General features: G+C 37.6%; 3 pseudogenes; 2 read left to right on the plus strand and 1 right to left on the minus strand.

The window, feature by feature from the left end:
• The window catches only part of LOC113185341 (serine/threonine-protein phosphatase 2A 55 kDa regulatory subunit B alpha isoform-like), a 2,346-nt pseudogene extending 657 nt beyond the window's left edge, over nucleotides 1-1,689 (plus strand).
• A 16,941-nt stretch (nucleotides 1,690-18,630) lies between these two features.
• Nucleotides 18,631-27,892, minus strand: LOC113185320 (guanine nucleotide-binding protein G(s) subunit alpha pseudogene; annotated as a pseudogene).
• Nucleotides 27,893-27,976: 84 nt separating this feature from the next.
• Nucleotides 27,977-32,734, plus strand: LOC113185319 (adenosine 5'-monophosphoramidase HINT1 pseudogene; annotated as a pseudogene).
• Nucleotides 32,735-72,089: the final 39,355 nt, after the last annotated feature.

A 72,089-nucleotide genomic window follows, 5' to 3' on the forward strand; every position in this document is an offset into this window, starting at 1 on the left:
TGTTCCTCCTTCCTTCTCCCCAGCCCCCGGCCCCTATCCCCACAAATGCCATCCACACCATCCACCCTCTCTACCTACCATCCCTAGGTGAGAGGAGAGAGTTCAGGATGTGGAGACCCAGAGCAACTCAGCAGGGTCACCATTTGCAGCCCAAAGTGGTAACAGCTGGAGGAGGAAATGATATTCAGTGGTGTTTCCTCAGGTGAAAGCAGTAAATGATGATGTAGCAGAAGCAGATATAATTTCTACAGTAAAGTTTAATCATTCTGGAAAATTACTAGTAACAGGAGGAAAAAGTGGTAGAGTTGTCTTCTTTCACCAGAAGCAAGAGCACCTTCAACCCAAGGATCTCAGGTGCTTTACCATCACTGACGAATTAATCCTCACAACACCCCATGAGAACAAAATCCAGTTTTATAGCAGGGGAGAAAATAATGCTTACAGCACCTTCCAGAGCCATGAACCAGAATTTGACTACTTGAAAATTTTAGAAAAAGGGAAAAAAAAGTTGAACAAAATTAGGTGGTTACCCCCCAAAAATGCTGCTCAGTTTTTATTGTCTACCAATGATAAAATAAGAAAATTATGGAAAATCAGTGAAGGGAGGGTATAACTTGAAAGAGGAAGATGGAAGGTACAGAAATCCTGCTATAGTTACTACACTACATGTGCCAGTCTTCAGGCCCATGGATCTAATGATTGAGGCCAGTCCACAAAGAATGTTTGCCAATGCACATATATAGCGCATCAACTCAATTTCTATTAATAGTGATCATGAAGCTTATTTATCTACATATGGTTTGTGGATTAATCTTTGGAACCTGGAAATGACAGACAGGAATTTTAATACTGCAGATACCAAGCCTGCCTATACAGAGGAGCTCACAGAAGTGATTGTAATAACAAAATTCCATCCAAACAACTGTAATACTATTGTATACAGCAGCAGTAAAGGAACTACTTAGTTATGAGATATGAGAGTATCTGCCTTGTGATAGACATTCTAAACTGTTTGAAGAACCTGAAGACCCTAGTAACAGGTCATTTTTTTTCTGAAATCACCTCTCCTATTTCTAATGTAAAATTCATCCATAGTAGTCACTATATGATGACTACAGGCTATTTGTCAGTCAAAATTAAGAACTTAAATATGGAAAACAGGCCCATGGAAATATTCCAGGTACATGAATACCTCAGAAGTAAACTTTGTTCACTATATGAAAATGCATATTTGATAAATTTGAATATTGCTAGAATGGATGTGACAGCGTTGTCATGACTGGATCTTACAATAATTTCTTCAGAATGTTTGACAGGAACAAAAAACAAGATCTAACTCGAGAAGCATCATGATAAAACAATAAGCCTCACACAGTTCTGAAGCCACACAAAGACAGTGCAAGCAGCAAGTGAAAGAAAGATGAAATAAGTGTTGACAGCCTAGACAACCCTTCAGGGGCTGGGGTTGTGGCTCAGCGGTAGAGTGCTTGCCTAGCATGCTTGAGGCACTGGGTTCGATCCTCAGCACCACATAAATTTAAAATAAAGACATTGTGCCCACCTAAAACTAAAAAAATAAATATTAAAAAAAAAGAAGGAAACCCTTCATATGGCCTGGCACCCCAAGGAAAACATCATTGCTGTATCTACTACAAACATCTGTGTACATTTCAAGACAAAGTGAATTAGGGTTGGCATTCCTAGCAGAAGAGTCCACTTCCTGCTTAGTTGAGATAATTGAATCTAGCATTTGTATCTGTGAAAGAGAGAGATCTATTGCAGCACCCTATTCTACATTCATTCATTCAACAGTCATTCATTCATTCATCCATTCAGCAAAACATTTCTATAGCTACATGGAGAAAGCTCTGTGGATTATCACTGTATTCTCCAGATCTGCTAGCCAGTTACATAGGGGTAGGGCACTTTTAATTTAAATGACTTCTTGCACCATCTTGCCTAATGGACTAGATTGGACTATCAACATTGAGTTACTCCACTTTTTATGCCTTCCTTTGCGATGACATCCAATGGAGTGAAAGCCTTCTACCGTGCTATGGGATTTGTGTATCCTCATTACTGTATCATTTGTAGGATATATCTCTTCACTCCCCCCTCCCTTTTTAAATTAAATACAGCTAATTCTTACTGTGGCTTGTAGCATTCCTCCTCTCTGGCCTACTGGACTCTCTCCCTTCATCTCTCTTGCCCTAGCTCCTTCCACCAGTCTTGGTGGTAGTGTATTTAAAAAGAAAGAACAAAACACAGACAAAATGAGTTGGTTTGAGGTCAGTGATAAAGAGGATATAGGTTACAAACAAATGTTTTAATAATGGTTGGCTGTATCACTCCTTGCCATGCCTGGCACTGAAAAATAAGGGCAGGGAGTGAAGGGGTATATGAATAAAAATTACAGAGATATAGGGAAAAAAAGAAGGAGAATGTCCCAGAAAGGGCTAAGCACTGCAGCTGTCTACTTCTGGGTGGTGCCTGCATATTGGGCAGAGCCTTCTGTAGGCCATGCATGGTCACAATTCTCAAAAGAAATTTGTCTCTTTTCTTCAGTGTAGAAGTCCAGGATCAAATGGTCAGAAGCTTGATTCCTACCCAGGCCTCTGAAGGATATCATGTCCATTCCTCTCCTCTAGCTTCTGGTGGGTTGACAGCAAGCGGAATCCCGTAGTTTCCACTGCATCACATCATCTTCTGCCTTCATCTTCACATGGTCTTCTCCCTCTTTTGTGTGTCTCTGTCTAAATTGCTCTTGATAAGGACACTAGATGTATTGGATGGGCATCCCATCCTATTCCAGTATGACCTTATCTTAATGTAATTACTTTTGCAATAACCTTATTTCCAAGTTAGCTCACATTCTGAGGTATGGGGAATTAGAACTTCCACATTTGAATTTGGAGGCAAAAGGACACAATTCAACCTCTAATATCCAGAAAAAATATCTTTCAACAATGAAAGCAAATAAAAGATTTTTGCAAATATATGAAGAATGAATTTACTGCCAACAGATCAGCAGCAAAGAATAATTAAAGTATGCTCTTTCAATAGAAATAAAATGTTACCACATGGATATTTGGATTAAAAATTAATAAATGATGGTTCCATTCCAAGTTTTCTGAGGAATCTCCACATTGCTTTCCAAAGTGGTTGCACCAATTTTCAGTCCCACCAGCAATGTATGAATGTACCTTTTCCCCCACATCCTCACCAACATCTGTTATTGCTTGTATTCTTGATAACTGCCATTCTGACTGGGGTGAGTAGTTTTGATTTGCATTTCTCTAATTACTAAAGATGTTGAACATTTTTTCATATATTTGTTGGTCACTTGTATATCTTCTTCTAAGAAGTATCTATTTGAAAAGCAGTGTGGAGATTCCTCATAAAACTTGGAATGGAACCACAATTTGACCCAGCTATTTACTCCTTGGTCTATACCCAAAGGACTTAAAATCAGCATACTATAGGACATAGCCACACCAATATTTATGGTAGCTGAATTCATAATAGCTAAACCATGGAACCAACCTAGATGCTCAACAACACACCTGTGTTGGATAAAGAAACTGTGGTATATACAAACAATGGAATATTACTCAGCATTAAAGAGAATAAAATTGTGGCATTTGCAGGTAAATGGATGAAGTTGGAGACTATTATGCTAAGTGAAGTAAGCCAGTCCCCAAAAACTAAAGGCCGAATGTTTTTTCTGATTAATGGATGCTGATCTGTGATGGAGCGGGGTGGCATGGGAAGAATGAAGAAAATTTGGATTGGGCAAAGGGGAGGATGAGGAGGAGTTATGAGGATAGGAAAGATGGTGGAATGAGATGGACATCATTACCCTAGGTACATGTATGATTGCATGAATGGTGCATCTCTACACCATGTACAACCAGAGAATTGAAATACTGCACTCCATTTGTGTATGATGAATTGAAATGCATTCTGCTGTCAAGTACAACTAAGTAGAACAAATAAAAAATTTTTTTAAAAAAAAGAAGAGGAAGAAGAAAGAAAAATCTAGCCACTAAAATGATAAATATTTCTACTAAATATATATTATATACAAAAAAAGAAAAGAAAGATGACAAAAAAATAATAAGTAGGTGAGCAAATACAAAAGACTCTTCTCATTTTAAAAATATGTTTAAGGTATAATTGCACCTCCAGTATCTGGTCAAACCAGTAAGATGTCTGAAAGTTGTTAGTGTGTCCTATCAAGTGAAATGTTGAACAAACTGAAAAATCAATAACTTTCCTTAAGTCCACAAGAGATATGAGGCCCAAAGCAATCCATTGCCCCCAAATTGGAAAGACTTACAGGCAAATACAGAGAATCACAACTTACCAGGGCTGTAACTCACTAGCATAAACCTCCATGGAACCAAACCATAACTGAAAATTGTTGGAGGCTCATTGTATAAAAGTCTGAAAAAGAAAATGTCCAGGGCACTCGGTCATCAGGAGGCCCCCACACATTTGTGAGTTTTACCTCCTAGAGCTCAACCAGTTCTCACAGTAAACATCAGAGAAAAATCTTCTCATGGTTCTAGCAGGGGTAAGAGATAAGGAAGCATTTTTAAATGTGCCAGAGCACAGTTTCTTAACAAGGCCTGCCCATATGAGTAATTGTCTAACCAGAGCCCAATATGCTGGGCTTATCAGAGCCTAACCTGACCATTGGGGAAGAAAATTACCCAAATCCAGCCCACCCCATTTAGCTTTCCATGTAGGAGAAGGGAAATACCCAACTACAGTCCATATAGCCATACTGTTCCAAAAAAGTCTGAAGGATGGAGAAACACATCTGAGATTCACAGTTCAGGGACACATGCTCACTAAAAGACAGAGGCTTAATCATAGGTCTACAGAATACTGCCCTGCTCCTCCAACACCTTACCATCATGGTACTGAAGGCTTATTCACTGCAATTCCTTTTACCAAATACATTGTGCCCAGCTATTAAGAAAAAATGAGAAGGCGTGCTAAAAATTTTTTTAAGAGACAGCAAATATTAGAAGCAGAATCAGATATGATGGAATTATCAGACCAAGAATTTAAAACAAATATAACACAATATAAGGATTCTGCAAGCATGCCCAACATCTTGGGTTCAATCCCCAGAATATTGTTTTGTCTTTTGGTACTGGGGATTTAATCAAGGGTGCTTTAACACTATGCTCTATCTCCGGTTCTTTTTATGTTTTATTTATCAATAGGATCTTGCTAATTTTCCCAGTTTAGTTTGAACTTGTGATCCTCCTGCTTGAGGCTCCCAAATCACTGAAGTTTCAGACCTGAGTTGCCTCACTCAACTGATCCCCAGAACTACAAAAAGAAAAAAGAAGAAAAAATGCTACTAACAGCTGTAATGAATGAAGTAGGCAGCATGCAAGAACAGATGGGCAATGTAAGCAGAGAGATGGAAATCCTAAGAAAGAACCAAACAGAAATGCTAAAGATCAAAAACACTATAACGGAAATGAAGAATGACTTTGATGGACTTATTGGTAGATGAGATATGGCTTAGGAAAGAAACTCTTGAGTTTCAGGATATCACAATACAAACTTCTAAAACATAGAAAGAAAAAAAGATGGGGAAAATGTCCAAGACCTATAGGACAACTATAAAAGGTCTAACATACTTACAATGGAAATAACAGAAAAAGAAGAAAAAGTAAAAAGAACAGAAAAATATTTGAGATAATAATGACTGAGGATTTTCCCAAATTAATGTCAGCTACCAAACCATATGTAATGGTTAATTTGAATTGTCAACTTGATAGGATTAAGAGATGCGGATGTGTAATAGGCTTATGGGTGTGTCAGTAAAGGTGTGTCTAGGAATGACTGGCATGGGGGAATAGCCAACTGAAATGGAGACCCTCTCTAAGCATGGGCAGCAATGTCCAGTAGGATGATGGCTTGGATGGAATAAAAGTTGCAAGAATAAGGAAGCAGCTGCAATGCAAGCTCCATTATTCTTGAACAGATTCTTTTTAAAAAATATTTTATTTTTTAGTTGTACACATACTTTTGTTTTATTTATTTATTTTTTACGTGGTGCTGAGGATCGAACCCGGGGCCTCGCAGGCGTGAGTGCTCTACCGCTGAGCCACAACCCCAGCCCCTTGAACAGGTTCTTTACTTTTAATTTTTAAAAAATATTTTTTAATCATTGATGGACCTTTATTTATTTGTATGTGGTGCTGAGAATCAAACCCAGTGCCTCACACATGCTATGCAAGTGCTCTTCCACTGAGCTACAACTCTAGCCCTTAAACTCAAGCCTTCCATCTTGGACTAGGGTAGCACTGTTGATCCTTCTTGTTCTGAGGCTTCAGCCTCTTGAACTGTGCAGCTACTGGTTCTTCCAGCTCTCCATCTTGCAGACAGCCATTGTGGACTAGCCAGCTTCTAGTCATGTAAGCCAACCTAATATGTCTCCCTTTTATAATTACACTTCCTGTTGATTCTGTTCCTCTAGACAATACTGACTAATACACCATAGTTCCAGGAATTCAAGAGAACACCAAGCAGGATAAATGCCAAAATTTTTAGCTGCACATCATTTTTTTAAAAAGATATTTATTTTTTAGTTGTAGGTGGACACAATCTTTATTTCATTTTAATGTGGTGGTGAGGTTTGAACCCAGTGTTTCACGTGTGCTAGGTGAGACACAACCCCAGCCCTAGGCATATCATTTTTAAACTACAGAAAATCAAAGATAAGAACAAAACCCTTTTTGTATATTAATCTCTTATAGATAATGGTTTGCAAATACTGTCTCTTATTCCATAGATTTCACTTTTCACTTTGTTGTTTGCTTTTGCTGTGCAGAAACTTGTTAGTTTGACAATCACTTGAATCCAGGTGCTGGAGGTCAGCCGACAAGACACTGTACCTTAAAAAAGAAAGGAAAAATAAAAAGATAGGCAAAGTCAGGGTCAGAGACTGCTTGGGAGAAAATGGAAAGCAGGAAAAAGAAAAAATAACGAAGGAACAAATGGAATAAATAGAAAACAAACTCCATCATGGAGAAATTTTAGCCTTTTCAACAAATGGTGCTGGAACAACTGGACATTTGCACTCAAAAAAAAAAAAAAGATTCTAGACACACCTTATATCCTTCACAAAAACTATCTCAAAGTGGATTGTAGACATAAATGTAAAATACAAAACAATAAAAATTCCCAGGAAATAACATAGGACAAAATCTAGGTAACCTTGGGATTGGCAATAATTTTTTAGTTGTGACACCAAAGACATGACCCCTAGAAAAATTCATCAGATGACTGTCACTAAATTTAAAATTTTCTGCTCTGCAAAGGACACCATCAAGAGAATAAAAAGATAAGCCACAGACTTGGAGAAAATATTTGCAAGGAAACTTACATGTACATTACTAATTGAAAGAAGCCAGACTGGAAAGACTGCATACTATATGATTCCAACTATAATGACATTCTGACAAAGGCAAATCTGTGGAGTTGGGAAAAAGATTAGTCATTACCAAGGATGTGCATGATGGAGGGATGACTAGGCAGAGCTTTTAGGATTTTTAGGGCAGTGAAATTACTCTGTGTGATATTATAATGGAAGGTGTATGTCATTATACATTTGCTCATACCAATAGAATGTACAACTCCAGGAGTAAGCCCTAATGTGAACTCTTGGATTTGGGGGTGAGAATACTGTGTCAGTGTAGGTTCATCAATTATAACAAATGTACCACTCTGATCAAGGATTTTGATAATGAGGGAACTGAATATATGGGGACAGGAATAAACAAGAAATCTCTTTCCTTCTGCTCAATTTTACTGTGAATCTAAAAATGAAAAAAAAATGTAATTGACTGATTAAAGCAAAAATGATAATTAATTTTAGTGCTTATTATATATAGAAGTTAATGCTTGAATAGTAGCTCAAAAGCCAGAAGAAAAAAAGAAGTATATTATTGCAATTATTTTTATTGCAAATAAATTGATGTAATATTATTTGAAGGCACAGTGTGATAAATGAAGAGGTTTATTGTAAACCATACAGCACCTACTAAAATAAAAATATAGCAAAGGGTATATTCAAAAACCAATGGGGCTGTGGCTTAGTGGCAGAGTGCTTGCACTGCACATGTGAGGCACTGGGTTTGATCCTCAGCACCACATGAAAATAAATAAACAAAATAAAGATACTGTATTCGTGTATAACGAAAAAAAAAATTTTAAAAAACCAATAGCAGTCAGTGTGCTTGTTAGAAAATCTTAAAAGAGATGAATGAATTTCACTATCACTCTTTTGTTTCCATGTCACCAGAAGAGAACATCCCAACCTGTAAAGTTCTCCAACAATAATTATTTCCACTGGGGCTGAAGAGATAAAAACAGGTAGGCTTGTTGGCCTGGCAGCCTGTAGTCCCAACTACTCAAGAGGTTGAGAATCACTTGAGCCCTGGTATTGGGGGCCAGCCTGCAAGACCCTGTATCTTAGAAACAAATGCTAACATGATAGATTTGAATAAACATAATGATAATCTTTTTTATTTTTTATTTTTGTTTTTTAATTTGTTCTAATTAGTTTTACATGACAGAAGAATACATTTTGAAACATTGTATACAGATGGAACACAACATCTCATTCCTCTGGCTGTACATGATGCAGAGTCACACCAGTAGTGTAATCATACATGTATACAGGGTAATCATGTCTGTCTCATTCTACCATCTTTCCCATCCCACAGCCCCTCCCCTCCCTTCAATCCCCTCTGCATAATACAAAGTTCCTTCATTTTTCCTTACCCCCCACCCATTATGGATCAGGATCCACTTATCAGAGAAGACATTCAGCCTTTGGTTTTTTAGGATTGGCTTATTTCACTTGGCATGATATTTACTAGTTAAATCCATTTACCTGCAAATGCCATAATTTCATTCTTCTTTAGGGATGAGTAATATTCCATTGTGAATATGTACCACATTTTCTTTATCCATTCATCTGTTGAAGGACACCTAGGTTGGTTCCATAGTTTAGCTATTGTGAATTGAGCTGCTATAAACATTGATGTGGCTGTGTCACTATAGTATTCTGATTTTACATCCATTGGGTATAAACTGAGGATTGGGATAGCTGGGTCAAATGGTGGTTCCATTCCAAGTTTTCTGAGGAATCTCCATACTGATTTCCATAGTGGTTGCACCAATTTGCAGTCTTACCAGCAATGAATGAGTGTACCTTTTCCCCCATGAATATTTTTTCATATGTTTGTTGATTCATTGTATTTCTTCTTCTGTGAAGTGTCTGTACAGTTTCTTATCCTATTTATTGATTGGCTTTATTTGTTTGTTTGGTGTTAAGGTTTGGGGGTTCTTTTTTCCCATTCTGTAGGCTCTCTCTTTATATTGTTGATTGTTTCCTTTGCTGAGAAGAAACTCTTTAGTTTGAGCCCACTCCATTTATTGATTCTTAATTTTACTTCTTGCACTTCAGGAGTCTTGTTAAGGAAATCAGGTCCTAAGCTGACAGAGTACAGATTTGGGCCTACTTTTTTTTTCTATTAGGCTCAGGGTCTCTGTTCTTGTGCCTAAGTCTTTGATACACTTTAAGTTGATTTTTGTGCAGGGTGAGAGATAGAGGTTTAATTTCATTTTGCTACATATGAATTTCCAGTTTTCCCAGCACTATTTTTTAATAGGCTGTCTTCTCCAATGTATGTTTTCAGCACCTTTGCCTAGGATGAGATAACCATATTTATGTGGGTTTGTCTCTGTGTCTTCTATTTTTGTACCATTGGTCTACATGTCTATTTTGATGCCAATACTATGCCATTTTTGTTACTATAGCTCTGTAGTATAGTTTAAGTTCTGGTATTGTGATGCCTCCTGCTTCATTCTTCTTGCTAAGGATTGTTTGGGCTATTCTGGGTCTCTTATTTTTCCAAATAAATTTCACAATGGCTTTTTCTAATTCTGTGAAGAATGTCATTGGGATTTTGATAGGATTTGCATTAAATCTGTGTAACAGTTTTTGGCCATTTTGATTATATTGAATCTGCCTATCCAAGAGCAAGGGATAGGTCTTCTAAGGTCTTATTTAATTTTTTTCTTAGGTGTTCTATAGTTTTCATTGTAAAGGTCTTTTGCCTCTTTTGTTAGGCTTTTGTTTTTTGAGGCTACATTAAATGGAGTAGTTTTCCTAATTTCTTTTGCAGTGGCATCATCACTTATGATATAGAAATGCATTTGGTTTACGGGTGTTGATTTTATATCCTGTTACTTTACTGAATTCATTTATTAGTTCTAGAAGTTTTCTGGTGGAATTTTTTGGATCTTCTAAATATAGAACCACATCATTGGCAATTGTGATAGTTTGAGTTCTTCTTTTCCTATTTGTATCCCTTTAATTTATTTCATCTGTCTGATTCCTCTGGCTAGAGTTTCAAGGACTACGTTGAATAGAAGTGGTGACAGAGGGCATCTCTGTCTTGTTCCAGTTTTTAGAGGGAATACTTTCAATTTTTTTCCATTTAGAATAATGTTGGTACAAATTTGCTCCCAAATTTGTTGACTCTCTATTCACTTCACTGACTGTTTCTTTTGTTGAGAAGAAGCTTTTTAGTTTTAGTCCATCCCATTTATTGATTCTTGATTTTAATTCTTGCACTATAAGAGTCTTATTAAGAAAATCAGGGCCTGATCTGACATGATGAAGATTAGGGCCTACTTTTTCTTCTATTAGACGCAGGATCTCTGGTTTAATTCCTAGGTCCTTGACTCACTTTGAGTTGAGTTTTGTGCATGGTGAGAGATAGGGGTTTAATTTCATTTTGTTCCATATGGATTTCCAGTTTTCACATCACCATTTGTTGAAGAGGCTCTTTTCTCCAGTATACATTTTTGTACATTATTGTACAATGTAAGATAATTGTAATTATGTGGGTTAGTCTCTGTGTCCTCTGTTCTATACCATTGGTCTACCAGTCTATTTTGGTGCCAATACCATGCTGTTTTTGTTACTATTGCTCTGTAGCATAGTTTAAGGTCTGGTATAGTGATGCCACTTGCTTCACTCTTCTTGCTAAGGATTGCTTTAGCTATTCTGGGTCTCTTATTTTTCCAGGTGAATTTCATAACTGCTTTTTCTATTTCCATGAGGAATGCCATTGGAATTTTGATTGGAACTGCATTGAATCTGTATAGTGCTTTTGGTAGTATGGTCATTTTGACAATATTAATTCTGCCTATCTAAGAACAAGGTAGATCTTTCCATCCTTTAAGATATTTTCCATTTTCTTTAACTTCTTTCTTTAGCATTCTGTAGTTTTCATTGTAGAGGTCTTTCACCTCTTTTGTTAGGTTGATTCCCAAGTTGGTTTTTGGTTTTTGGTTTTTGTTTTGTTTTGTTTTTGTAAGTGGGGTAGTTTTCCTCATTTCCCTTTCAGAGGATTTGTCACTGATATACAGGAATGCCTTTGAATTATAGGTGTTGATTTTGTATCCTGCTACTTTGCTGATTTCATTTACTAGTTCTAAGAGTTTTCTGGTGGAATTTTTGGGAGGGTCTTCTAGGTATAGAACTATATCATCAGCAAATAGTGCTAATTTGAGTTCTTCTCTTCCCATTTGTATCCCTTTAAGTTCTTTCATCTGTCTAATTGCTCTGGCCAGTGTTTCAAGAACTATGTTAAATAGAAGTTGTGAAAGAGGGCATCCCTGTCTTGTTCCAGTTTTTAGAGGGAATGTATTCATTTTTTCTCCATTTAGAATGATGCTTAGCATTGAGTGCTTTTACAATATTGAGGTATGTTCCTGCTATCACTAGTTTTTCTGGTGTTTTTAGTGCTGTATTTTCTCAAATGCTTTTTCTGCATCTATTGAGATAATCACGATTCTTGTCTTTAAGTCTATTGGGATAATCACGATTCTTGTCTTTAAGTCTATTGATTTGAAGTATTATGTTTATTGATTTCCATATGTTAAACCAACCTCACATCCCTGAGATGAACCCCACTTGATCATGGTGCACTATCTTTTTAATATGTTTTTGTATGCGATTTGCCAGGATTTTTGAGAATTTTTGCATCTATGTTCATCGGGGATATTGGTGTGAAGTTTTTTTCCTTGATGTGTCTTTGTCTGATTTTGGTATCGGGGTGATACTAACTTTATAGAATGAGTTTGTAAGAGTTCCCTCCTTTTCTATTTCATGAAATAATCTGAGGAGTATCGTGTTAACTATTCTTTGAAGGTCTTGTAGAACTCAGATGAGAATCTGTCTGGTCCTGGGCTTTTCTGGTTCGGTAGGCTTTTGATGGTGTTCTATTTCATTGCTTGAAATTGATCTGTTCAAATTGTGTATGTCCTCTTGATTCAGTTTGGGTAGATCATATGTCTCTAGAAATTTGTTGATGTCTTCAAGATTTTCTATTGGAATATAAATTTTCAAATTATCTTCTGTGTTTTAGTAGTGTCCCTTGTGATATTTCCTTTTTCATCACGAATTTTAGTAATTTGAGTTTTCTCTGTCTCTTCATTAGTGTAGCTAATAGTTTATCAATTTTATTTATTTTTTCCAAAGAACCAACTTTTTATTTTGTCAATTTTTTCAATTGTTTATTTTGCTTCAATTTCATTGATTTCAGCTCCTATTTTAATTATTTCCTTTCTTCTACCACTTTGGGTGTTGATTTGTCCTACTTTTTCTAGGGCTTTGAGATGTAATGTTAGGTCATTTATTTGCTGACTTTTTCTTTTAATGAATGAGCTCAATGCAATAAACTTTCCTCCTAGCACTCTGCCTTCATAGTGTCCCAGAGATTTTTATATGTTGTATCGGTGTTCTCATTTACCTCTAAGCATTTTTATAGTACCTTTTTATTTCCTCCCTGATTTCTTCTGCTATCCATTTGTCATTCAATAATATGCTATTTGATCTCCAGGTGTTGAAGTAGGTTCTATTTTTTATTTTGTCATTGATTTCTAGTTTCATTTCGTTACTACTTTATGATCTCATAGAATGCAGGGTAATATTTCTATTTTTTTGTGTTTGCTGAGAGTTGCTTTTTGGCATAACATATGGTCTTTTTTGGAGAAGGACCCATGTGCTGCCAAGAAGAATGTGTATTCACTCAGTGATGAATGAAACACTCTATATACATCCATTAAGTCTAAATTATTGATTGTACTATTTAGTTCTATAGATTCTTTGTTTAGGTTTTTTTTTTTTGGAAGATCTATCAAGTGGTGAGAGAGATGTGTTAAAGTCATCCAGTATTATTGTGTTGTGGGTCTATTTGATTCTTAAAATTGAGAAAGGTTTGTTTGATGTACACAGATGCTCCATTGTTTGGGGCATATATATTTATGATTTTATGTCTTGTTGATGTATGATTCCCTTAAGCAGTATGGATGTACTTCTTTATCCCTTCTGACTATCTTTGTCTGATATGAGAATGGAAACCCCTGCTTATTTACACAGTTCGTGTGAGTGATATGTTTTTCCTCAACCTTTCACCTTCAGTCTGTGGATGTCTTTTCCTAGAAGGTGAGTCTCTTGAAGACAGCATATTTTTGGGTCTTTTTTAAAAATCCAATCTGCCAGTCTATGTCTTTTGATTGATGAGTTTAGGTCGTTAATATTTAGGATTGTTATTGAGATATGATTTGTGATCCCAGTCATTTTGGTTTACTTTTGGTTTTTAACTTGACTTAGTTTCTCCTTTGATTGACCTTTCCTTTAGTGTAGTTCCTCCCTTTGCTGGTTTTTATTGTTTTTTTTTTCCTCCTCATGGAATATTTTGCTTAGAATGTTCTGTTGTGCAGGCTTTCTAGTTGTTAATTCTTTTGATTTTTTTTTTATCATGGAAGGTTTTTATTTCATCTTCAAATCTGAGGCTTAATTTTGGTTGGCATCCATTTTCTTTCATAGCTTGATACATGTTTTTCCATGACCTCCTGGCATTGAAAGTCTGGGTTGAGAAATCAGTTGAAGTCTGAATTGGTTTCCCCCATATGTAATTAGATTTTTTTTTTTTTTTTACTCTCAGGGCCTTTAAAATTCAATCCTTGGGGCTGGGGCTGGGGCTCAGCAGGAGAGCGCTTGCCTTGTGAGGCACTGGGTTTGATCCTCAGCACCATATAAACATTTTAAAATAAATAAATAAATAAACAAGATTCTATCCTTATTCTGTGTATTGGTCATTCTTATTATAATGTGCCTTGGTGTGAGTCTGCTGTAATTTTGTACATTTGGGGTCCTGTAAGCCTCTTGTAGTTTTCCATTTCATTCTTAGATTTCGGAAATTTTCTGACGTTATGTCTTTGAAAAGATTGTGCATTTCTTTGATTTGTATCATCACACCTTCTTCTATTCTGATAAATCTTAAATTTGGTCTTTTCATGTTATCGCATATTTCTTGGAATTTCTGTTCATGGCTCTTACTATCTTTACTGTGCAGTTGACTTTATTTTTGAGGGTGTATATTTTTTCTTCCTTGCCTGAAGTGGTCTTCTAAGTGGTCTAGTCGGTTGGTGATAATTTCCATTAAATTTTTAATTTGGTTTATTGTTTCCTTCATTTCAAGGATTTCTGCTCGATTCCTTTTTATAATCTCTGCCTCTTTATTAAAGTGATCTTTCACTTCATATATTTTCTTTCCAATACCAACCTTTATGTTGAAGATCAGCCTAACTATGCACCTTCTAAACACCTTCCCTGACATTTCTTCTACTATGTTATCTATGAATTCTATTGTTGGAACTTCTTGGTTTGTTTAAAGTGCTTTGTTCCCTTGTTTTTTCATGCTGTGTGTGTGTTTTCACACCTAACAGTATGGATCTGAGGCAGTACAATTTCTACCCTGTAGTCTTATGGTGTCCCTGAAAGCCTCCAGTATCTCACCTTTAAGTGGGAGACCAATATTAACAGCACCTAATGTGTTTGCACCTTTAAACCAAATAGATCCTATTAAGGTGTCTACAGTTTGTTGCAATAAACAGAAATGATGGGTTCAATTATTGTCTACAACATAAACAGTAAGTTTGCTAAAAGTGTCTACCATTTCAAATGATGGACAATGAGGGAACAAAAGTAGTGTAAGATGTGATAAAGAGTTAGAGAGGAATTAATTGAGGTTGGCTGTTAGTATAAGTGCGAAAGAGAATCCAGGCAGACAGGTGAGAGAAAAAATATGTACAGATTTTTTTTTTAAGAAAAAAAGTAAAAATGTAAGAATAAACAACAAAACTGTAATATACTATTCAGACATCCCATTTCTTAATAAATTGATGCATGAAAAAATATTTGGGTTCAAAGATGGTAGAGATGTGAGAGAAGGCAAAAAAAAAAAAGGAAAGTCTCAATGGAAAATTGAATAATTGCTTCCATTGGCTTTCAAAAACTTTCTCAGCTTCCCTTCTCTTCCCATAGGTGGGGTTGTCTGAAGTTTGAAGGTAGCTCCAGTCCATTGGGGCCCGACAGGTTGGGTGAGTGAGCAGATAGCAAGATGCTCTCACACCCTCTTTCAGTCTCCCTACCCATTGTATCATCCCCACACACTTCAGGACTCACTGAGCTAGAGAGAGCCCAGTTTTCTCCAGTTTCTCCAACCTGTGCTCCCCCTAGGGAACTGCCCCTAGTTTCCGGCTTTCCACAGGCTTACTAGACCCAGACTGGCCCATGCAATCCTGGCTGTCATCTGGAGCTTCCATATGGGAGCTGAGTGCCCCCCCCCCCGCCCCAGCTTTGGGCAATGGAAATGCAGAGACTGGCTTCCCTGTGCACTGAAGCAGGAGGATCCCCATCTCTGCTCAGCAGGGGAGTAAGACTTTGGGAGTGGGCTGCCTTCTTGTTCCTCTGTAATATTACCTCTTATTTTCTTTTTTTTTTCTCTTCCCCCTCACACCATCATATATGTAATTTTGTATAACAATGAGGGTCTCCTTCCATCTTCCATGCAATTCCCCTTCTCCCTCCCATTCCCTCCCACCTCTCATCCCTGTTTAGTGGTAATTTTCTTCTTATGCTCTTCCTCCCTACTCTGTTTTGAGTGACCCCCCTTACATCAAAAAAGACATTTGTCATTTGTTTTTTAGGGATTGGCTAACTTCACTTAGCATAATCTGCTCTAATGCCATCCATTTCCTTGCAAATGCCATAATTTTGTTATTTTTTAGTGCTGAGTAATATTCCATTGTGTATAAATGCCACATTTTTTTATCCATTCATCTATTGAAGGGCATCTAGGTTGGTTCCATAGTCTAGCTATTGTGAATTGTGCTGCTATGAACATTGATGTAGCTGTGTCCCTGTAGTATGTTCTTTTTAGGTCTTTTGGTATAGTCCAAGAAGGGGAATAGCTGGGTCAAATGGTGGTTCCATTCCCAGCTTTCCAAGGAATCTCCATACTGCTTTCCAAATTGGCTAAACCAATTTGCAGTCCCACCAGCAATGTACAAGTGTACCTACTTCCCCACATCCTCGCCAGCACTTGTTATTGTTTGACTTCATAATGGCTGCCAATCTTAGTGGAGTGAGATAGTATCTTAGAGTGGTTTTAATTTGCATTTCTCTGATTGCTAGAGATGGTGAGCATTTTTTCGTGTAATTGTTGATTGATTGTATGTCATCCTCTGAGAAGTGTCTGTTCAGATCCTTGCCCATTTGTTGATTGGGTTATTTGTTTTCTTGTTGTTTAATTTTTTGAGTTCTTTGTATACTCTGGAGATTAGGGCTCTATCTGAAGTGTGAGGGGTAAAAATTTGTTCCCAGGATGTAGGCTTCCTATTTACCTCTCTTATTGTTTCTCTTGCTGAGAAAAAAAAAAAAAAAAAAAAAAAAAAAAAAAAAAAACTTTTTCGTTTGAGTATGTCCCATTTGTTGATCCTTGATTTTAACTCTTGTGCTATAGGTGTCTTATTAAGGAATTTGGAGCCCAACCCCATGAGATGGAGATTAGGGCCTACTTTTTCTTCTATTAGATGCAGAGTCTCTGGTTTGATTCCTAGATCCTTGATCCATTTTGAGTTAACTTTTGTGCATGGTTAGAGAGAGGATTCAATTTCATTTTGTTGCATATGGATTTCCAGTTCTCCCAGCACCATTTGTTGAAGATGCTATCCTTTCTCCATTGCATGCTTTTAGCACCTTTGTCTAATATAAGGTAATTGTAATTTTGTGGATTGATCTCTGGGTCCTCTATTCTGTACCATTGGTCCACCTGCCTGTTGAGTTTTTTTTTTTTTTAAGAGAGAGAGAGTTTTTTAATTTTTTTTTTTTTCAGTTTTCAGTGGACACAACATCTTTTTTTGTTTGTTTGTTTGATTGTTTTTATGTGGTGCTGAGGATCGAACCCAGTGCCCCTTTTACTTTCTAAGGTGGAATATTCCACCGAATGGCTCCCCTCAATAAATAGGGCTTCAGAACATGCTCCTCCATCTTTTTTGTCTGCCTCTCTTGCTTCCCTTGTGGGAGCTGGGGCTGAGGAGCCACTGATAAAATGCCCCAAGAAAAAGGCACTTTCTGTGTCTGTGTGATTATTTAATAGCCAGCCCAATTCACCTGGAGTGACCCTGACTGATTTAGTCACGTGTCAAGGCAGTGGACTGGGCTTTAGCTTCCCTAGGCTCTGCCTTGCTTTAGTCCCAAGATCTCAATGCCCTTTCAACTTGCAGAGAGACAGGGATATGCTCACACAACAGAGTGGCCCTGCAAAGAAGCAGCCAGATGGTGGCCACTAGCATACCCGGCAGAAAGACCTCAGGTACAACCAGACCTGTAGATACCTGGACCATATATCTCCAGTCTCCAGCCAGTGTTCCCAGACTGAGGCAGCCACACCCTGAGATGGCAGCTGTGGCAGCAGCAAACTTACAGGTCCTGGCTGGTGTCCCAGGTTGGCAGCAGCCATGTGTAACCAAACCTGCGGGTACTATGACAATGAACTTCCAGGCAGCAGGGGTCAATGGGCAGTGGGCAATCCAATGGTGGTCTTCGGGCAGTCTGCAGGCTAATTGTGGGCAATCCGTGGGTAGACGTGGAGCAGTGAGCCATGGGCAGGCAACGGGCAGGCAAGAGGCAGGCAAGAGGCAGATGATAGGCAGGGTCAATGAGCCTATGTTGATAATCTTGATACTAATTATAAAAATACAAAACACTCAATTATATGCTATGTATAAGAAACCCATATTTTGCTCTTGGTTTATTTTGATTTTTAATGAAGCCCAAGATAATACTTATTCTATTTCTTTTTTAAAAAAATTTCTGTTTGCTACTGCTATTTACTGAAAGTAAAAGAGAACTTGTGTGGCTTTTCTTTTTCCATAAGCCACCTCAAGCTTTCTAAATTTGGAACATTCAATCAATCTGAAGGGCAAAGGGAGCTCTAAGGAAAAGCTCTATGGAGAAAGGGAAGGCTACTTTGATAATTGTGGCCTAGTAGGTGATCAACTACTTGAACAATTACCTCTCAGTTTTAATACATTGTGTATAGACTTTAATTAAATGTGAGAGTTCCCTTCTTAGAGCAAGTGCATGCACCGGGTGATGTCATGTTCAGAGTAAGTGAAGGGAGGGAAGCGAGAGTAGCAACCAGTTCACCTAGCAGTACTGATCCTCAGAAATCAGTCAGGGATAAAATACAGTCGTCTCTTATTCCAGACCCTCATGAAGAAGTCCAGAGCCTTCTGCAGGCTGTTAGGTTGTCCTCCCATATGAATGCATTGAAACTGCTGCTGACCACCATGAAGGTGATGGCACTCACTTCATTGCAGCCCTGGATCCGTCTGCTGCAGTCATCACACTGGCCACTCATATCCTCCACATGGAAGTTAGCTTTGTCTATCCATAACTTGGTCTCAAGGATCCCAGAAGTTAGTACACAGCATTAGGGTAGGTCCTGGATGCCTGGCACAGTGGGTCTGCTTGCCAACTCAATCTGTCAAGGAAGAACAACAGCACAGTCAGCTGGTACTGGTTGGAGCACTAAGCAGGCACATACTCCCCATCCTCCCATACAGCCATGGCCTGCTTGTAGAATTCAGGTGTGAAAAGTCAGGCATAGTCATCATGCTCAGAATGCAGCTCACTGGGAACTGGTTCTCCACTGGGGGCATGAGCTTGTTCATAACAATCATGATGATTCAGTGCCTCTTTCAGGGTGTTTTTGATGTCCTGCTCTTTCTCAACCCTCTCACCATGACTATTGCTCCTTGCAGCCTGCAAGTCCTCTCCATGAAATCTATTAATATGCAGGATCCTCATCTGCTTCACAAGGGTTTCATTCCAGATTCTCCAGAACCCAGCAGCAGTTAGAGCCTGGATACCTGTTGGTTCCTCTGCAGCTGCTTCTCAACTTTTTGGTTGTCTTTATACTGAGCCTTCAGCTCACTGCTCTGGATTTCAGCCTTATTATTCCTAAGGCAGTCCAAGGGTAAAGTTGACCAGGCACTAGCTGGGTTTTCACCAGGAGTGTGCTAGGCATGCTGCAAGTGTGCTGGCAACATGGATCAGACAGAGGGGTATGTGCTGCTCTAGGACCCCCGAGCTGTCACCAACCAAGATATACAAGAGCAGGAGCAGAATAAGCTACTCAAGAAATCCATTTTGAACACAAAGACACAATCATGTTAAAAGAAAATGGTGGGGGGAAATTCTACCATATTAACACCAGTCAAAGGAAGACTGGAATGGCTATCACCACTAGTATTTTACATTATTTTGGAATATATCTCACTAATGCTATAAGGCAAGAAAATTAAATAAATAATATAAATATAAATATAGGGAGAGACTTCTTTTTCATTGATGGTATCACAAAATTATATATATCTTAAATCTGCACTTTATCCCACTGATATGACCACACAGGCTACGACTTTAGTAACAACATTGATACTGGTACCGTTGATCTCTTCAACTAATACCTATTCAGAGGAAGTTCCTATAGTGGTTGCTGGATTAACTTTGCTTAGCACATGTTCATTACATCATCTGTCTGGTCTAATTTTTACTGCTTGATTCCTTATGATACATAGCTTAATAGCTTCCTGATTTGCTTTGATTATAATTGGAGTTGGAAATTTACCTTATCCTTCTTGGGGAAGGAGGGCAGTAACTTGAATGATTTTAATTGCTTGTTGAATAATGTCAATGTAGCTTCTCAACATTTACAAAGAAAAAAAATGTAATTTTGAAGTTCAGCAAGTTTGTTGATGAGAAATGCTGTATCTTGTTTGACACCTAGAACACCTTTTCCATTCTCCATTCCAGGGGAACACAAAGAATGTCCACTATCTGTGTTTTAGCCAAGATTTCACACTCTTGCCTCATCAAGGCTTTTAACAACAGGTATTGCCTTAAAAATTACAGAACTGGCAGATTTCCTTTCTCTGTTTCTTGGTACTAATAAACCAAAGAAATTTTAAGAAGAAATAAAAACAAAAGCCAGACTGGTGCGTTATTTTCTCTGAATCCTCTAATATTTAAAACATCAAATTATACCCTCTTTTTTTTTTTAAACTTGGTACTGGGGATTGAATCCAGACAGGGGCACTTTACATTCCCAGACCGTTGTTTTTTGTTTTTGTTTTTGTTTTTTAATTTTGAGACAATGTCTCACTAAGTTGCTGAGGCTGGTCTCAAACTTGCAATCCTCCTGCCTCACTGAGTGAGCAAGCCTCCTGAGTCACTGGGATCACAGGCATGTACCACCACCCACTCCTGGCCTTCTGCTTCATTCTCAACTTCTTCCTATTCTTCCGGCATTCAATTGTTTACTCCTCCCTTCTCATTGATAATTATATTCCTCTATTTCTAATGAACATATTTCAAATACAAAAATTCAAAAACAGCATATATATATGAACATACATACATATATAGACACTAATGTATGAATATTTATTTTTAAATATATATGATTGTTTTGAAACTTTTACTTTAGATCTAACAGGGAACATTTGTAATATGCTTGCTCTGTGCCAAGCACAGTAGGTGCCATGTAAATATGGATATATTCTCATATAAAGTACAGACATTTTGATTATCACATCAGCCCTATGTGATAGATATTATTATCATTTCCATTTTACGGATGGAGAAACTGAGATGTGTAGAAGCTTGTACTGTCACACAGCTTATAACTGGAAGATTTAAGAATAATCTACCTGCCAGAGTTCATGGTTTTTACCTTTGTACTATATCCTGCCTCTGACTAATACAGAGGCTAGGAAATAAACTATTAAAGATAATAAATGCAACTGCACAGTTGTAACTAAGCCATCTTTCTTCCACTCTTTCTGTAACTGTAAACAGAAGTGCAATCACCATTTGAACCCAGGTAGAGGCACTTGACATTCCCAGACCTATTGTGGACTTGTGTAGAAATACCCTAGAATGTATTAATACTTAATTTAAATTTAAGTAATTTAACTTACTCTTCAAAGAAAATTATACCAGTCAAAATTCTCCCAGCAATGCAGGAGGGTCCTATTTTTCTTATATCTTTATATTTGGTATTATCAAACTTTTAATTTTTTTAAATCAATGTCTAGTATCTTAATACACTATACATTTTTCTAATTTCTAGTACCTCTACATAATTTTCATTTGGTTTCCTTATTTGGAAATTTCCTGTTTATATCATGTATCAAGTTTTCCATCATGTTTCTCATTGTTGATTCACAAGAGTTGCTCGTACATTTCAGCATTATTCTCTAATCAGTCTTAGATATTGCAAATATATTCTCCCAACCTATCATCTGTGTATTGACCTTAACTATAGGATTCTTAGTCTAATAGAAGCCTATAATTTGATACAAACAAAACTTTTTTCCATATGCTTTATGTATTTGAGATCTTAAATAGTCACAAAGATATCCTCATATAAGCTTTTTAAAATATGTACTTTTACACCTTTAACCCACCTGAAATCTACCTCTATAAATAAGATAGGGGCATAGTAGGAATCCAGTTTTGTTTTGTTGTGGTTTGGTTTTTTTTTTTTTTTTTTTTTTTTTTGGTGGGGGATGTCTTTTTAATTTACTTTACAGTAGAATGCATTTTGACATTTAGTACACAAATGGAGCACAATTTCTCATTCTTCTAGCTGTACGTGGTTCAGTCACTCTAGTAAGGAATCCAGTTTTTACTTTCCTAAACATGGTTCATTTTTCTAGTGTAGTCTACTGAGAATTGATTTGTGGTATCACCTTTACCATAGCAAGTGTCTACAAAGAGGTGGGTCTAGCACTGAACTCTCTATTCTGTTCCATTAGGCTGTTTGTTAATCCCCATTGAATTGCCTTGGTCTAAAATCAGTTGACTGTTAACATTAGGATTCATTTCTGGACTCCCAGTTCTGTTCCACTGAGCCATAGGCCTATCCTTACACCAGTTTCATACTGTCTTGATTATTATATTAAACTTTAAAATCAGGCAGTATAAAACCTCCAACTTTTTTCATATGTAATAAGGCTATCACCCAACTTTTAAAAACATTTTATGATCAAAAATTGTTAATGCACAGAAGTTAAAGAAAGTGTAAAATGGACAGACTTAGTGGGGCACACCCATAAACCCAGCAACTCAGGAGGCTATGCCTCAGTCTGGCTGGGCACAAAATAACCAAGCCGCCATGAGGCACTTGTAGGTTCAAAACAGGAACTCCTTTATTGCCCAAACTCCCGCAAACGCCACCCACGCAGCCCTTCCAGGAACACCACCAACCGGAAATCCCTCCTCCCGGAACTTCCCCAACAAACTCCAAAGTAGTGGGTGCTGGAGGTGGACAGCAGGGGTCTAATATACAATTGAATACACAGATCAACATAACCATCATCATCTCAATGGCTCGCTGGTGTCACCTCTCAACCACTCCCTTCTGGCAAAAATGCCATGCGTCATTCCCACTGGGCTGTGGCTCTCAGCAAGGCTAAGGTGGGAGGATTGCAATTTCCGGGACAGCTTGGGCAACTTAGTGAGATCTTGTACCAAAGTAAAAAATGAAAAGGGATGGGGATGTAGCTCAATAGTAGAGCACAACTTGGGTTCAATTCCCAGTACCAAAAATAAATAAATAAATAAATAAAGGTGCAAAATGAACTTTAAATAGCCATCACCCAACTTCACCTATACTTTTCCACACCTTAACATTGCTAGTCATCATTTTCAATATGTTTAATGAGGCATAATATACATATCAGTTCACCCATTGTAAGTATACAATTTAATGAGTGTTAGTAAATTTATAAAGATGAACAACTTCACCACAAGAATTCTTTATATATATTATAGATACAAGACATTTTAAGACATTCAACTTAAATATAGTTTCTCCTAGTATATACCTTGTACAGCATTTTCACTTTATTAATGACATATTTTGAGTTTTTATTTTTGATAAAGTCCAAGTTTTTCTTTCATAGATCATGCTTTTGGTGTGGATAGTTTGGGTCCTTTCCAGTCTAGCCAATGCATCTATGTGGAGAATTTATCAAGGCCCAATGCCTGTCTCATATTCCAAATCATATTAAACTTTTGATCAGTCTCCAGTTCATTGCTTGCACCAACAAGGTCTGTAAATTGGAGATAGCTAAGATACTGGTTACCCCCAAGCTCAGCAACTTGGGGATTGCTGAGGATGGGTTTTTCCATGTTTCATTAAAAGTTGAGTCCTCTCTGGCAATAAAGCTGTGTGTTTTCATAGATGGCACACTCTGGTAGAAATTCCCACTCCACAGAGGTAAGGGAAGGGAAATAGGATACCCCCAGAAAATATTGCAGGAGACCCCACTGCTTTTGCCTAAAGTTCAGTTTTTATTCTTATCCAGTTCTAAATTGGTTATATGCCTTTAGGCAGCTTCCAGAGTTTTAGAAATGGTTGTTTTTGACAGCTCAGCCTAGCTTTATCACAAGTTTATATGGATAGAATTTCATGAGCTCTAAGCTTCACCAACCAAGAATCTCATCCACTTGCCTCCCTCTTGTCAGCTTTGTACTTTTTTCCCAAAAAAATGTCTAGTTTTATTTTTGGAACTTTGCTCTACATGTAAATTTTTTAATGGATTTGTTTTCCTCAAAGTCAATCTAGCAAATCTAAAATGGTGATTGGAATTGCACTGGTGTTTATGAATTAATTTGGAGATAATGGTCATCATTATAATCTTAAATCATCTTATCTATAAACATAGGGTTATCTCTCCACTTAAATCTGCTTTTAAAGTCTAAGGTATGGGGTTAAATTTTTCTCTACAAATATCTAGTAATCTAGTAATCTAGAAACCTAGTAATCTCTAGGTTTTTTAAATAATATTTTGTTGTTCTTTTGAATAGATTCTTATTTTCTATTATTTTTAAAAATAGTTAAATGAATAAATCATTCTATTTATTATTCTCACACATTATTTTGTACTTTCATTGTGTATGTATGTGTTTATGAGTTCATATGTTTTATGTTTATATATTTGCATTATACTGTAAATCTGCACTTTTAACATTCATCACTTTTGAGATTGATTCATAGGGCTGGGGATGTGGCTCAAGCGGTAGCACGCTCACCTGGCATACGTGCAGCCCGGGTTCAATCCTCAACACTACTTACAAACAAAGATGTTGTGTCTGCCGAAAACTAAAATAAATATTAAAATTCTAAAAAAAATTAAAAAGTGACATTCCAAAGAAGGAATGGCAAAAAAAAAAGAGAGAGAGAGAGAGATTAATTCATGTTGACACATGAAGATCTGGAGCTTTCATTTTCATTCCATTTTAAATTAAAACATGGGTTATTTATTCATTTTCCTAACTGGGGACAATAAAGATATCACCATTTGGGGGCTACAGGCAAATGATGCAATGGCCGTTCTTGAGTGTGCTTCCTAGGCAATTATTATTGTCTCTATACTGTACCACCAGAATCCCCCACTGAGGTGTATATGCCCCCTAGCTCCTTGACAATTCTTTCCAGAAATTTCCCTCAGTGAAAGACAGCTTCCTTGTCAATATGCTCCTTTCCCAGGAGTAGAATATATCTAATGACTATTTGAGACATAGCTATTAATTTCTAGTCTTGTCACCTCAATTCAGGACAACTCTGAATAGCAAAGCTTCAGTGATCCTCACAGGGTTGCAGATTCTTCCCTGCTTCATTTTGCATCTGTCCCTAGTCCCACAGGTGTTCCTATAAAAAGAATTCCCTGTCTTCTCGAAGGCCATTATCCATCTCAGGATCTACTTCCTGGGAAACCTGACCCATAGCAATTGGAACCAGGAGAGGTCTGAGAAGGCAGAAGGTAAGATGGAGTTTGAATCATTTACTGGCCAGTTGGCAAAAGGCTTCTGTTATGGTTTGGATCTGGAATGTCCTCCTAAATCTCATGTGTTAAAAGCATGGTTCCCAATGCCACAAGGTTAAGAGGTGGGGCCAGGCACAGCGGTGCATGCCTATAATCCCAGTGACTCTGATTCAGAGAGCTGAAGCAGGAGGATTGCAAGTTCAAGACCAGCCTGAGCAAGTAGCTCAATGGTAAAAATGTCCTTGAGTTTGATATGCAGTACCAAAAAAAAAAAAGTTCAGAAGTGGTCTTTTTAGGCAATGGTTAGATCACGAGGGCTCTGACCTCACCAGTGCATTAATCCATTGATAGCTGAATGGACTACTGGGAGGTGGGACCTAGTTGAAGGAAATAGGTCACTGGGGACATGCCCTGCAAGAATCTATCTTCTCTGCCCTTTCCTTTATCTCCATCCCTCTCCCTTCTTGCCTCCCCTCTTTTCTCTCTGGTTCCTGGCTGCAATGAGCTGAGATGCTTTCTCCACCATTCCTTTCCACCATGATAATTTGCCACACCTCAGACCTAAATGAAACAATGGAGTTGGCTGACAATGGATGGAATCTTCTGAAGCCATGAGTCAAAAGAAAACTTCCTTCCTCTAAGTTGTCCTTGTCAGGTATTTTGGTCAGCTTTTGCTGCTGTGGCTCAAAGATCTGACAGGAACAATTGTAAAAGAGGAAAGTTTATTTGGAGGCTCACAGTTTCAGAAGTCTTAGTCCATGGAAGGCTGTCTCCATTCCTCAGGGCTCGAGGTGAGGCAGAATATCAGGGTGGAAGAGAAGAGTGTGACAGAGGGAAGCAGCTCAAATTGTGATTACAAAGCAGAGAGAGGGATCTCCACTTGCCAAATACAAATTATACCCCACAAGCCACGCCCAAATTCCCAACTCCTCCAGCCACACCCTACCATTTCAGTTACCACTCAATGAATCCCATCATGGGATTAATTCACTGATTGGGTTAATGCTGTCACAAACCAATCATTTCTCCTTTGAATCTTCTTGCATTGTCTCACACATGAGCTTTTGGGGATAGCTCATATCCAAACCATAACATTCTGCTGCTGGACCCCAAAAGCTCACATTCATCTGATAAGGCAAAATATGTTTAGTCCATTCCCAAGGGTCCCCATGGTCTCAACAGTTCCAAGATTGTCCAAAGTTAACTCCAAAGTGTTCTCTGAGGCTCAAGGCAATCTCAAATTGTGAGATCCTGTAAAATTAAAGGTAAATTACAAGTATCCAATATATAATGGTATGGAGTTAAAATTTCCATTCACAAAACTAGGGGCATAGAAAGAAGGAATAGGACCAAAATAAGACTGAAATCTAGCTGGAAAAATAAGTCCTGTAGCTCTAAGTCTTGGCATCTGAGGCACATGGCATTGTGATATTCTCTCCAAAGAGCTTGAGTAGCTCTGCCCTGTGTCTTTGTCGGTTGCAGCCCAAGTGGCCTTTGTGTTGGCTTGTCTCTGCTCAATTCCTGCAGCTTTTCTAGGTTGATGTCCCATGTTACTGGCATTTCTTAATCTTGGGAGTCTCCACTGCAGCTTTGGCTTCCTCCTCAAATCTCCACACCTTATCTTCTCAGGGCATGCCCACAGGGACTCTAACCCTGCTGCACTTTGCCTGGTTTCCAAGACCTTCCTTTGAAATCTTGACAGAAGCCTCCATGACGCCCTAACTCCAGCATACTGTATTCCTGCAGAACCAGCACCCTGTGGTAGATGCCAAGATCTGCCACTATCTCAAGCAGTAACCAAGCTCCCAGGGACCTTGGCTGCCTCTGAATGTGTGGGTGGTTGAGCACATTGAAAAAACTTCCTAGGCCCCCTTGTGCAAGCAGGGTATCCCACTGGTCTCAAGAAAACTTCTACTCCCTTGAGCCTGAGATGGGTGTGGTCTTGACAGCTCCTGAGATGTCCCCAAGCCATCTTTTTCATTGTTTCTAGGCAACGTCTTTAGCATTTCTTGTGGTAAGTAAATCTTTAACAACTGCAACTTCCGTAGCCACAGTTTTAATCCCACCTTTCAAGTACAAGTTTTTCAAATCTTCCTGCTCTACTTTCTGCTCCTGGATATCACAATAAACTTGGCTAAAAGCCACGAGCAATATCCATGCCACTACCTGAATGCTATGCTGCCTAGGCATTTCTTCTGCCAGATTAAATAGTCCATCACTTTTTTCCCCTAATTTTTTTATAGTTGTGTAAGGACAGCATGCCTTTATTTTATTTATTTTTAAGCAGTGCTGAGGATTGAACCCAATGTCTCACACATTGTCTCACATATTGTCTCACAGAGTGCTAGGCAAGCACTCTACCACTGACCTACAGCCCTGGTACCAGTCCATAACTTCTTAAATCAGCCTCACAGCAAGTCTCAGAACACAGGTAAAATGCAGACAACTTCTCAGCCAGAACATAATATAAATGACCTCTAGTCCAGTTACCAATAGTGCCCACCTTTTCCTCTAAACCCTCTTGAGCCCTGTCTTCACTGTCCACCCTCCTATTGGCATTCTGATCTTCTGAGCTTCCACCAGAATAGGCCATTAATCTCCATTTACAACAATTTAAGGCATTTCCAGCTTGCACTACTAAGCATCTCAAAATCCTTCCCACCAATTCCAAAAACACATGAACCTTATGGTCAGGTTAGTCACAGCAATGACCCCACTTCTCAGTGCCAATTTCTGTTTTAGTCAGCTTTTTCACCTCTGTGACTAAATGATCTGACCAGAGAAATTGTAGAGGAAGAAAAGTCTATTTGGAGGCTCACAGTTTCAGAAGTCTCAGTCCATATACTGCAGGCTTCATTCCTCAGGGCTCCAGGTGAGGCTTAACATCATGGTGAAAGAATATGGTGTAGGGAAGAAGCTCACATGGTGATTAGACAGCAAACAGATAGGTCTCCAATTGCCAGATACAAATATACACCCCCAAGCCATGCCCCAATTCCCACCTCCTCCGGTCACACCCTACCACTTTAGTTACCATTCAGTTAATCCCTATCAGAGGATTAATTCACTGATTGGTTTAAGATTCTTACAACCCAATCATTTCTCCTCTGAACCTTCTTGCACTGTCTCACATATTAGCTTTTGGGAGATATCACATTTAAACCACAACCTTAGGTATTTGGGTCAAAACAACAAAAATCTGAATAACACTAGTAATATGCAGATTATGGATAATACTGAGAACAAAGTAGCAACACAGTTGTTACACTTCACTGGTAGTTAGCTGGATGTCTTAGTCTGTATTACAAAATATCTGCTGATGGGTAAATTTTTCTGCCAGCCACAGTAGTGCACACCTGAACTTCCAGCAACTCAGGAGGCTGAAGCAGGAGGATCCCACGTTTGAGGCTAGCCTGAGCAATTTAGCAAGAACCTATTGAAGCCAGATTTAAAGTTAGGTAGTCAGTGTAGTTAGGTAAATCGGGTCTAATGTCGAGTGAAATCTAAAATGGAGGCCATGCTGGGAATGACTCAGGGAAAACTCAGGACAATTCATGGAATGTTAGTGAAGTCCCGAAGAGGCCCTAGGCCAAAGTCCACCTCAAAGAAGTGTTAATGAACAGCCCCCAACAGATTTGGAGATAGTCCATCCCAGAGAAGTGATAAGCCCATCCCAAAAGTCCTTCCTGCCCTTTTGGCCCACCGGTGTCCCACCCCTCAGGCCCTCCAACCTACATTCCATCACCAAACCTATAAAAAGGGGAACACATTTGCCCGCTAACTGGATTCCACCTCCTGGGTCCCCTTCTTCCTCCAGGAGAAGTCTTTTCTGCTGTCCTTTAATAAATTTCTACTCTCTACTCTGGCCTTGCCTCGGCGTGCTTCTTTGGTGTTATTCTTCAACATCGGGGAAGCAAGAACTCGTCACCGGTCAACAGCGGTAACACTATCTCAAAAAATAAGGAGTAGAGATGTAACTCAGTGGTAGAGTCCTCCTGAGTTCAAACACAAGTACTGAAAAGAAAATTTTTAAATTATTTTTTTACTGGGGATTGAACAAGGTGTGCTCTACCCAGCCCTTTTTTTTCTACCCAGCCCTTTTAATTTTTTATTTTGAGACAGGCTCTTGCTTAATTGCTAAGGTCTCATAAAGTTGCAGAGACCAGCCTTGACTTGAGATCTTCCATTCTCAACCTCCTGAGTCACTGGAATTGCAGGTGTGCATCACTGTGGCTAGCCAAATAAAATTTTTCTGCTCCGCAAAAGATGTTGTCAAAAGAATCAAAGGTCAAGCCATAGACAATGAGAAAACATTTGCAAAAGACATAACTCATTTTAAAAAACTGTTATCAAAAATATACAAGGAATTCTTAAAACTCAACAATAAGGAAACAATATGCAGTACTGGGAACTGAACTCACAGTTCACATATGCTAGGCAAGTGCTCTACCACTAACCTGCATCCCCCAGCTCTAGTCTAATTATTTAAGTAGGCCAAACACCTTGACAGATTCCTCATCAAAGGTAGATAAGTGGCAAATAATTTTGTAAACAGATGCTCTAGTATGTCCTCAGGAAAATGCAAATTAAGATAACAATGAGATATCTTTGAACTCTTTTTAGAATGGTTAAGATCCAAAACATTGACAACAACAAACGCAGACAAGGATGTGGGCCAACAGTCACTTTCTGGATTATTTTTTCTAAGTTTTCTTTTAGTTTGTTAATTGGTCTATTCTTGTGCCAATTCCCACATTACCTCTGTTACTGTGAGTTCATAAAGGTGTTGATGAGTCTACTTTAGCCATTCTTACCCCTCTTACACTTTCATATTTGTCATAAAGTTGTGTTATTGTTTATCTCTTACACACACATGTTAGGGTCTGTAAACAAGTCAAGATGGTGCCTGGCATTTTGCCAGAGGGAGTGGTTTGTGAAGTAACGCCAGCCCAGCGAGCCATTAAGTGTAGAGATTCCTTATTGGTTGACTGCTGTATCTAGTTTATGTTAATTAAGATAAGCTGTGTGTAATGTATATATACCCCTTCTGTCCTACAATAAACAGCTCCCAATCCTGATGTATCAATGTACACAAGTTGCTCGTCACCCCCACCCCCCCACACCCCCCCACCTCCCCCCACACACACCCCCCCGTTATTTTGCTGCAGCCGGACTGTGGCACACACACACACACACACACACACACACAAATCCTCTGCTAATTGATTGATATTGCATTGCATCTATACATTAGTTTGTAAAATATGAACATTGTTACCATACTGAGTCTTTCAATACATGAACATAACATATTCCTCCTTTATGTACAACTTCTTTAAACTTTCTTAATATTATTTTAGAAAATTCAGTGCAAAAATCTTCCACATTTTTTGTTGACTTACTTATTGCCTGAATCAATTCCTTGTTTCATTAGGAATAGCTGAATTGGAATTTTCTAATTCTATCATTTATTAGCTAGAATTTTTCTATAAATAAAAACTCTCCCTCATCCTCTGAGACTATTTCATTTTCCTGATACACAGTTCATATAAGAAAGTCAAGTTATGTTCCTAGTTCTTTTCCCTAATAACTAATTTTTAAACAAATAATTTGGGGCCCCAGCAACTTCCAAAAATGTCTAATTAGTTTTGTTTTGTTAATAATTATTATCTTTCTATTTTGAATACCATTATGAACTGATGGCTTTCTATGTATTCAGTATGTTCCCATAAATTGTCGGCATTTTGTTGAATTTTCAAATTGTTCCATCTTTAGACAGAATATCCCTTCGTGCTAGCTCCTGGACTTTCTTGACAAACTCCTGTCTTTATGAGGTTTCCTTAACTCAGAGACTGAGACAGTGATTGTGTGTAGGTAGTATATTGGGGAAAGCAAGCAATGTGGGGAGTGTCAGCAGGAGGAGGAACAAGCTGATCACCAGGACTTTTTTCATTTTTTCTAATACTTTTTGAGGAGCTTTTAAAAACATATTCAAAATTCTCTGTCAAAGAAGACAAAAGGTTGAAGCATTTGTCCTTTGGCTACTACTTCTTACCAATCAAGATTAACCTGATAGGCCCTTATTCCCCCCAAATTCCCAATTGTACAGGATAACCCTTGAGTGGGTTCCAACCAAGTTTCTGCACTCTACACAGCTTTAGAGAAGTCTCAGGGCAGAAAGCAAGGGATCTTCAGCTCAAGCAGACAGAAGGTGCTCTCTGTACCTGGACAAAGCCTGTAAAAACGGATTAGAAATTAGAGATGGGACAGAGAAGATGCTGGAGTGTCACACAAAAGGCAATGAGTGCTGTTCACTTCAAGCTCCTCATGCCTTTATTCTGTTAACTCCACCACAGACAGAGCTTCCTGCAGTGTAGTAGCTAGACCCAGTTTCTACAAGGACTCCATGTAAGAGATTAATGGAACAAACTGCAGTCTCCAGTCCATGATTGGGATAGCCCTCATCTACCATCAACCTGGATTCCCTCACCCTCGCTCTCACTTCAGAAGTAACACACTTCTAAAAAGAACTGTCTTTCCCTGGCCCTCTTTCTGTCTACTGTCACGCCAGTGGAGTAACCAAGGTTGTTTTCCATGCCTTCCTTTTATCCTTATACACATAACACATAAAAGGGAAATTAAGAAAACATGTGTGCAGTATGACCTCGTTATTGTATAACAAGTGAACAAACAAAAATGAAAGAAAATATATACCAGTAGATCTGACAGGTATATATATAACATTCCATTCAAAAACAACAGAACATACATTCTTCTCAAGTGCAAATGGGACATTCTCCAGGGTAGAACTATATGTTAGCACACAAATCAAATCTCAGGAAATTTTAAAAGGTAGATATCATAAAAGGTTCTCTGATAACAATAGAATGAAGTTAGAAACAAAGAGGGAAAACATGAAAAAAATCACAAATTTGTAAAAAAAAATTAAAACATGTTTATATAATCATAATGTATGAAAGAAAGAAAAAGAGATTTTCACTCTCTGCTTGCTTCCTGGTTCCTGCTACCTCTAGACTTCTCTCACGGCCTCAGTACAGGAAGAAGGCTGAGAAGACAGAGGAGATCACTAAGGCACAGGTCATCAATCTTGGTGGTAACATGATCTTTGTGAAGATCATCCACAAGGCAATCCCAGCCAAATCATTTTTAAGGATGACCAGTGCCTTGTTTTCCATGACATTTAGCCTAAAGCACCAACATATTTTCTGGTGATATCCCAAAAGCATATATCCTAGATTTCTGCAGAAGAAAAAGATGATGCAAGTTTTCTTAAACATTTAATCATTATTGGTAAGAAATATGCTGCCAAGATGGGCCTGAAGAAGAGTTATCAAATGCTGGTTAGTGAAGGGCAGATGCAGGAAGATCTCTGTCATATTCATGTCTTGTTCTTGGAGGCCAGCAGATGAATTGATCTCCTAGTTAAGAATGTTTTCGGAATAATTTCCCTGTCTCTAGGCAAAGATCAAGTTTGTAAGTTCCAAAGTGGTAAGTAGCACATTTATTTTTGACTATATATGGAAAGATTGGAGAAATAATTTTGTAAACCTGCACATGCAAAAAAAAAAAAAACATTGTTGCATGGTTAAAACAAATAAAGAGCAAGTGAAATTAGAAAATTCCTAAAGATGATGAAAGTGAGAACCCAACATACCGAAAATTATGGAATGGATCAAAAGCAGGCCTGGGATATAATTTTGTAGCTGAAAACACTTAGAATTTTTTTAAAGATTGCAAGCCAAACACTAAACTTCACAACTCAAGAAACTAGAAGAAAAAGAACTCCAGACTAGCAGAGAGAAGGAAATAATAAAGATTAGAAATAAATAAAACAGAGAAAAGAAAAACATTCGAGAAAATCAACAAAACCAAAAGTTAGTTCTTTGAAAAAGATTAATAAAATTGACAAAATTTAGATTGACCAAGAAAAAAGAGAAAGAAGACTCAAATTCCTAAACTCAGAAATGAAAATGGAGATGTTATGATTAATTCTGCATGTATAAAAAGTAATATAAAATAGTACTATAAATAGTTGTAATCCAACAATTTGGATAACTAACAACAATTGAAGAGGAGGATATACTCTGAATGTTTTGTAACTCTTCCAAAGTTTGTGCCAAAACTTAATCCCTAATGCAACACAGACTTGCATTCCCAGCTACCCCCGAAGCTGAAGCAGAAGGATCACTTAAGCCCACAAGACCAGCCTGAACAACATAGCAAGATTGCATCTCAAAACAAAAAGAGGTGTGATCTTTAGTTGGTCATTGAGTCATGAAGACTCTGCCTCCATGAATGGGATTAGATGCTTTTATAAAAGGGCTTGATGAAGGGAATTCATCTCTTTTCTCCATCCTTCCCTTCCACATGTGAGGTTACAGCGTCCTTTCCTCTGGAAGACAGAGCAACCAAGCATCATCTTGAAAGAGAATTGGGCACCTCACTAGTCATTAAACCTACCCATATCTTGATCTTTTTAAAATTTTTTTATTAGTGCATTATAGATATACATAATATTGGGGGTATATTTTGACATAATTATACAAGCATGGAATATAATTTTTTAAGCATAGAATATAATTTTTGCTCAATTCATTCCCCAGCACGTCCCCCTTTCCTGTTCCTCTTCTTTCTGCCTGTTCCCTTTCCTCTATTCTGCTTGTCTGTCTTTTATTTTGTTTATAATTTTTTCAATTAGTGCATTATAAATTTAAATAAAGATGAAATTCACTGTGGTGTTTTCACATGTGTTCCTAGGATAATTTTGTCAGTTTCATTCTACCATTCCTCCTTTTCCTATCCTTCCTCCCTCCCCCTCACCCCTTCCTCTACTCCACTGATATCTCTTCTATTTCCATGGAATTCCCCCTACTTTGGTTTTTTTTTGTTTTTGTTTTTGTTTTTTTTTTTTTCTTATTTTGGTCTAGCTTCCACATATGAGAGAAGCATTTAACTCTTGATTTTCTGGGTCTGACTTATTTCACTTAGCATGATAATCTCCAGTTTCATTCATTTACTGGCAAATGCTATAATTGCACTCTTCTTTGTGGTGGAGTAAAACTCCATTGCTTTTACATACAACTTTGTCTTTATCCATTCATCTGTTGACTAGCATCTGGGCTGATTCCATAACTTGGCTATTGTGAATTGCACTGCTATAAAGATTGATATAATTGCATCCCTATAGTATGCTGATTTTAGATATTTTGGATATATACCAAGGTATGAAATAGCTGGGTCATTTGGCAGTTCCATTCCCATTTTTTTTTTGTTTTTTTTTTTTTTTAGGAACATCCACACTACTTTCCCCAGTGACTACTAATTGCAGTCTCACAAAAAATGCTTGAGTGTACCTTTTCCCCCCCATTTTCAATAGTGTTTATTATTATTTGTATTCTTGATAACTGTCATTCTGACTGGAGTGAGATGAATTTCAATGTAGTTTTGATTTGCATCTCCCTGGTGCTAAAGGTGTGGAACTTTTTAAATGCATTTGTTGTCCACCTGTATTTCTTCTTTTGAGAAGTGTTTGTTCAGATATTTTGCTCATTTATTAATTGGGTTAGTAGTAGTAGTAGTAATAGTAGTAGCAGCAGCAGCAGTTGTTTTTATTTCTTTATATATTCTAAATATTAATCCCCTGTCTGAGAAGCAGGTGGCAAAGATTTTCTCCCATTCTTTAGGCTTTCTTTTCGTGCTCTTAATTGTTTCCTTTGCTGTGCAGAAGTTGTTAAATTGATGCCATTCCACCTTATGAATTATTGATTTTATTTCTCACACTCTAGGAGTCTTGCTAAGGAAGTTGGAGCCTGTGTCAATATGCTGGATTGTTGAATCTTCATTTTATTCTAGCAGTTACAAAGTTTATTGTCTAATTCCTAGGTCTTAACCACTTTGACTTTTGTGCAGCATGAGAGGGATCAAGTTTCATTCTTCTATACATGAATATCCAGTTTTCCCAGCACCATTTGTTTAAAACGTTATCTTTTCTCCAGTGTATGTTTTGGCACCTTTGTCAAGTATCAAATGACTATATCTGTGTAGATTTGTCTCTGTGTCTTCTATTCCATTTGTCTTCATGTCTCTGCCGCGTGACCAGCACACTAGCTTCATACTAGAGGTCCTAAGCATAGAAGTTAACTAGTGAGATCAAAATAAAGACACATAAACTCAATTTACCTTTTTCTTGCCCAGTTCAGAGACGGCCCTTCCTGGCTCCTGCCTCCAGCCATCTGGTGGGGTAAGCGAGGTTTACACAAGAGACTAGCAGGAGAGAGGGGAGAGCATGCCAGAGAGTGGGCTTTTATTGGGGAACAAAAAATTCAGGGGAAAATTCCATCCAATGAAGGTCAAGGGGGACAGCATTCCAAGGTCAGGGTCAGTGATTGGTCTCAGGGTCAATGGTCAGTCACACCCCCACACGGATGGGCTCGCTCACCTAAAGAGGGTGGGGATAAGTTCTGACACAGCTGGCCAGAACGCCTCACACCCAATCAGGGAGGTGCCCAATCACGTGTGAGAAGGGCTTCCCACACATGTCTTTTTTGGTGCCAATACTATGCTGTGTTTGTTACTATAGCTCTATAGTATTGAGACCAAGTATTGTGATGCTTCCAGCATTGCTCTTCTTGCTCAGGGTTGCTTTGGCTACTCTGGATCTTTTATTCTCTCAAATGAATTTTAAAACTTTTTTTCCTAGTTCTGTAAAGAATGGCACTGGTATTTTAAAGGGGACTGAATGAATCTGTATAACACTTTTGGTAGAAGAGCCATTTTGATAATACTAATTCTGCCTATTCAAGACCATGGGAGGTCTTTTGCTCTTTGAAGGTCTTCTTCAATTTCTTTCTTCAGTGTTCTATAGTTTTCATTTTAGAGTTCTTTCACCTCCTTGGTTAGACTTATTCCCAAGTTCTTGTTTTGTTTTGTTTTTTGTTTGTTGTTGTTGTTGTTGTCTGTTTGTTTTGAGGTTATTGTGAATGGGGTGGTTTTCCTTCTCATTAGAATCATCATTGGAGTATAGAAAAGTGATTGATTTATGTATGTTGATCTTGTATTCTGTCAGTTTGCTGTATTTGTTGTTAGTTCAAGAAGTCTTCTATTAAAGTTTTTTGGGTCCTCTAAGCATAGGACCATGTCATCAGCAAACGGAGATAATTTGATTTCTTCTTTTTCTATTTATATCCCCTTAATTTCTTTCTCTTGCCTAATTTCTCTGGCTAGAGGTTCAAGGACTATGTTAAACAGGAGTAGTTAGAATGGGCATCGTTGTTCCTGCTTTTTTAAAAAAATTTTTTTAAATAAATGATAGCAGAATACATTACAATTCTTATTACACATATACAGCACAATTTTTCATATCTCTGGTTGTATATAAAGTATGTTCACACCAATTTATATCTTCATACATGTACTTTGGATAGTGATATTTATCACATTCCATCATCCTTGCCAATCCCCTGCTTCTTCCCTTTCTAGAACTCATCTCCCACTCCTCTGCCCTTTCTAGAATTCATCTATTCCTCCCAGACTCCTCTTACTTCCCCATGATGAGTCAGCCTCCTTATATCAGAGAAAACACTCAGCATTTTTTTTGGGGGGGGGATTGTCTAACTTCACTTAGCATTATCTTCTCTAACTCCATCCATTTGCCTGCAAATGCCATGATTTTATTATCTTTTATTGCTGAGTAAAATTCCATTGTGTATATGGGCCACAATTTTTTTATCCATTCATCTACTGAAAGACATCTAGGTTGGCTCCACAGTTTAGCTATTGTGAACTGTGCTACTATAAACATTCATTCATGTCCCTGTAGTATGCTGTTTTTAAGTCTTTTGGGTATAGACCAAGGAGAGGGATAGCTGGGTCAAATGGTGGTTCCATTCCCAGATTTCCAAGGAATCTCCATACTACTTTCCATATTAGCTGCACCAATTTGCAGTCCCACCAGCAGTGTATAAGTATACCTTTTCCCCCACATCTTCATCAACACTTATTGTTTGTCTTCATAATAGCTGCCATTCTGACTGGAGTGAGATGATATCTTAGAGTGGTTTTGATTTGCTTTTCTCTAATTGCTAGAGATGATGAACATTTTTTCATATATTTGTTGATTGATTGTTGATTCTCTTCTGAGAAGTGTCTGTTCAGGTCCTTGGCCCATTTGTTGATTGGGTTATTTGGTTTTTTGGTGCTTAGCTTTTTGAGTTCTTTATATACCCTAGAGATTAGTGCTCTATCTGATGTGTGAGGGGTAAAAATTTGCTCCCAGGATGTAGTCTTTCTATTCACCTTACAGATTGTTTCTTTTGCTTAGAAGAAACTTTTTAGTTTGATTCCATCCCATTTATTGATTCTTGGTTTTAATTCTTGTGCTATAGGAGTCTTATTAAGGAAGCTGGGGCCTAATGCCACATGATGAATCTTCTATTAGATGCAGAGTCTCTGGTTTAATTCCTAGGTCCTTGATCCACTTTGAATTGAGTTTTGTGCATGGTGAGAGATAGGAGTTTAATTTTATTTTGTTGCATATGGATTTCCAGTTTTCCCAGCACCATTGGTTGAAGATACTATAGACACACATATCAAAATCTCTGGGACACTATAAAAGCAGTACTAAGAGGAAAATTCATTGCATGAAGTTCATCCCTTAAAAGAAGAAAAAGTCAACAAAAAAATGATCTCACACTACATCTCAAAGCCCTAGAAAAAGATACACAAATCAGTGGCAAAAGCAGTAGATGGCAAGAAATAAATAAAATGAGAGCTGAAATCAATGAAATTAAAACAAAAGAAACAATTGAAAAAGTTGATAAAATGAAAAGTTGGTTCTTTGAAAAAATAAATAAAATTGACAGACCCTTAGCTATGCTAACAGAGAGAAGGAGAGAAAAAACTCAAATTACAGACACTACATAAACACAGAGGATAATTAGAAATTATTTTGAAAACTTATACTACAATAAAATAGAAAACATAGAAGGCATCATCAAATTCTTAAGTCATATGATTTGCCCAGATTGACTCAGGAAGATATCCACAATTTAAACAGACCAATATCAAGTGATGAAATAGAAGATGCCATCAGGAGATTACCCACTAAGAAAAGCCCAGGACCAGATCAATACACAGCTGAGTTCTACAAGACCTTTAAAGAAGAACTAATACCAATACTCTTCAATTTATTTCAGGAAATATAAAAAGAGGCAGCACTTCCAAACTCATTCTAATGAGGCCAATATTACCCTGATCCCAAAACCAGGCAAAGACACATCAAAGAAAGAAAACTTTAGACCAATATCTCTAATGAACATAGATGCAAAAATTCTCAATAAAATTCTGGCAAATCAAATACAAAAACATATCAAAAAGATTATGCACCATGATCAAGGGGGCCCAGGGATGCAAGGTTGGTCCAATATACAGAAATCAATAAATGTAATTCATCACATCAACAGACTCAAAGATAAGAATCATATGATCATCTCAATAGATACAGGAAAAGCATTTGACAAAATACAGCACCTTTACACGTTCAAAACACTATAAAAACTAGAGATAACAGGAACATATCTCAACATCATAAAGGCTATCTATGCAAAGCCTCAAGCCAACATCATTCTAAATGGAGAAAAATTAAAGGTGTTCCCTCTAAAAACTGGAACAAGACAGGGATGCCTTCTTTCACCACTTCTATTCAACATGGTTCTTGACAATTAGACAAATGAAATAAATTAAAGGAATATGTACAGGAAAAGAAGAACTTAAATTAGCTCTATTTGCTAACGATATGATTCTATATCTAGAAGACCCAAAAAGCTCCACCAGAAAACTTCTAGAACTAATAAATGAATTCAGCAAAAGTAGCAGGATATAAAATCAACACCCTTAAATCAAAGGCATTTCTGTATATCAGTGACAAATTCTTTGAGAAGGAAATGAGGAAAACTATTCCATTTATAATAGCCTCAAAAAAAGAAGATATTGGGAATCAAATTAACAAAAGAGGTGAAAGATGTATACAATGAAAACTATAGAATCCTAAATAAAGAAATCAAAGAAGACCTTGGAAAATGGAAAGATCTACCTTGTTCTTGGATGGGCAGACTTAATATTATCAAAATGACCAAACTGCCAAAAGCATCATACAGATTTATTGAAATTTCAATGAAAATCCCAATGGTATTCCTCATATAAATAGAAAAAGCAATCATGAAATTCATCTGGAAAAATAAGAGACCCAGAATAGCTAAAGCAATCCTTAGCAGGAATAGTGAAGCAGGTGGCATCACTATACCATACCTTAAATTATATACAGAGCAATAGTAACAAAAACAGCATGGTATGGGCACCAAAACAGACTGGTAGACCAATGGTACAGAATAGAGGACACAGAGACTAACTCACAAAATTACAATTATCTTATATTAGACAAAGGTTGTTCCTGTTTTTAGAGAAAATGTTTTCAGTTTTTTTGCATTCAGTATGATGTTGGTTTGGGACTTGCCATATATAGCCTTTACAATTTTGAGATAAGTTCTTTCTCTCCCTATCAGAACTTGATCTTAATCTTTCTAGCCTCCAGAACTATGAGTATAACTTTTTGTTCTTTATAAATTACCCAGTCTCCAGTATTTTATTATAACAGCACAAGTAAGAGCCAGGTGTTGTGGTACATGGCTGTGAGTCCGGAGGGTTGCAAGTTTGAAGCCAGCCTTGGCAATTTAGCAAGGCCCTCAGCAACTTAGCAAGACCCTCTCTGAAAATAAAAAAATAAAGATGTGGCTCAGTGGTTAAGCACCCCTGGGTTCAATCTCCAGTACAAAAAACAAGAAAAAAAACACAGCACAAATGGACTAAGAAAAGAAATCTATATGAAACAGGCAAATTGCTAGAAACCTACAACCTGCCAAAACTAAATTATGAAGAAATATAAAATCTGAATAGACCATAATTGTTATGATTGAATCAGTAATTAGAGACCACCTGATAAAGAAAAAGCCTGAACTTAATGATGTCATTGGTAACTTAACCAAACAGTTAAAGAATTAACACCAGTTCTCAAACTCTTCCCCAAAAGAATTTGAAGAGAAGGGTATGCTGCCTAACTCATTTTACAAGGCCAGCATTATTACCCTGACACCAAAGCCACATGAGGACACTACAAGTATCAACCAATATCCTTGTAAATATTAATGCAAAATCCTTACCAAAATATTAGCAAATTAAATTCAACAGCATATCAAAAGGATTATAAATTATGAATTAGTGAGATTTATTTCTGGAATCCAAGAATATTTCAATATTTAAAAATTGTTCAATATAACATAACACACTAACAGGATGAAAGGATAAATGGCACATGATCATCTCAACTGATGCAGAAAAAGCACTTGACAAAATTCAAACCCTTTCATGATAAGAACATTCAAAAAGCTAGGAATAAAACTTCAACATAATAAAGACTATATTTGAAAACAACCACAAGTAACCTCAGATTCAATGGAGAAAGCTTTTCCTCTAAGATCAAGAACAAGACGTCTATGCTTGCTTTGGCTACTTCTATACAACATAGTATTAAAATCAAATTGCTCTTCTAGAACAATTAAGCAAGAAAAGGGAGGGGGAATCTGAATTGGAAAGAGAGAAGTGAAAGGATCTTTGCTAACAGATGTCATGGTTTTATGTGTCCAAAACCATAGACTGTTTTAAAAAAAAACTGTTAGAAGTAATAAATAAGTTCAGTGAAGTAACAGGAGCAAAATTCATCAATCAACACTCAAAAAAACACTTGTGCTTCTGTACACTAACAATGAAGAATCTGAAAAGGAAATTAAGGGAACAACCTCATTTACATTAACATCAAGAGGAATAAAATACTTAGAAATAGGCATATTTAGTTTAAGGTTTAGCTCAGTGGTAGAGCACATGCTTAGAATATGAGCAATCTCCCAATCTCTAGCAAAGAAAGAAAGAAAGAAAGGAAGGAAGGAAGGAAGGAAGGAAGGAAGGAAGGAAGGAAGGAAGGAAGGAAGGAAGGAAGGAAGGAAGGAAGGAAAAAGAAGGAAGGAAGGACAGAATACTTATGACCAAAGAGGGAAAAGACTTGTGGAGCCAAGCCCTTGTCACAAAGCAGCAGAGCTGTGGACTAGGAGGGCTGGGGCACGAGAGGCATGCACAGGGCCACTGCCACCCAGAGCCCATCATGCTGGTGTGGGCCTGAAGCCCAGTAGCTAGGGCACACACACCTGTGGACCCTGGTGGCCTGACACTGGCTGAATAAGCAGCAATAAAACAGGAACAGGTGCAGACCCGAGTGGTGATTGGAGAGCTGACCGATAGTGCTGGTACTTTTCCAAACACTGATTAACATAAATTTGGACCAATAGCATTGACCTGAGAGCTATTTGAACCTCTAGACTAGTACACTGAAGGAGCAACCTTCTCTCCTCCTGCCAAAATTTAAAAAAATAAAATAAAATAAAAAAGGGCTGTGGATATAGTTCAGTGATGAAGCATGCCTGGGTTAAATCCCCAGTATCAGAAAAAAAAAAAAGTGCCAGCAGGTTCCATATCTGGGGAGGAGCCTGGTCTCTGATTCAAAGGTGGAGTCTTGTTGTGTGGCCATTCAATGAGGAAAGGACAGTCTTTCCAATAAATGATGCTAAAGAAACTGGATATCCACATACAAAAGAAGAAACTGAATTCTTTCCTAACACCATATACAAAAATGAACTAAACACGTGGAAAAATAAGAATTCCATTTGAAACAAATGTATGATATGTCAAGATCATTGTAATGTTTTGAGCAACTAATAAATAAAAGAACTAAAAATAGACTAAAGATCTAAATGTAAGCACTAAACCATAAGCCTCTTACAAGAAAACATAAAAGAAAAGCTTCATGATAACGGATTTTACGGTGATTTCTTGGATATAGTACCAAAAGCATAAGCAACAGAAGCAAAAATAGCAAATTGAACTTCACTAAAGTTAAATATTTAAATATTTTTTTACATCAATGGACACTATCAACAGAGTGAAAATGAAACTCATTGGATGGGAGAAAAGATTTGCATATTATATATCTGAATAGGAATCAATATCCAGGCTATATAAGGAACTCTTAAAACTAAACAAAAGCAAAATATCTAATTCAAAAGCAAAGAACTTGAACAGATATTTCTCCAAAGAATATATACAAATGCCCAAAAAGCACATGAAATGATGCTCAACAGCACTAATTGTTAAGGCAATGTAAATCAAAACCACAGTGAGATACCACATTATACCCAATAGGATAGCTTCTCTTTAAAATAAATAGATAGATAGATAGATAGATAGATAGATAGATAGATAGATAGATAACAAAAGCTGGTGTATTGTGGAGAAATTAGAGTCCTTGTGCACTGCTTGTGGGAATGTAAAATGGTGCTGCTATTATGGAAAACAACAATAATTCCTCACAATCTTTATCATAGAATTACTATTTGATCTAGCAATTCCCCTCCTGAGAGTATCAACAAAATGACAGACTTATATATTTGTATACCAATGTTCATAGCAGCATTATTCACAGTAGCCAAAATATAGAAACAATCCAAATGACCATCAAGAAAAAAAAACATATAATGGAATATTATCCAGCCTTGAAAAAGGGTAAAATTCTAATACATGACATTGCATGGGTGAAAACTGAAGGCATTATACTAAATGGTAAGTCAGACATAAAGGACAAATAGTGTATGATTCACTTACTTATGTGAAATTCATGTAGATAGGAAGAACACTGGTTGTCAGAGGCCAGGGGAGTCAGGAATGTGGAGTTATTGATTAATGGATGAGTTTCAGTATGGAATGATGAAAAAGTTCCAAATGATGATGGGGAGTGGCAATGCACAACAATGTGAAGGTACTTAATGTCACTGAACTGGATGATTAAAAATAGTTAAAATTGTGAATTTTATGCTACATATATTCTATAACAACAAAAAACTATAACTTTTTTAACTTTAATAATACATAATATCTCTTTTCTTGATCAATAATTATAAACCTAATTCATCATTTCCAATGCAATACATCAGAAGAAATATACAATTTGCCATTGAAAAGGCTTGCTATAATATGTTTAACTATTCCCATATTTTGAATGACATTTGGTATTATAAATAATGCTGCAATAACAATCTTTAAAATTATTATTATCTAGGGGCTGAGGCTGGGGCTCAGTGGTAGAGCACTTGTCTAGCATGTGTGAGGCACTGGGTTTGATCCCCAGCACCACATAAAAATAAACAAATAAAATAAAGGCATTCTGTCTATCTACAACTACAAAAAAAAATTCTTATTATCTAGAGTCCCCAAATGGTGATTACTGGACCAAGTAAATGATATATTTAGATTTTTCTTTAACCCATTTTTAATTTTTGTTTGTTTATGGTGAAAAGCAGGAGGGAAGTTATTCTAAATTATTTAAGATGTGAATTTAGCTTCATGTAACAAATTTTATTCTTTGTGGAACAGATTGGAGGTAGACATTTTAGGGCTAATGCAGAGGCTATTGCATGAGATCATCCAATAATCCAGTCTTCTTTCATCCACATATTTTACCATTGGTCCATAATGTTTAGCCACAGTGGTCCAAGATTGGCTCAGCGCCATGCCCATATCCCTATCACATGAGAGTAGAAGGGGAGAAGATGAGCACATTCCCTTCCTTTCAGGACACCCACCACAGTATCCTATCTCCCTTTTCCTCTCAGCCCATTAGTCTGAATTTAGTTATCTAACCTCTTCTAGCTAAAAGCCTGGCTGGGAAAATAGTCCTTATTTGGTGATGAGCCCAACTAGTAACATGATGGCCAAAGAGAGATTGAATAATGAGCAATGATCTCCCAAAAGAACAGTCAATTATACTTTATGAACTAAAGCATTTCCTATTAAATTAAAAGTTGTTTACCAAGGTCTTCATAAAAGACTGTCTCTCTAGACACAACTTTGTTTGAATTTTATATTAAAATAGCTTGATAATAATGATTAGCTGGTATTATATTATTTTATAGTTGATTTAATAGCAATTTACCTTTTGTCAGCTACTTACTTGAAGCTGTTTGATTTGGGTTATTTTTACATATCATGTTAAAGATAGTCAAATTTATATTTTAAGTGGTTTATCCTAATACCACAATATTATAATTTGAGGCAGAAATTATTTTCTTAGTTCTAATTTTTTCCACATTAAGAAGCATCTCTACCCACCAGTAACTATACAATTAAGATGTCACACATTTGTTTCATAATCCTAGCCTATGAGAAAAATAAAACATTAGTAAAGAGAAAGACCATAGAAGAGATCTGGTGTCAGAGAATAGCCTTGCCCAGGATGACACACACACAGGACTCTAACATATTATTCATTTCAAAATCCATAGGCATGAGCAAGTATCAGAGTTAAGCCTGGCACTTACATCAGTTTGGGAACAGATTTAATCACCATGTCTCATCTTGGCATGTTCCACACAGGGATTTTAAAATAGATGAAAGGGTTGAGCCTTGGATGTTTGTCACCTTGGGAGAGGCTGTTCTCTGTCAGGCATCCCTCCTATGCCCTTTCTCTTCAGGAATTCAAAAGATGCTCTTCTGAGAATCTGCTGGCTCTTCATCATGCATCTCAGATGTATGGTTTCATTATTCTTTTAACCAAAATCGCACAACTTCCTAGTCATTATCTTCTCCCATGAGGTCCCATTCATTCTATTTTACAGAGGAAAGATCTGCTACAGGAAATGCTCCATGGTGTCTTTCTTTACTTTATAGAAAAGAAAAGTTATTTGATCAAAAGTGGCACTTGAGCAGGGCACGGTGGCACACGCCTGTAATCCCAGTGGCTCTGGAGGCTTAGGCAGGCAAGTCAAGCCAGCCTCAGCAAAAAGCCAGGCGCTAAGCAGCTCAATGAGACCGTGTCTTTAAATAAAATACAAAATAGGGCTAGGGATGTGCCTTTGTGATCCAGTGCTCCTGAGTTCAATCCCTGGTACCCCCTCCTCCCCACCAAAAAAACAAAAAAAAAACAAAAAAAAAAAAAACCAAGTAGCACTTGTTCTACTCTGCGATCATGTACATCCTTTGCCTTGCTCTACAACCAAAACACAAACATTAGTTTCCACAAAGCCCTCAACTATGGAATAAACTGGAAGGCATTTTAGAACTCTAGATCTGTGGTTCTGGACCCTGACTTCTTAGTATCACCTGAGAAGTTTTTAATAGACCTCTGCTAGCATTCCTCCCAGGGGGACTTATCAGTTGGTGTGAGATAGAGACTTAGCTCTCTCATTCTTTTATGTCCTCAGGAGGGGAGGAGCAACAGAGCGTTGCAGAGGGAGGTTAATCTCTTAGTTCCAGATGCTACAAAGATTCGCAGCATCTTATACTACAAAGAAAGTCGTGCATACCTTCGTAGAAAGCAAGCTCCTCCCAGGGCAGAAACTCTGTCCCCTTCGAGCACACAGAACTGTGTCCCTCTGTCAGATTTGTTGTTAGATGAGCACGTGGCAGATTTGTTGAATGAATTAATGAATGGAGTGAATGAAAGAGCGAACTATGTGACACTCAAAGTTAACTATCAAGTTTTACCCAGAAAAAGAAACTTGATTCTGGTTCTCGGCTGGCTTCCAGTGTGTGTGCAGTGGTTGCTTGCCCTGGGAAGCTGGCTTCCATACCCGCTGAGTTCTCGCTGTGTCTCAGGCTTTGTGATTCTTTTGCATTGTAGAAGGTTACAGTCGGACACAGTCCACCCAGGAACCCGCTCCTGGTGAAACACCTCAAGGAATACCTTCGGACCAGATGGTAGGAAGGAACGGAGGGAAGTGCAGTTCCGGCGACTGTAGGTCCTATGAGCTGGCAGGTGCGGGGAAGGGCGATCAAGGGTGGAGAGAGCCCACGTCCGCGGGCGGGGCCCACAGCTGGCCGCCGGCTCCTGCACCTGCTCCGCCACCTGCCGCTGCACTTGGCTTGCGGGCGCTGGCCGCGGACGCTTCTGAGGAGCTGAGCTCAGGTCAGACTCCCGTTGAGGGCAGGGAGCTCCCACTGTGAAGAGGGGCTTGGACTGGGATGAGGGTTACGGACCGGAGCTCGGGAGTAGGTCAAGAAACGGGAAAGGAGCTCGGGGAGGGGAAAGAGCCCCCTGGGAAGGGCACTGGGACCGAGAAGTGCTCTCAAATTTGGAGAGGTCTTGGACTAGGAAGGGGCGCTGCGATGGGGAGGAGGACTCAACTCCACTACGGGAGGGGCGGGAGGATGTTGGTGTCGCCGAGGCCCAACTGAGAGCCCCTGGGGCTGGGAAGTTTCCAGAGGCCCCACCTGTGCTCCGCGCCTCGGTCGCATGGCCGGCCCAGAAATGAATATCACTCAGGGTCCCCCAACGAGTCAGGTGGACTGCGCTGCGTGGTGAGAGGAAGGTATGAAGCCCCTGGCATCCATCCTGTCCCGGAGGGTCGCTCAGAGGTCACCCTGCCCACAGTGATGACAGGCACCTGGGCCAAGGGACCTGGAGCTGTTTTTAGTCAGCCCTTGTAGCTGTGGGAACTTGCATCCAACGGCCACTCCTTGTCAGCCAGGATCTACTAATACTTTGAAACAGACACTGTCCTTAGTCCCAGAAGTCTGGTATCTAATAATACGGGGCGATGGATAAAGTTCTTCCAGCCGCTATTATAGAGCAATAGGTAGAAAAGCTGTCTGGAGCAGAGGGTGAATTTAACCGTGGAGGAGAGGTTTGAGTGGAGAACACTCTCTGGGTCCAGAAGGACGAGGTAGCACCGAACGAAAGAAAGATTTTTGGCTGAACGAAAGGTTCAGCCAGCAAACATAGCGCTTTATGAAATAGAAGCCATTTTTAAATTTTAGGGCATGTCTTTCTCCTAAAACTCACAAAAATGGCCATATCCTTTACATTCTGGTTGGTACCTGCCATTTTCTTCCTCTCCCTCCAAAACTTCCAAAATTGGCCTCCCAGGCATCTAATTGGCTCCTCTAAGTGGCACAGTCTTCTAAAGGCTTACACCATTTTATCAGTAATTATTTTAATAAATAGTATCGTTTATTGTCCATAAGACACGTGTGCTTATTTAATAAATTGTGCTCTATATTTAGCAGACTCTGGGTATTGCACCTGCATGCAGAGACTGAAGTGGTAAAGCACAGTACACACAGTGAAACATAGATGGGGGGCCCAGAGCCACTTCAGACTTGGCTCTTCATGAGTAAGTTTCTTGGCTTAATAACAAACAGGGTGATCACTCTCTGTTCCTACAGTTTCTAGACAATATGTGGAATTGATATTAAGGCGCTATTGAATATGGCCCCTTGCTTTTACCAGAGGAGGGAGTGCCTTAGATAAGTAGAGGGTGAGACATTATCTCATTATTTTTTTGGTATTATAGGAGCCAAGCATTCAATTTCCTTCTTTCTAAAGAGCTTGATTTCCTCTTATTTCTTTTGTGGAAGATGGAAATAGAAGCACTACTTACTTTTCCTCAAGCCACACATTTTTCCTTATATTCTGTGGGTCCCAGCCCCACCCTTCTGCTGGATGTTGGTTGTGATGACTGAGGTGAAGCTATTAAATCTCACAAGTGGCAACAATTATTCCATTTGGAGTCTCCCTCTGCTATATCCTTAGTTATGACTCTGGCTTAATTGAACTTTGAGACAGGATTTGACGAGGGCTGGAGAGAAAAAGAGGCAAAGAGGAAGATTTCCATTTCTTATCTCTTCACCACTTCAAGATAACAGTGGCTGCCATCCTTAATTGTTCAAACTACAGATGTTGTCTATATTGGGTATAATCAAAGGACTGTCTCTTCCTCAAATGCATTTGCTTGTTGAAAATGGATGAGGGCAGTTTTATCATATGTAAAGCCACTCCCATAGCCAAAGTCCCTGCTATTACAAAGGTTTTTAACTGTAAAAAGCTGAAAACTGAGGTATCAACAAATAGGTGCCTACATAGACACAGTTTATATCTATATGTTTCTACAGGCAGGTCATAAGATAAATACTAGATTATTCACATATTAGACCATACTGAATATGAACAATTAGAGACCCCAGGTAAGTACTTAATCCCCACACTTCATTTAATTTTTTAAAAATTTGTGTGTGAGTGGATAAGTGGGTTAGCATGTGTGTGTGTGTGTGTGTGTGTTGCTAGGGGTTGAACATAGGGCCTCCCGTTTGGCTCTACCACAAAGTTACATCCCTAACCCCAACTTTTCTTTTTTTGTGTGGTGCTGGAGACCAAACCCAGGGCTTCAGCATGCCAAGCAAAGGCTCTATCACTGAACTACATACCCAGCTTTTTTACTTGAAATCTTAGCTTCCTCCCTTTTAAGAGCCAGCACTCTCCCCAAAACCTTCACTGGAACTAGAAACAAATAAAAAGAGATCACTTAAATTTTAGCTGTTTTTTGTTTCTTTTTACCTATTCTCTTGTGTAAAAATTAGATAGACACAAGGCCCATTATTGGGGAGGCTAGAAAGTCAAAAGATCTATCAGCCACCTACATGTGATGCATATTGAGGCCACAATCTTTCCCTTGCTGGAATCTAGATGTTATAAGCCATTATCAGTATCTTTCTGGTAGTCAAATCATAATGAGGCTTTCAGTATGCAAAGTGATTTCTATAAGCAGCCCTGTAAGTTAAGAGCAAACAGAGGCATTGTGTATGTGGCCCAGGGCTGTCAAGTTTATTAAATAGCTGAGCCAGGACCCCAACTAGAATTTCTTCCAGAATACCACTGCTCCCACTAGGGTATTTTTGTTGTCAGTGTTTGCTGTTTGTCTAATTTTGTGATGGGGATTTGTGATTTGTTTCTCAACATTTAATATATTCTCTGACTTGAATTTAGAGCCTAAATTTAGAGACACTTTGGTCCATTTCATGCCCATCTTTGTTCAATGTAATCATAAAATATCTTACAACTAGGTATACTTAAAGACTATCAAGTCAAAAAAATTTTTTTTTCAAAAGGTGATTCCAGAAAAATTAGGTAAGTACTCCATGTTGCTTTATTATAGGGACAAAGGAGGCAAGGCCCCGAAGATAGCAGGAAACAGTTTTATTTAGCTGCAGTCAGGTTCACAGCTTTTGCTGTAATCAATTAGTCCCCTGAACCCTGAGTTCAGGTAGTTTCAGAGTTTTATACCCAGCATGTGAGGGGAGGGGCTCGGAAGTTCACAGTCTGCAGAAGTTCACATAAAAACAGCTTTTTCTTTCACTGTTTTGGGCAAGTTAACACTTCAAGGACAACACCTGAGAAGAGGAGAGCTTCTTCTCCCCTTTCTTTTCTACCCCTGCCAGCTGTTACCGTGGATCCCAATTACAACTTATCTTAAAAATATAGACATCTCTGTGAAGCCCCAGCTCAAGGCCAGAGGCCTTGTTTGCACATTTCTACAAACTACTGTACTGGGATATGTTTGTGAAAAACTAGTAAGGGGTGTCCAGCACCTGGAGTGCTGGTATCTTCTCGGCCAGTGGCCAAGTAAAACAGGGCAACACAAAAATAGGAAGTTTATCTACATTGAACTCTTTTGCAGAGACTCTTTTGCTGACAGTCCTAAAATCAGTTTGGGTGAAGATTTCTGGAGAAGCCCAATTAAGTCTTTTTTGTGGAGAAAGGGGGTGCCAATTCAGCTTCCCCAAATATAATTCGCTAAAAAGTTACAGGTAAAATCTAGGTCTCCCAGAATTCATATTATTCCTCTTTCTGGCATGCGGTCCCTTGGGAATATAAACCAAGTAACTATTTTGATTCACTCTATTGATTTAAAGTCTATTGGTTTGAGCCATAGTCTTCCTGAATCCCATGCTCCTTGACTTATGATGGAGTTATGTCATCATGAACACCTTGTAAACTGAAAAATATCATGAGTCCAAAATGTGTTTACTGGGCTGGAGATATAGCTCAGTTGGCAGAATGCTTGCCTTGCATGCACAAAGCCCTGGGTTCAATCCCTAGCACCATATACACACAAAAAAAATTTTAAACGAATTTACTATACATAACCTCCAAACATCCTAGTTTAGCAACACAGAACAATGTAGAGCATGGTTGTTTCCTTTTGTGATCGTGTGGCTGACAGGGAGCTGTGATTGGCTGCCACTGCCCAGCATCAAACAAGAAGATCATATTGCATATGACTAGTCCGGGGCAGATTAAATTAAAGAACTGAAGTATGGTTTTTACTGAATGTGTCTGACTTTTGCTCCATCATAAAGCTAAAAAAATACTAAATTAAACTATCATAAATTAGGGACATTCCCTACCTATAGATCCTTCTAACTGTTTTGTGCTCTGTGAAGTAAAGCACCTTGTCTGTGTGGCCTCCTAAGTGATTCCTAGCACAGTGCCCACTAATAGGCACTCAATAAAACATGTTGAATACATGTAAAATAAACATTTGAACAAGTATGAGATGGCACTAGAATTTCATTTAGTTATAAGAAATAGAAAATCCTTCTACAACTGGCTTAAACAAGCAAAGAGGTTTTTTTTTTTTTTCTTTTTTGTTTTCCCCTCATGTAACTAGAGATCTGGATGTGAGAAGTTGGGAGCTAGAAAAGGTATTCCAGAATGTCATCCAGAACAGGTTCCTTCTTTCTTCCTTAACCACTGTTCTTTGTATGTAGCTTTCATGCTTATCTCATTGGAGAGCTTAGCCTGCATAACAGCAGAAAGAAGGGCAGAAAGCAATGCACCAGATGAGTTGGTCCTTTTTAATATTAATTAATGTTATTAATTAATATCTTTTCTGGAAACTCCACCCAGTAGAATTCTTATATTTCATAGACTGAAACTATGTCACATAGCCACTCCAACTGGAAGGGAAGCTGGGAAAATCTACTGTTTGGCTTGGTTGTGTCATCAGTACAGCAAAACTGGAATTCTGTCAATAAGGAAGAGGTAAATGCATATTGGGAGTGAACAACTAGCAGTATCACCATAATATACTTTATGAGTCAGAGACTCCTTGTTTCTAAAAGAGTCATTTGGTTGGTTTGATTTTTGTTTGTTTGTTTTATAAAAAAGCAATAGATAATGCAGTGAGACTAGGGGAACTTTTTAAAATTGTAGAATCTGAGGTCTACCCCCAAGTAATGCTGACTACAGTCAGACCTCCATTTCTGGGGTTCCCCATGTACAGATAAAACCAACCACAGATCAAAGGTATTATAAATATACAGCAGAGTGGGGTAGAGTTCACCTGTAACCCCAGTCTCTCCTCAGGCTGAGACAGGAAGATTGTAAGTTAAAAACCATCTTGGGCAATTTAATGAGATCCTGTCTCAAAATGAAAAGGGCTGAGGATGTAACTGAATGGTAAAGCACTGGATACCTGGATTCAATCCCCAGCACTGCAAAAAAAAATATGTATCTATTATATACTACCTATAATACATAATATATATATTTATACAATTTTAAAAAGTTCCTCTAATATTATATTATTTATATATATATATAATATTATATATAGTATCATATGTATACACACCACACACATAGTATTATACATATTGAACTGTTGTTTTTCCATGTCATTTTTCCCTGAACAAAACAGTATAACAATTATGTGCATACTATTTGTATTGTATTAGGTTTTTAAGTAGTCTAAATATACAGGAAGATGTGTATAGGTTAGACATTTTCTTCAGTTGCATAGGGTTTTGAATACCCATCACCAATTCCTGCTTAAAGTTTGACAGAATAAATAACTCTCCAATAAACTTCAAGTAATCAAAGTAATCAATCACTCTGATTTTTTCTCTCAAAAACATCCCCAGTCAGTCCTGTATTCTCAGAGACTGGTTATTCTCGGGCTCCTAGTTATACTTCATTTCCCCTCACTGCCATGCTGGGAATCATGCTGAATTCCCATTTCTTAGATACCAATTCCTTGGTTTTATTGAAACATAGCTTTCTGATAAACAGCATATGGAGGCAGAGGCACATTTACCAAGGAACTGAGAAAGCTCATGGAGCCCCTAAGAGTACTGTGAATTGCTTCCAGTTGCCCAGTGAAAGAGAAAACCAGGTTGCCATAAAGAAGCATTTTAGATAAATTTTCTAAAGAGATATTAAAAAGAAAGATCCCTCCATGGTCCTAGTTTGTTGTGATTTCTTTTCTCATTCTAAATAAATATTCACTTTTATTCCTAATTTTGAATTTGTAATTTTAAGTCTTTTTTTAAAGAGGGTTCCCAAAATCATATGAGTCTCAGTCTCCCAAAGACCCAGCTGCTTTTTGAGACCTTGCACATTTAAGATGCCACTTTGCTTTCTTCACACTGGATTAATGGTTTGGGGTATTAATTGGAAATAATTCTCCTTCCAAATTTTGAGCACATTTCTCCATTTTCTTCCACTTTATGGGGATGCTATTGAGAAATTGATGCCATTCTAATTCTAGATCCCTTGGACTTTGTTTGAATTCTGGAATTTTGTAGGATTTCCTTTTCTTTATTCCTCATATTCTGGTATTTAGTGATGCTGTTATTTGGTGTTGGGGCTTTTTTTTCCATTGGTCTAGTTACTTTATAAGCATTTTCTCTTAAAATTATATTCTTCACAAAATTTAAAACCATAAAAAATTATATTCTTCAGTCCTGAGAGGTTTTTTCTCTCTTATATAATTTTTTCTGTTATCTCTTTCTGAAGCTTACATTACTTAGATATTGGATCTTTGATATCTTCTATTTTAAAAAAATAAATCTTATATTTCACTTCTAATAGAACTTCTAGTCTATTAAACTTTACTTTCCTACCATGATATTTTTAATTCCCAAGAGCTTTCATTGGTGGGGGAGGAGAGTACTCAATTTTCTTTTTATAGCATCCTGTTCTTATTTCACAAATATAGTATCATCTATTTTTTATCTGAGAATTTTAGCTCTGTATTTTTTAAACATTTTAAGAGATTTTTTTTCAGTTACCTACAAAGTGTGTGGTTTCTTTCAAATACTTTTTTGGACATTGATAGACCTTTATTTTATTTATTTATTTATTTAGTTATGCAGTGCTGAGAATCAAACCCAGTGCCTCACACATGCAAGTGCTCTATCACTGAACCACAACCCCAGCCCCATGTGTGTTTATTTTTAAAGTGACCTTTTCTATAATTTTTGGTTCTTCATTTCACATTGCAAGCTTTATTAAAATGATCATGGTTGAGAATAATGTACATGGTGTATGAACTTGGCTTGTAGATTGGTGGACTTCATGTGGTGTAATTAGACACAGCAGGGTTTTGGATGGCTTAACACTAAATGTCTCTAGCAACTCTTTAATGTAATCAGTTTTCAGTAGAAAAATCCCATCTCTAGCAGTTATTCCTGTTTGAGAAAAGGCCATTAATAACTTAAAAATATATTTATTATGTAATCTACTTAATAGTAGAAGATCTTGTGAGGTGTTACCTTACTATAGCAAATGTCTGAGATAATCAAGTTGGGATAAGTTTATTTTGGCTCATAGATTCAGAGGTTTCATTCTGCTTAGTTTCTTTGGGAAATAATGGTCAGAGCAAAACTACTTTCTTAATAGCTAAGATGTGACAGGGGCTGGGCTTCCACAATTCTCCTCAAGGGCACACCTCCAGTAACCTAAAGACCTCCCACTAGGCCCCACCTCTTAGGTTCCACTACCTTCAGTAGCACCAAGTTGGGGACCGAGCCTTGAACACACAGGCATTTAGGGAGCATTCCAGACCCAAACTATAGCAAGTGAATAAGTAGTATTCCACTACTCAAAACTGAAGTTTTGTCTTAACTCTTTTTCCACTTTAATGTTACTATGAACCCAGGGTTGTTTTACCACCAAACTACATCCCCATCCCTTTTTATTCTTTATTTTAAGATAGGATCTCACTAAGTTGCTGAAGTTTGCCTTGAATTTGCCTCAGTCACATGAGTCGCTGGGATTACAGGCATGTATATTTTCTTTCTATTGAAAAATACAAATAAAAAGCCCCAAGATTTTAAGGCAATGAGAGCTCTTTGAACACATGTACAACTAATTATTTTGCAATAACCATTTGCAAGATATTTACTACCCACTTACAATGATGTACTTATTAATCCTGAATAAATTAGGGCCTTCAGGGATACTCTTCATCATGTCAAGCTGTTTAGAAGAAAATTCAATTAAGATGGAAAAGTATAATATCATAGCATTTCTCTCTAAGAGATTATATTGGGAAAAAATACTTTCCTAATACTTCTAGAGAATGTCTTGCCAATAGAATTTAGGAAAGAATTTCTGCATTTTCTGAAGGTAAAGGTAACTCTCCAAATCTGTACCACTTCTTCCTCTGTGCATTCTGACATGTGATCATTAATTATAGAACAGCTATATCACTGTTTATGCTGGTAAAGTTTTCAGCCTGTGAAGGGACCAGATAATATGTACTATAGGAACAATTCCTTGCTTTGCTTTCAAAGACCTCTTAATTGGAAAGCATGTCATTAGTTACTAGATTTTCTACTATGGATTTTACCTTCTTGGGAATCTTCAAAGAGGACTATAAACTCCTGGAAATCCCAGCCCCTGGTGTTGTTATCTCTGTTCCTCAACTGTATACATTAAAGCCTTATGCGTAGCAGGCACTCAATAAATACTAAACTAAATTGACCCTATTATTCATTTTAAACTAGCCATTCCTATTTGTCCCTTGCTATTCCCTGTGTCTTTTATATCTTTTTACTTCACGTCCCCTCACTTGCTGCCTCAAATTTGATGGCATGTAACAGCCACAAAAGATTTGGAAGATCTTAAGCTAGTAGGACTCTAATTAGAATTTCTAGGGATGAAACTGTCATCACCTTACTGAATTCATAATTATTTCTCAGGTTCTCACCAAACATGTTCCTTCATTAAGCACAATTCTATTAAGACTCTTTTCTTTCCTCAGCTTACAAGCCTTAACTATAATATTTCCTTCCACTCTCTTTGATTCAAACTGTCTCTTTGATCTGTCATACTATTATTTTTCTCCTCCCCCTACCTTTACCTGCCATCTTGTTTATCTCATACAAAGCACAATATTGTTCTAATTTCAGAATAGTTACCCTGCTAATCATGAAAACACCTTTTCAGATCTAACTCAGACTCAGGATGAAAGTCCACTCTTCTGAATATTCCTGAGACCATTTCTGCCTTGGTCTCACTGGGGTTGTTTAATTTATATGGTCCGGGTATAGTGCTTCTCAGTCATTGCCACTAAGAACTGTGAACATGGAGGCTTGGCTGAGAACAGCCTGGCACAAACCAAAATACCTCTCTTCTTCTCTCTACCCCTCCCCTCTCCTTTCCTCCCCTTCTCTCCCCTCTCCTCTCCTCTTCTTTCCTCTCCCTCCCTCTCTGTTACTTAAGATTGAATCTAGGGGTACTTTACCACTGAGCTACATCACTAGTTCTTTTTTATTCTTTGAGATAGGGTCTTGCTTTTAAGTTGAGGGGAGAGGGGCTAACCTATACACAAGTCTATGGAGGAATAGTACTAAATGATCAAAGGATTCATCTAGCTCTACAAATTATGTAAGTTAAAATTCTCAGATAAAAAAAAGAGATGATACCATATTTGTGAAATAAGAACAGGATACTATAAGAAGAGAAATTTTAGAATTGAGTACTCTCCTCTTGGGAATTAAAAATACGATGATAGAAAAGTAAAAGTTTAATAGAAATACTGGAAATATTAGAAGTATTAGAAGTATCAGAAGTGAAATATAAGATACATTTTTAAAAATAGAGAATATCTGAGATCCAATATCTAAGTAATATAAGCTTCAGAAAGAGATAACAGAGGAAATTATATAAGAGGGGAAAAACACTCAGGACTGAAAAATATAATCTTAAGATAGAAAATGCTTATACAAGTAAGTAGAACATTGAAAAAAAAGCCCCAACACCAAATAACAACATCATGAAATACCAGAATATGAAGAATAAAGAAAAAGAAATCCTACAAAATACATAATTTTAATATGACATTTGTCTGTCTTCCATTACTATAACAAAATAGCTGAAGCTGGGAAAGAAAATAGGTCTAAGAGTTGGGAATATAGCTCATCTGGTAGAACACTTTCCTAGCATATGCAAGGCCCTGGATTCAATTCCCAGCACCACAAAAAGTAAAGAGGTCTATTTAGCCCAAAATTCTGGAGGTTAAGGTCATGGTGCCAGCGTGGCTCTAGTCAGGACTCCAATGACAGGACAGGAAACCAGAGCATGAGAAGGGCCCAGTAACAACAAGCCACTGGGCCCAACCCCTGAAAGTTCTCACCACTCTTAACATGGCCACACTGAGGACCAATCTCCCAATGTGTGAACCCTTGAGGGACACCAAAACCCTTGGGGGACCCAAACCATATCCATGACATAATACATAGAAAGTGATAAAAATCAAGGTATGTACAAGGTACAGAGGTGGGGCATATGCCAAGTCTGGAGGTCCACAGAGGACTTTCTAGAGGAGATAAAGCCTGAGTACTGGAAACTGGATGAAAGTACCTCAGGTCAACAGAAATTTTAAAAAGGTAAATAAGGTGGAGGAAAGACATGAGCAGAGATACCCTGTAAGGTTCATGATGGGGAGAAATGGGAGTTGAGGCTGAGGAAGAGTCCTGGACATATGCAATGCAAAGGGATGTGGGCTGCCTCCTGTGGTGGTTAGACAATGGAATATTTTACATTCTACAATAGTAAATTCACATTGTAGATGATCACTGACAACAGGGTGGAAGGAGGAGGGGGACAATAAGACCAGAGGCATCGTAGCAGTTCAGGCAAAAGACAGGAGAGCCTAAATTAGATAATTGTTGTAGAAATAAAAAGGAAAAAGATAATACTAGAGTATTTGGAGAAATGAAATAAGCAGAATTTTGAGTGGATGGGGAACTGGGACACTGTGGGGAATAGTGAGGGAAGAAGAGGAGACCAGGATGATTCTCAGGAATGTGGTTTTATGTGATGTTAAGCCATCCTGAGTTTGGAATATGGGAAGAGAAGCCAATTAATGGGGAAGGAAGATGGTAAGTTCAGTTTTGGCCCTGTTGACTTTGAAGGGTCTAAGAAACATCTATGTGTTAGTGTCTGTCTATAAGCAGGTAGTTGGATATATAAGTTTGAAAATTAGGGATGAAGTCAGGTCTAGAGACACAGTTATGGGAGACACTGGTGTGCAAGTGGTACTTAATCTACGGCTATGAGTTCTTGCGTGGGGAAGAGGAAATGGAAGTAAGATAATGCACATGATAAGAAGGATTGTTGGGTAAAGTAGCAGGCCTAGCTAGCACCCACCTTGTTTACTAATGTAAGTGCTAAACAAGTTCACTGATAATAGATGTAAAAGGAAGGAAGAGAGAGAGGGGGAAAGAAAGGGGGAAAAGGAGGGGAGGAGGAAGGAAGGAGTGAATATGCCTGAACTCTTTTCTAAGAATTGAAGAAGGCAGAGAGCCCATTCTTAGAGATATGTTTCTCAATGGCCTGGCATCTTAGAAATTTTACTCAAGGACTTTGGAGAGATCTTTGATTAGCATTGCTCTTAAGTCTCCAGAAAAAGAATTCTAAACTAAATGTATCTTTGGCTAAGCCAAGTGGGAGATACTGTTAATTACTAAAAAATACGTAACTTTTTCTGATTGTTCGAAAAACAAGCAACTGGTCAGTCTCTGAGAAAGGAAACCCTTTTCACTCTAATGTACACTACTGACATGTCAACTGCAATGCAGTGTGGTAGGTGATATCTATAACCTGCACTTGACTCTCCCCTCGTCACGGCTGAACTTGCTCTAATTCCTACACTTCATTTTTGTGATATATTAATAAGGGGACTTTAGAACTAGAAAGGGCCATGGAAATTTTTTCTTCCAAACTACCCATTTTAAAAAATAATAATTATGCTGCAAAGGTTGTGACTCACTAAAGGTCAAAAAGAGTTCACAATAGAACTTGGGCTAGAAACCAGATCTTATTACCAGAAGGCAGTGTTCTTTTTAGATGAGGACAAACAATGGAATTTAGCCCAGCTTTGTTTTTCAGTCCATAATTTAGGATTCCAATAAGATTGCTTAATTTTCACAACAGTTTGAAAGCAGCAAGGAATGGCCCAGATCAAGCACCACCCTCTTTATGAGTCCTTCAGATTCTCCTATGAGTTATGCATTCTATTCTATGTGCCCAAGGATTGCTATAAGTAAATCTCACGACATTCAATCTCTGACAATTATACAGTTCTCTATTTTTTTTTTGTACCAGGAATTGAACTCAGTGCCACTTTACCACTGAGCCATATCCCTAGCCATTTTTATTTTTTATTTTGAGATAAGGTCTCCATAAGTTGCTTAGGGCCTTGCTAATTTGCTGAGGCTGGCCTTGAACTTCCAATCCTCCTGCCTCAGCCTTCCAGTTCACTGAGATTGCAGATGTGCACTACTGAGCCCGTTTTATAAACTTCTTGAGGGTAGGGTTACTTCTTATTCATTTTATTATTTTCTTGCAACCAGTATAATCAGGTATTTAATTAGAGAGAGAAAGAGAACAGGGCTGAGGCTATCTTATACTTAGATAACAACTGTTGCTCATGGTAGTTTTATTCCATATCATAGTGAAGTCATGCCCAAGCAAGGTTCAACCTTTTATTCTGGTCTTTTATTCTGACCTACTTAAGCTACTGAACAGGGCTATCTATGCCTTAGATGAAGTTCAGGACCATGACCACAGTCACATCATCCTCTGAGCAAGAGAAGACTTTCAACACTAAACTTAGGCTTCAAATGCATTCTGTTACTAAGCAGCTAGTAGAACAGGAAAAGGTATTCACCTTACTATTTTCAAGGTAACAAAAAGCTGAGTCAGGTGAGGTTGACTGTGTTCCAAAGTAAACTCAAACAGAAACCATATGAGTGTTCCTGCTAGAAAGGACAGACTTGGAAAGTATAAAAACCATACTCTGCAGCAAAGTAATATGCTATGATCGCCACATAACCTGCTTTAGCACTAACCAACACATATCCCATTCCTACCAAAAAACCCCTGCCCCCTCCAGGATTAGGTGATGTCAAATAGTCATTTTTTGCTCTCCTGAGGTCAGTGACTAAAAAGCAAAGGACAGTAGTCTAACTTAAACAAGTATACTTCTCTGAGAATTCCAGGTTTCTTCCCCATAAACACCAGGACTAGGTACAGAGCACTAGATTTGGAAAAGAAATTCCCACTTATAAAACACTCTGGTCAGCTGTTAGATATTTTCAGTTAATCCTTACAAGATCCCCTGAAGGTAGGTATTAATGTCCCTGTTTTAGAAAAACAAGTATGAGATTCAGGGAGGTTAGGGAACCAAGATTTTACCAGCAGAAATTACAAAACTAGAATTAAATTTAGGTCCAACACTCCATGGGTTGATATTCTATTATATGACTATATTCCCCCCTAAAGGAAAATTTAGGAACCCAGTTTCCTTTAGGAAAATCTAGGAAACAGAATGCACCTGTACTAAAATAATACTTGATTTAACTCTTTTCTAACTCAGCCTTCCATGGGTCCAGGTGTGAATTGGTTATATCTTTCTCCAGAGACTCTTAGGCACATAGGACCCTAAGATCTGATAGATTTGACTTTTAAGTATACTCTTTAGTCAGTCCTAATCCAACACAATTTTAAGACATAACATATGGGTAGGCCCATGGAGGATGATACAAGGTTTTTCTCAGTAAGGAAAGCAAAGTATTATGTAAAGAAAATAGGTAATATTATCTACCCAACTCTACCGCAATTGTCTCTAGCCTTTATATATGTTATTTGCTCTTCCTGGAACTCCACCCACACTGCCTAACTACACTTGCTTGTTTTTCAAGGAAGCTTTCATGACACTTTCCTGTAATCTTTGTGCTAGTTCTCCCAACTGAATAGGAACCCTCCCTCTGTTTTCATAACATTCAACAGACTCTACTAAAGTATTCATTATATATGTCATAATAGTTTATTAATTTAAGCAGGTTAAAGACAAGTTCCTTCTTTAAAGATTCATGAAATCTACTTTCAAGAGTGGAAGGGTAGATAAGGTGCCAATATAATTCACTAAGTGGGGGGTAGAAGATAAAAGAACAGTCTTTCAACAAATGGGTGAGACACTTGATATTCATCAGTAAAAGAATGAAGTTTAATCCCTACCTCACATTGTATATAAAAGTTCATTCAAAATGGATCATTGACATAAATATAAGAGAGCTAGGGCTGGGGTTGTAGCTCAGTGATAGAGTGCCTGCCTCGCATGCCTGAGGCACTAGGTTAAATCCTCAGCACCACATAAAAATAAATAAATAAAGATACTGTGTCCATCTACAACTGAAAAAAATATTTTTAAAAATATATAAGAGGGCTGGGGATGTGGCTCAAGCGGTAGCGCGCCCGTCTAGCATGCGTGCGGCCCGGGTTCAATCCTCAGCACCACATACCAACAAAGATGTTGTGTAAGCCGAGAACTAAAAAATAAATATTAAAAAAATTCTCTCTCTCTCTCTCTCTCTCTCTCTCTCTCTCTCTCTCTCTCTCTCTCTCTCCTCTCTCACTCTCTCTTAAAAAAAAATAAAATAAAAAATAAAAATATATAAGAGAGCTAAAACTATAAACTCTTAGAAGAAAACATGGGAATAAATTTTCATGACCTTTGGTTAAGTAATGGTTTCTTGGATGTGATACCAAAAGCATAAACAAAAGAAAAAAAACAGATAAATTGAATTTCATCAAAATTAAACATTTCTGTGCTTCAGGAACTATCAAGAAAGTAAAAAGACAATTGATGCTGGAGGTGGTTATCCACACCTGTAATCCCAGCAGCTCAGGAGGCTGAGGCAGGAGGGTCATGAGTTCAAAGCCAGCCTCAGCAATGATGAGGCACTAAGCAACTGAGACCCTGTCTCTACATAAAATACAAAATAGGCTCAGTGGCTGAGTGCCTCTGAGTTCAATCCTCAGTACCCCCCCCCCCGAAAAAAAAAAGACAATTCATGCAATGAGAAAATATTTTGCAAATAATTTATCTGATAAGGGACTTGTATCTAGAATATGTAGAGAACTATTACAACTCAACAAGAAGACAAATGACCCAATTTAAAATGGGGGCAATAGACTTAAATAGGTATTTCTCCAAAGAAGATATGGAAAAGCTCTATAAGCACACTTAAAGGATGACCAACATCACTAATCATCAGGGAAACAAAACAATCAGATTAGACTTCATACCCTCTAGGACGATTAAGATTAAAAAAAATACAAGACATAAATGCTGGCAAGAATGTAGAGAAAACATCATATGTTGCAGTGTGTAAAATGGGATTGGAAAATGGTACAGCCACTCTGGAAAAGTCTGGCAGTTCCTCGAAATATTAAACTCTGAGTTACCATTGGCCTAATTGTACTACGTAGATACCCATGAGAAATAGAACACATGAATACACAGAAATATGCACATAACATCATTATTCATAACATATGTTCACATATAAAGAGGTTCCTATTCAGCTAGGGGAAAATAGGACAAAGATTATAGGAAAATGTTATGAAAGCTTCCTTGAAAAACAAGCAAGCGTAGTTAGGCAGTGTGGGTGGAGTGCCAGGAAGAGCAAATAACATATATAAAGGCTGTTCACATATAAATATGCACATATCATCATTATTTATAACAACCCAAATATTCATCAACAGATAAATGGATAAAATTATGATATATCCATACAATGCAATATTATCAATAAAAAGGAATAAATCATTGATGCATGCTAAAATATGGATGAACCACATAAGAAGTATGTTGAATAAAAGACACTACATGTTGTGTGATTCCATATGACTGCACTTATATGAGATGTCTAGAATGGGAAAATCCACAGACAGTAAGCATACTAGTGATTTTCAAAGGCTGGAGAGTTGGTAGGAATGGGAAAATGACTGCTAATGTGTAAGAGATTTCTTTTTGTTTTGGCAAAAAATGTCCTAAATTGTTTTGTTGAAATCTTAGTTTAAAATTAGATAATGGTAATGATTGTACAACTGTGACTATACTGAAAACACTAAACTGTACACTTAAAAGATTGAATTTTATGGCATATGAATTATATGTCAATAAGAGTGATACTTTGCCCTAATGAATATTATCAATGCCATTACTTCAAGAGTAGGTTTATTATCAAGGGAATGGGTTCCTTATAAAAGGATGACTATAGTGTCCTCTTGCTTGCTCCTTTTTTCTTTCACCTTGTCTTTGTCCTTCCACTCTTCTGTCATAGGATAACACAGCAATAATGCCTTTGCCAAATGCCAGCATTTTGATACTGAACTCCCCATCCTTCAAGAGTGGGAACCAAAAATTTCTGTTCATTGGGTAATTTTTAATGTCTTGCCTTAGGTGTTCTGTATCAAAACACAAAATGGACTAAGGTAATTATGGACAGAATGTTGGCAGAAATATTAATGTTAAAGGTACTTCTACTGATATCTTGGATAGAAATGAGTAATATATTATTGGAAACTGGACTAAAGGTGAGCCTTGTTTAAAGTGTCAAAGAATTTGGTTGAATTACAGTCTAGTGTTGTAGAAAGTAGAACTCATATGTAACAAACCTGAAATTTAGCAAACAAGATATCCAAGCTAAGTGTTGAAGATAATGGTCTGCTTTCTCTTAGCTGCTTATAGTAAAATGTAAGAGGAGAAAGATAAGCTGAAGAGGGAATTTTTAATGAAAAATGAACCAAAACTTGAAGATTTGGAAAATTCTCAGCCTATTCATATGGCAAATATATATATATGTATATTTATATATAAAGAGAGCAAGCGAGAGCGCGAGAGGGGGGAAAGAGAGAGCAAGCGAGAGAGCAAATTCTGAAGAGAATATCAAGGGTGTGGCTGGATATCTAAAAAGATTGCCAATGTGATTCATGGTTACAATCAACTTGGTCAGCAAAAATCAGTTACCGGATATGTGGAAGACCCTCTTATCTAATTCTAATGGGTTAGACCTCTGGGAATTGTATGGGAGGATGGGTTAGTTTATTTTCTATTGCTATAATGGAATACCTGAGTTTAGGTAATTTTTAAAGAAGAGGTTTATTTTGGTTCACAGTTCTGAAGGCTGGGAAGCCCAAGATTAGGTAGCCACATGTGGTGAGAGCATGATGTGGCTTCACAGCTTTGGCAGAAAAGTAGAAGGGCAAGCAGGTACATTAAAGGGGTAATAACCCATTCATGAAAACGGATCAAGTCCCTCAAGAACAGGTTGCTATAAAGCAAGTCTGCCCCGTGTGCTTTCAAGCTAGCACTCACTTTTCCTTTCTGCCTTCCACTATGGGATGATGCAGCACAAAGGCTGTCATCACATGCTAATGTCTTTTTTTTTATTGGTGTTCAAAACATTACAAAGCTCATGACATATCATCTTTCATACATTTGACTCAAGTGGATTATGAACTCCCATTTTTACCCCAAATACAAATTGCAGAATCACATCGGTTACACATTCACACTTTTACAAAATGGCATATTAGTGACTGTTGTATTCAGCTACCTTTCCTATCCCCTACTATCCCTCCTTCCCTCCCCTCCCATCTTCCCTCTCTACCTCATCTGCTGTTGTTCAATTCTCTCCCTTGTTTCCCCCCCCTTTCCCCTCACAACCTCTTATATGTAATTTTGTGTAACACTGAGGGTTTCCTACCATTTCCATACGATTTCCCTTCTCTCTCCCTTTCTCTCCCCCCACGAGTCTCTGTTTAATGTTAATCTTTTCCTCATGCTCTTCCTCCCTGTTCTGTTCTTAGTTGCTCTCTTTATATCAAAGAAGACATTTGGCATTTGTTTTTTAAGGATTGGCTAGCTTCACTAAGCATAATCTGCTCTAATGCCATCCATTTCCCTGCAAATTCCATGATTTTGTCATTTTTTAGTGCTGCATAATACTCCATTGTGTATAAATGCCACATTTTTTTTTATCCATTAATCTATTGAAGGGCATCTAGGTTGGTTCCACAGTCTAGCTATTGTGAATTGTGCTGCTATGATCATTGATGTGGCAGTATCCCTATAGTATGCTCTTTTAAGATCCTCAGGGAATAGTCCGAGAAGGGTGATAGCTGGGTCAAATGGTGGATCCATTCCCAGCTTTCCCAGGAATCTCCATACTGCTTTCCAAATTGGCCTCACCAATTTGCAGTCCCACCAGCAATGTACAAGTGTACCCTTTTCCCCACATCCTCGCCAGCACTTATTGTTGTTTGACTTCATAATGGCTGCCAATCTTACTGGAGTGAGATGGTATCTTAGGGTGGTTTTGATTTGCATTTCTCTGACTGCTAGAGATGGTGAGCATTTTTTCATGTATTTGTTGATTGATTGTATGTCCTCCTCTGAGAAGTGTCTGTTCAAGTCCTTGGCCCATTTGTTGATTGGGTTATTTGTTATCTTATTGTCTGATTTTCTGAGTTCTTTATATACTCTGGATATTAGGGCTCTATCTGAAGTGTGAGGAGTAAAGATTTGTTCCCAGGATGTAGGCTCCCTATTTACCTCTCTTATTGTTTCTTTTGCTGAGAAAAAACTTTTTAGTTTGAGTAAGTCCCATTTGTTGATTCTAGATGTTAACTCTTGTGCTATGGGTGTCCTATTGAGGAATTTGGAGCCCTACCCCACAGCATGTAGGTCGTAGCCAACTTTCTCTTCTATCAGATGCCGTGTCTCTGATTTGATGTCAAGCTCCTTGATCCATTTTGAGTTAACTTTTGTGCATGGCGAGAGAAAGGGATTCAGTTTCATTTTGTTGCATATGGATTTCCAGTTTTCCCAGCACCATTTGTTGAAGATGCTATCCTTCCTCCATTGCATGCTTTTAGCCCCTTTATCAAATATAAGAAAGTTGTAGTTTTGTGGGTTGGTTTCTGTGTCCTCTATTCTGTACCATTGGTCCACCCGCCTGTTTTGGTACCAGTACCATGCTGTTTTTGTAACTATTGCTCTGTAGTATAGTTTGAAATCTGGAATCGCTATACCACCTGATTCACACTTCCTGCTTAGTATTGTTTTTGCTACTCTGGGTCTTTTATTCTTCCATATGAATTTCATGATTCTTTTATCAATTTCTACAAGATATGCTGTTGGGATTTTGATTGGCATTGCATTAAACCTATAGAGAACTTTTGGTAATATCGCCATTTTGATGATGTTAGTTCTGCCTATCCATGAACAGGGTATATTTTTCCATCTTCTAAGGTCTTCTTCAATTTCTCTCTTTAGGGTTCTGTAGTTTTCATTGTATAAGTCTTTCACCTCTTTTGTTAGGTTGATTCCCAAGTATTTTATTCTTTTTGAGGATATTGTGAACAGAGTGGTTGTCCTCGTTTCCATTTCAGAGGATTTGTCGCTGATATACAGGAATGCCTTTGATTTATGCGTGTTGATTTTATAACCTGCCACTTTGCTGAATTCATTTATTAGTTATAATAGTTTCTTTGTAGACCCTTTTGGGTCTGCTAGGTATAGAATCATGTCATCTGCAAATAGTGATAATTTAAGTTCTTCTTTTCCTATTTTTATGCCTTTAATTTCTTTCGTCTGTCTAATTGCTCTGGCCAGTGTTTCGAGAACTATGTTGAACAGAAGTGGTGAGAGAGGGCATCCCTGTCTTGTTCCAGATTTTAGAGGGAATGCCTTCAATTTTTCTCCATTCAGAATGATGCTAGCATGAGGCTTAGCATAAATTGCTTTTACAATGTTGAGGTATGTTCCTGTTATCCCTAGTTTTTCGAGAGTTTTGAACATAAAGGGATGCTGTACTTTGTAGAATGCTTTTTCCGCATCTATCGAGATGATCATATGGTTCTTATTTTTAAGTCTGTTGATGTGGTGAATAACATTTATTGATTTCCGTATATTGAACCAGCCTTGCATACCAGGGATGAATCCTGCTTGATCATGGTGCACAATTTTTTTGATATGTTTTTGTATCCGATTCGCCAGAATTTTATTGAGGATTTTTGCATCTAGGTTCATTAGAGATATTGGTCTGTAGTTTTCTTTCTTTGAAGTGTCTTTGTCTGGTTTAGGAATCAGGGTGATGTTGGCCTCGTAGAATGAATTTGGAAGTTCTCCCTCTTTTTCTATTTCCTGAGATAGCTTGAAAAGTATTGGTATTAGTTCCTCTTTAAAGGTTTTGTAAAACTATGCTGTATACCCATCCGGTCCTGGGCTTTTCTTAGATGGTAATCTTTTGATGGTTTCTTCTATTTCCTCAATTGATATTGGTCTGTTTAGGTTGTCTATATCCTCCTGACTCAATCTGGGCAGATTATATGACTTAAGAAATTTATCGATGCCTTCACTATCTTCTATTTTATTGGAGTATAAGGATTCAAAATAATTTCTGATTATCTTCTGTATTTCTGAAGTGTCTGTTGTGATCTTGACTTTTTCATCCCGTATGCTAGTAATTTGAGTTCTCTCTCTTCTTCTCTTCGCTAGCATGGCTAAGGGTCTGTCAATTTTATTTATTTTTTCAAAGAACCAACTTTTACTTTTGTCAATTTTTTCAATTGTTTCTTTTGTTTCGATTTCATTAATTTCAGCTCTGATTTTAATTATTTCTTGCCTTCTACTTCTTTTGCTGTTGTTTTGCTCTTCTTTTTCTAGGATTTTGAGATGAAGTATGAGATCATTTATTTGTTGGTTTTTTCTTTTTTTAAGGAATGAACTCCAAGCAATGAATTTTCCTCTCAGAACTGCTTTCAGTGTGTCCCATAGATTCCGATATGTTGTGTCTGTGTTTTCATTTAACTCTAAGAATTTTTTAATTTCCTCCTTGATGTCTTCTAAAACCCATTGATCATTCAGTAACCTATTGTTCATTCTCCAAGTGATGCATGATTTTTCCTTCCTTCTTTTATTGTTGATTTCCAGTTTCATTCCATTATGATCAAATAAGATGCATGGTATTATCTCTACTCCTTTATATTGTCTAAGAGTTGCCCTGTGACATAATATATGATCTATTTTTGAGAAGGATCCATGTGCTGCTGAGAAAAAAGTGTAGCTGCTTGATGTTGGGTGGTATATTCTATATATGTCAATTAAGTCTAGGTTATTAATTGTGTTATTGAGTTCTATAGTTTCCTTATTCAACTTTTGTTTGGAAGATCTGTCCAGTGGTGAGAGAGGTGTGTTGAAGTCTCCCATGATTATTGTATGGTGGTCTATTAGACTCTTGAACTTGAGAAGAGTTTGCTTGATGAACATAGCAGCACCGTTGTTTGGGGCATATATATTGTTATGTCTTGTTGGTGTATGGTTCCCTTAAGCAGTATGTAGTGTCCCTCTTTATCCCTTTTGATTAGCTTTGGCTTGAAATCTATTTTATTAGATATGAGTATGGACACTCCTGCTTGTTTCCACAGTCCATATGAGTGATATGATTTTTCCCAACCTTTCACCTTCAGTCTATGTATATCTTTTCCTATCAAATGCGTCTCCTGTAGGCAGCATATTGTTGGGTCTTGTTTTGTGATCCATTCAACTAGCCTGTGTCTCTTAATTGGTGAGTTTAAGCCATTAACATTTAGGGTTATTATTGAGATATGGTTTGTTCTTCCAGCCATATTTGTTTATTAATGCTACTAAACCTGGTTTGTTTTCCTCTTTGATTATTTTCCCCCCTTTACTGTCCTACCTCCCACTGTTGGTTTTCATTGTTGTTTTCCATTTCCTCTTCCTGTAGTGAGATAGTATCTTAGAGTGGTTTTAATTTGCATTTCTCCGATTGCTAGAGATGGTGAGCATTTTTTCATGTACTTGTTGATTGATTGTATGTCCTCCTCTGAGAAGTGTCTGTTCAGATCCTTGCCCATTTGTTGATTGGGTTATTTGTTTTCTTGTTGTTTAATTTTTTGAGTTCTTTGTATACTCTGGATATTAGGGCTCTATCTGAAGTGTGAGGAGTGAAAATTTGTTCCCAGGATGTTGGCTCCCTATTTACCTCTCTTATTGTTTCTCTTGCTGAGAAAAAACTTTTTAGTTTAAGTAAGTCCCATTTGTTGATTCTTGTTATTAACTCTTGTGCTATGGGTGTCCTATTAAGAAATTTGGAGCCCGACCCCACAGTCTGTAGATAGGAGCCAACTTTTTCTTCTATCAGGCGCAGAGTCTCTGATTTGATATCAAGCTCCTTGATCCATTTTGAGTTAACTTTTGTGCATGGCGAGAGAAAGGGATTCAGTTTAATTTTGTTGCATATGGATTTCCAGTTTTCCCAACACCATTTGTTGAAGATGCTATCCTTCCTCCATTGCATGCTTTTAGCCCCTTTATCAAATATAAGATAGTTGTAACTTTGTGGATTAGTCTCTGTGTCCTCTATTCTGTACCATTGGTCCACCCACCTGTTTTGGTACCAATACCATGCTGTTTTTATTACTATTGCTCTGTAGTATAATTTGAAATCTGGTATTGCTATACTGCCTGATTCACACTTTCTGCTTAGAGTTGCTTTTGCTATTCTGGGTCTTTTATTTTTCCATATGAATTTCATGATTGCTTTATCTATTTCTTCAAGAAATGCTGTTGGGATTTTGATTGGCATCGCATTAAACCTGTAGAGAACTTTGGGTAATATCGCCATTTTGATGATGTTAGTTCTGTCTATCCATGAACAGGGTACATTTTTCCATCTTCTAAGATCTTCTTCTCTCTCTCTCTTTAGGGTTCTGTAGTTTTCATTGTATAAATCTTTCACCTCTTTTGTTAGGTTGATTCCCAAGTATCTTATTTTCTTTGAGGATATTGTGAATGGAGTGGTTTTCCTCATTTCCATTTCAGAAGTTTTGTTGCTGACATACAGGAATGCCTTAGATTTATGCATGTTGATTTTATATCCTGCCACTTTGCTGAATTCATTTATTCTAGTAGTTTCTTTGTAGACCCTTTTGGGTCTGTTAGATATATTATCATATCATCCGCAAATAGTGATAATTTAAGTTCTTCTTTTCCTATTTTTATGCCTTTAATTTCTTTCGTCTAATTGCTCTGGCCAGTGTTTTAAGAACTATATTGAATAGAAGTGGTGATAGAGGGCATCCCTGTCTTATCTTCCTTATCCCTTTTGATTAACTTAGGTTTGAAGTTGATTTTATTCGATGAGTATGGCCACTCCTGCTTGCTTCCGAGGGCCATGTGAGTGGTATGATTTTTCCCAACCTTTCACCTTCAGCCTGTGTATGTCTTTTCCTATCATATGAGTCTCCTGAAGGCAGCATATTGTTGGATTTGTTTTTCTAATCCAGGTTACTAGCCTATGTCTCTTGATTGGTGAATTCAGGCCATTAACATTTAAGGTTACAATTGAAATATGGTTTGTACTTCCAGTCATGTTTATTTATTTATTTATTTTAGTTTGGCAAGTTTTTCCTCTTTGGTTATTTTTCTCCCCCTTTACTGAGATACCTCCCACTGTTAGTTTTGGGCGCTATTTTTCAATTCCTCTTCTTGTAGTATTTTGCTCAAAATGCTTTGCAGTGCTGGTTTTCTGGCTGCAAATTCTTTTAGCTTTTGTTTATCGTGAAATATTTTAATTTCATTGTCAAATCTGAAGCTTAATTTTGCTGGGTACAGTATTCTTGGTTGGAATCCATTATTTTTCAGCATTTGAAATACATTGTTCCAGGATCTTCTCACTTTCAAAGTCTGTGATGAAAAATCAGTCGTTAACCTAATTGGTTTACCCCTGAATGTAATCCGCCTCCTTTCTCTCGTAGCTTTTAATATTCTCTCCTTATTCTGTAGGTTGTCTATCTTCATAATTATATGTCTTGGAGTTGGTCTATTATGGTTTTGAATGTTTGGGGTCCTGTAGGCTTCCAGGATTTGGCAATCCATTCCATCTTTCATCTCTGGGAAGTTTTCTAGAATTATTTCATTTAATATGTTGTCCATTCCTTTGGTTTGAACCTCTGTAACTTCTTCTATCCTGATGACTCTCAAGTTTGGTTTTTTTATGACATCCCATATCTCTTGAATAAATTGCTCGTGAGATTTAAGCATCCTTTCTGTGTTGACTATATTCTTTTCAAGTTGATAAACTTTGTCTTCATTATCTGATGTTCTGACTTCTACTTGATCTAGTCTATTTGTAATATTCTCATTTGAGTTTTTAATTTGGTTTATACTTTCCTGCATTTCTAGGATTACTGTTTGATTTTTTTTAGAGATTTAAAAAAAATCAAACATGCTAATGTCTTGAGATTGACTTTCCCAGCCTCCAGAACTGTGAGCCAAATAAATTTGTATTGTTCATAAATTATCCAGTCTGTGGTATTGTTATAGCAAAGGAAAACAGATTAAGACCTGCAGATTTTAATTTAATTGCATCTTGAAAGATACTACATAAATTCAGTCACATTTGGTGTACCAAGAGTTAGGAACTCAATATCTGAATTTGGATTATAATTTCTGTCATTCTTATGACACCATAAGAAGTGTTTTGGTTCATTTTTCATTAAAAATTCCCTCTTCACTTTATTAAATCCATTGCCTCTGGATTTAATAAACATTTTCCGTACCTTTTTTCCATACATTTTTTTCTTAACTACATAAGCTTGAGTATTTTACCCCATAACATGTTAACCTAGTATATAATTCAGAATGTTAGGTTATGCTGGATCAAAAGTAGCCCACAGTTTTCTAGCTCATTATAACTTTTGTTTCTCTCATGCCATGTATTCATCATGGTTTCCTTGGGGTTTTGCTCCATGTTTTGTCCCTCTGGAATGTGGACTGTATGAGCAGCTACCCTAGTGAACACTGACAATCAGTGTGGTAGAGAGAAGAGTGTTCCAGGGAGTCTTGAATTGACAATTGCATGCTTCAGTCCAAGATAACAAGTGACAGGTCTACTGAAAGCTCAGTGGCCATACTTAAGGCCCAACACCCCCACTGACCAACCATAGGGCCCAGAAAGTATAATCATAACAAATCCTGGAAAACAAGATGACTCAAGTACCATTAAATACCTTCTATACTCTTCCATATTGCTTTCTTGCTCATATAATCTCTCTCACACATACACCCTATATATACATATATAGGATGTGCCATAATGTCATATATATACATATACATGTATATACACATATGTAATACATATAATATATATGTAATGTTACACATAAATATAAATATGTACTTAATATTATGTATATATGAAGCACTGTTGTTTCATAAAATAGGATCAACAGTATTTTTTTTTTGTAGTGGGGATTAAATCCAGAGGTGCTTTACACTGTGCATATCCCAGCGCTTTTTAACTTTTTATTTTTATTCTTGCTAAGTTGGTTAGGGCCTAAGTTGCTGAGACTGGCCTTGAACTTGTAATCCTCATGAATCAGCCTCCCAAGTTGCTAGAATTACAGGCATGAGCCACTGAACTGGGCCACAGTAGTCCTTTTTATCTTGCTTGTCTCAGCCAAGAATACCTTGTGAGAAACTGTCCAAGACAGGTATACATCTAACTTATTCTTTTCAATGGTTATATAATATTACATGATGATGATGATAATAATATATAATTTATTTAGTCAAAAGTATGTTTAGAACCAAGTAGTTGTCCAGGCTCTTTGTGATATTTGATAGTCTACACATTTTGTACTCTGTCACCATAAATTGAAATAATTT

Source organism: Urocitellus parryii, chromosome 4 (genome assembly GCF_045843805.1).
Source record: "Urocitellus parryii isolate mUroPar1 chromosome 4, mUroPar1.hap1, whole genome shotgun sequence".
NCBI lineage: Eukaryota > Metazoa > Chordata > Mammalia > Rodentia > Sciuridae > Urocitellus > Urocitellus parryii.